The sequence below is a fragment of the Cryptomeria japonica genome, chromosome 7 (assembly GCF_030272615.1).
Source record: "Cryptomeria japonica chromosome 7, Sugi_1.0, whole genome shotgun sequence".
NCBI classification, from domain to species: domain Eukaryota; kingdom Viridiplantae; phylum Streptophyta; class Pinopsida; order Cupressales; family Cupressaceae; genus Cryptomeria; species Cryptomeria japonica.
In genome coordinates this window covers 840,029,152-840,101,240 of record NC_081411.1, presented here as the reverse complement: position 1 = coordinate 840,101,240, position 72,089 = coordinate 840,029,152, and positions in this window count along the sequence as shown.

Here is a 72,089-nt window from a genome sequence, read left to right as displayed (position 1 = left end):
CAGTTCATAGATGCAGCCACATACTCTTCTTCTACTATAGATTGAGAAATGCAACTTTGTTTCTTACTAGTCGAGGATACCAGTCTTCCTCCTAGAAAAATTGCACCACCGGTTGTGCTCTTTCGGTCATCTACATTACCTTCCCAATTAGTATCAGTGTACACCTTCAAATAGAATTTTCCTTTGTATGGATATCATAATCCATAATTAATAGTTCCTCTAAGATACCTAAAAACTCTCTTCACTGCCACCATATGAGTCACTTTAGGACTTTTCTAAAATCTAGCCACTATACCAACTACATGAGCAATGTCCAATCTTCTATGAACAACATAGTGTAGTTTACCAATCATTGATCTATACTCAAATTCATCGACTAGATCTAAATCATCTTCCTTGGATAATCTACAACCAGTAACTGTAGGGGTTCCAATTGGTTTAGAGTTCCATTCCAAAGGTTTTCAATACCTCCTTCACATATTTGGATTGAATGATAAAGATTCCTCCTTTCATCTGTTTGACCTGCAAACCAATGAAAAATTTGATTTCACCTATCAAAGACATTTCAAATTCCTTTTCCATTTCTTCTACAAAAGTTACTCATGTCATCATCTCCTCCAAATATGATATCATCTACAAACACTTCTGCAATCAATAACTTGTCTCCTTCTATCTTCAAGTAAATATTGTTGTCCTCACTATTTCTTTGAAATCTAATGTTTGTCAAGTTTGAATGGAGTCTCTCATACCATTTCCTTAGAGCTTGCTTTAACCCATATAAAGCTTTATGAATTTTTCACACCATGTCCTTATCTTCAGTCAATGCAAACCCATTCAACTATTAAATGTAAACCTCTTCTTCTAGAATTCCATTAAAAAATGTAGAGTTGACATCCATTTGGTATATCTTAAATCCTTTGAATGCTACAAATACAAGTAGAATTATTACTCCTTCAAGTCTAGAAATTGGTGCGAAGGTTTCTCCATAATCCTCACCTTCTTCTTGTGCATGTCCTTTGCAAACTAGTCTATCCTTGTTCCTAACCACTTCACCATCTTCATTCAATTTGATCTTGAGCACCCACTTAGTACTAATCACATTTTTATTAGTTGGTATAGCGACAAGTGGCCAAGTGTTGTTCTTCTCTATTTGATCAAGATCCTCCTTCATAGTCTTTATCCAATCATCATCCTTGAGAGCTTCCCTCACTGTCTTAGGTTCAATTGTGGAAATTATAAAAGAACTTTCTCTGATCTTTCTTCTTGTTTTTACTCCAACATCCATGTCTTCAATTATCTAATCTAAAAAGTGATTCAACCTTACATATCTAGGTATAATTAGTTTCGATGTAGAAGCCTCTTCTTCTTCTTCTTCTTCCACCAGTTGAGCAGCATCCTCCACACTATTCTGCTCAACATGATTTTAAAATTTCGGTTCGATGATCACTAGCTTTTGTTCATCTACTGCATCAAGCCTATTAGTATCATTAGATTTGTTATAATACTCATCAACTTTCACATTAACACTTTCCACAATCTTCTTGGTTCTTTTGTTAAAGCACTTGAATTCTTTTCTCTTAGTTGAGTAACCAAGGAAAGTTCCCTTATGACTTTTAGGATCAAACTTTTTGGTATACTCATCTCTCTTTATATGACACCTGCTGCCAAATACTTTGAAATGACTAAAATTAGGAGTATGACCATACCATAATTCATAGGGAGTTTTCTCACTACCTTTCTTGACCAATATCCAGTTCATTGTGTATATTGCAGTGCTCACTGCTTCTCTCCAAAATATTTTAGGTACATCCCCTTGTATCAACATTGTTATTTCTACTTCAACTATGGTTTGGTTCCTCCTTTCTCCAATCCCATTCTATTGTGGTGTCCTCAAAAGCAGATAGTTGTCTCTTGATTCCATTCTCATCATAGTATTTCACAAATTCAGCTGATGTGAAGTCTCTACCCCAGTCAGATCTCAGGAACTTTAGGTTCTTACCAGTTTCTTTCTCCACTAAGGCTTTGAATGCCTTAAACTTGCTAAAAGCATCAGACTTCTTCAAAAATGTAACCCACATCATTCTTGAATAATCATCAATAAATATCATGAAATATTTATCACCTTGAAAACTCCTAGTCCTCATAGGACCACATAAATCAGTGTGCACCAAATCTAAAATATTTTCTGAATAAATGATTTTCTTTTGAAAGAGGAAGTAGTCATCTTACCGAACTGACACTCCTTACAAATCATATTGTCTGGTTTGACTAGTTGTGGCATATCTCTAACCATACTTGACTTGTTGACCTTGACCAAATTATCAAAATTTAAATGACAAAATCTTCTATGCCATAGCCAACTGTCCTCAACTTTTAAAACCAAACAACTTTTAACATTAGTGTCTAGGTGGAATAAGTTACCTTTTGTTTGTTTACCAATAGCAATTAGTTCTCCTTTGCTTCCTAAAATCTTGCACACTCCATTATTGAACTCAAGATGATAACCTTTATCATTCAATAGACCAACACTCAACAAGTTATGCTTCAATCCTCTACACATCATCAACATTACTTTTTATATTAAAGGAAATTGAACTATTACCTTTTACCATGCATGGTGTATTGTTGCCAAATCTCACTACTCCACCCTCAAATTCTTCAAGTGAGATGAACTTATTCTTGTCACCGGTCATGTGGTGTGACAAAACCACTATCAATGAACCACTCATCACTATTGTCAATATGGGACACTAAAGCTTTCTTTTCAGAGAGATCTTCCTTAACTGCTACATAAACAATTTCCTCATTATCTTCATGCTCTGATTCCTCATCGGTAACACCTTCATCTACTACAACATAACATTGTTTCTTACCTTTTCCCTTAAACTTTCTAAACTTTTCCTTTTGATCACTGTTAGGAAAATTAGCAGCAATATGTCCTATTTTTTTACATGAGAAGCATTTAAGAGGAAGCTTTCCTTCGTACTTATCGGTGCCTCTAGGAAGTTTCTTTGCCAATAAAGCCTCAATTTCCATCAAGTTATGTTCATCAGCCACTTCTTTATTACCATCACCATGATGACTTGACCTATATTCATGGTTATGATAGACATCCTTTCCTTTTATTACCGGTGCATTAGATAATGATGATTTGAAAGAATGTTCTACTTTAGGTACACTATTGTCAAAGCTATTCAATTCAAAAGCAGTAAGCTTTCCTATCAATGAATTAGCTGTAACTTTATTTTTTCTGACTGACCTCAATTCTTGGATAGCAAATCTCTAATAGCATAAGCAAGCAATAAAGTTCTAAGCATTTTACTTACCACTATGTCTTCTACTATGGTTCCACCAACACTTTTGATTCCTCCAACTACTTATTTTATTCTTTGTCCATACTGGGTGATGCTCTCACCTTCCATAATCCTTGTGTCATCAAACTTGCCTCTTAGGCTTTCTTCTTTAGTTTTTTCCACATGCTCACCTGCATCATAAATCAACTTCAACTTTTCCCAAACTTCATAAGTGGTTTCTATACATGAACATCAATATACTCATAATCAAAAAGAGTACTTACAATGGCTTCCAATGCTTGAATATTCTCGTGCTGCTCCTTGAGCTGATGTGCAATAAGAGTTCTAGTAGGAGGTGTGTATTGATTGTTGGCTTGATGATGATTGTAATAAATAACTTTATCATATGTTGTCATTGATGAAACACATACACATACATATGTTTATATTGTCTACTGGTGTGACTTCAAAGTTGTTTATATTGCAACCAGTACATGGTGACAATCGATATATACATGGAGATAACCAATGGATATACATAACTCAACATCAACCTGAAGATCCAACCAATATTATCAAAGGACAAACGGTTTATATCTTTAACTCCAACTAGTATTGTTGTACCAACTGGTATTCATTGATTATGTGATGAGTTATCACTGGTCATGATGAGTTATCCTTATCGATAATTTTTGGCAGTATTTTGTGATGAGTTATGAATGACTGACCAGATACACTACACCTAGGAAATTGTGTTATGATTTCTAGAGGCTAACATGAAATATAAATGTCTATATAATGACATCGCAATGAATTATTATGTATGAGTGAAGGAGATATGTTATATGCGAAGGTAGAAGTGTTAAGTTGCAGAGTATGTTAGTAATGAAGTGTTGAGTGCATAGAAGAGGATCTATTCAAGAAAGTTGTGTTACTACTAGATCACACCACATATTGTTTTCTAATCATTGCAATAGTCAAATCCCCTAACTAGGTAAGCTCTAACAAGCTTCATTGTACAAATCCTCTAACCAGGTGATCCATTAGTTTGGATTCAGAAATCCTCCATCAAGGTTACTCCTTACAAGGTATATCTTTTAAATAAGTTTTGGGATCTTTAACAAGATTCGCTCCTAGCATAGAAACTTTTTGTAGACCTTAACTAGTTAGTTATCTATTACTATAGATAGTTAACTTGTGATTCCCATCTCACCATGGTTTTTCCCATTTGGGTTTTCCATGTATAAAAACTTGTGTTATGGTGGATGTTTTACTTATTGTGGATGCTATTATATCATTTTGGATTGCATGCATATTTTTTAACAAACTTGTTAAGTATATCTACTAGTCAGTGTTTAAAGTAGTGTTGCTTTTGGTGTCACTGATTCACCCCTCTTCTTAGTGCTTTACAAGTCCATCAATTGGTATCAGAGTCTAACTTATTTAAAGCCTAATCACTTGGAAGGAAACCCTAAAGCCACCATGGTGGATATGAGCTACTTTGAGATGGCTAGAGAGCTTGAGACCCTAAGGGCCAAACTAAAATCTTCTCAAGTCAAAAGGAGAGAGGTTACTAAACAACTGTTAGAAATATCTAACAATAGTTCTTCAAATGAGGCCAATAGTGATTCTTTAGCTAAGGAAGTTGAAAATCTAAATAGCGAAAAGCTAAATCTAAGGAGAGAACTAGAAGGCCTTACTATCTACATGAGTCAGAAACTAGAAGCAAGGAGAGCTGCTGAAGATCTCATCAAAGAAAGAGATCATGAGATTGCAAAGATCAAGCAAGAAAATGCTACTTTGCATGAGCATTGGAATGTTGAGAAAGAAGAAAAAGAGAACTTACAACTAGATCTTGAGTTGGCATCATCTTTGAGAGAGTCTCTGTCAAGACATAATGAAGATCTTACCAGACAATTTACTGAAGTGAATGGGAAATTGGAAAAGTTTAACAAAAGTTCTACCTTGATAGAAGAGAAAATTCAATCACAAAGGATGAATGTTCATACCTTTGGACTTGGTTTTCACACATCTAAAAAAGGATAATCCTTCAGTACCCAAAGCAACACTCATAAGAACAAATCTGCTCTTAAGGCTAAAAAACCTACCGGTAAGAAGGTCTTTAAACCTGTTTGTTTTGATTGCCATAAACTTGGTCACATTGTAAATGTTTGTAGAAACAAACCTAATGGAAATGCAAGATACAATACAAATGGTAGGTATATGTCCAATAAATTTGAAGGTCATTTCTTCACATGGAAAATGTATGGACATAGATCAGTTGAATGCAGATATGGAGCAAATAATCCAGTACCACATATGAATCCAAGACCAAATTGACAACTAGATGAGAAACTATGATAACCAGGGTAACATGAACTAGAAAAGACCCTTTGTCAACTAGTTTAGTCCATTTGAGATAGAAAAGGTAAAAAATGTCATTTGCACCATCTATAACAATTTTGGTCATGTGGATATGAATTGCAGAAGGAGAACTGGAAGAGGCAATGCAAGACCTTGGAGATCATCTAGAATGGCCTTCTATCATTGTCATAAACTGGGACACATGGCAAAGTTTTGCAGATCCAAAAAGAACCAACCAGTTAATCATTCTAAAGATCAGAAAGGCAAGCAAAAGGTCAATATTGAAGAAACCAGAGAAGAAATGAATCGAATATGGAAGAAGAAGAGTGATGATTTACCTTGAGAAGAAACCAATCCTTCACCCAGTGTGGAGAATCCTGCACTAGTGATCTAAGCCCTTTAAATATGGCTAAGGGGAGCATAATGTTAAATATATCTCCGGACCCCTTGAGAAGAATGAGTGGTAAGAGAATTTGAATGCATGAAATTTTGATAACTTTTTGTCAATCGGTTGTCAATCTATTTTAAATTTGTATTATATACATCATTAAGTGGTGTAATTAGGGTTTGTAACCCTAACAAGAGAGAATTTAATGTAGTAGGTAAAAAGGATAAAAGTGAGTTTTACTTTGTTATTTTTACCCTAATGCATTCGAGAAAGAATTTTTGAGCACTTTCAGAGCTAAGAAAGGATAGATAGCTAATTTTAGTTCTACTTGTATCATTATTTGAGTGATCAAGCTGATTTGAAGGTTAGTGGAGACTTAACTAGTGTGCACTTAAGTATTCAACCGGTAAATGAGGTAGCATGCATAAGATAAGATATTTCTTTGAAAAATCCTACATCGAATCTAGTCTATTTGAAATGGAAACATCTTCTAAACGAGTAGAGAAATTGATGATCACATCTGAACGTATGGAAGTTATAAAGTCAGAATGAATTGTGTCTTATAATACCTTATCACAAGTTCCTAATGGTGTCATGTCATAGTGAAAGGAGATTAGTCTAGCTACATTGATTGCAAGATTGAGGATTTAGGATCATTGTCGATTTATTCCCAACTGAAATCCCTTTACGATGAAAACAGAAAGATTCAACCCAAGTATGTTAGAGTTTATGAGAAAGGTTTTCATAATGCAGCTTATTTTATTGAAGATTTTGGAGAGGAACATATGTGAATTTTTCTAAGTCATGTTCATGGGGAAAATATGTATTTAGAAAGGACTCATACTATAACCAAGGAGGCTATTCAAGTTGTAACTAGTTTTTCCTCAATCGGTGAAAAGCCTAAGCTGAGGTGGATTTCAAAAGAGACAGTAAACACTCTAACTGGATCAACCTCTGATGGGTGTTCCTTTTCTATCAATAACATCAAGGACCAAGCGGTTAAGTTGGCAGCTATAGTTATAGGCTACCAGATATTCTATTCCAGCAAAATGAATAGTGTACCATCTGCAGCAGTGCATACTGTTTATAAAATGATAGCTGAAAATGCTAATTATGACATATGTGAGGCCATAAGGAGCCAATTAATGTTGAATCTTTAGTCTATCAAGAATCATAGTAGTCAAAAGTTTAAATTTGGACAGTTGTTGATCGGTCTATTCTTTTATTTCCAAAATTTCCTACTAGGAATTGGTGATCTTGAATGGACTAAGGATCTACCAGTAACTGCCCAGATTAAGAACAATATTAAGGCTGTGAGGAACACCTTTTGTTGGTATTATGGATATGTTGCATTGGTTTTGTCATTGATGTCAACACTTATCAACACTTACCCTTATGGTTATGTTCGCCGGCAAGATCAGTGACTTATACACAATCACCAGTATTTGGTTCACTAACAGGTTATATTATTCATCAACACTGAGGATGATTTGTTATCATTTGGAGACCACTTGGTTATGTCGAAGACATGGTTTGGACACTTGGTTTTGGTGATTTGGTTATTTGTCTAATTGGGTTGACATATTTGTTGTTACCGATGAATTGGTCTACGTTATGGATAGGCATGCATTATCTATTCCAGATCAGCACGACACATTATGGAGATGATTTAATCAATTGATATTATTGTTGAGCTGACATGATGCATCACATCTTGACTTACTTGTAATTGATTTTATTGTAATATTCTTAATTAGCTGACCTACACATTTGGTCTTAGTTTTGGTTTATATGTAAGATCTCATTTGTGAGTTAAGAGAAGAGAGGGAAAAGAAGGTAGACAGAAGAAAAGGTATATGGTTATGGTATTGTAACATGGTATGTGTGAATATTGAAGATCATATGAGAAAACCATAGAGAAGGAGATAATTAGAGCTTAACTAGTACTGAATCCAACATTAGAGATGCTACTTTGAGTAGTACATTATCATTGGATTTAATCATCCAACAGTAGTCAATGTGACTCCTATTTTGTGATTGAGTAGTGAGCTCTAGGCAGCTAGCCTTTTTGCATGTGCAAACCCCATTTGTACACATACTATCTGTCATAGTATCATCTGATTGTGGGTAAGGTTTCCCAGCATGGTTTTTCCCATTACAAGGTTTCCATATACAAATCTTTATGTCATGTGTTGTGGATGTTGTTTCTCTTTTTGTTTCATGCATTAAGTTTCACTAGTATTGATATTAATCGTAAATTTGTTAATCGACATTAAGTTTGGTTTACCAGTATTATGTATCAAGTTTGATTAAGTTATATTTGGGTTCAAATTAATAGACAAATGATTCACGCCCCCCCCTCTCAGTTTCCTCTGAGTCCTAACAATTGGTATTAGAGCCAAGTCCTCTTTTTGTAGAAGTTTAACTTGAGGAGATTCTATGGCAACTAACATTTTTAGGAAGGACAGTTTGAAACTTGATGGAACTAACTATGGTATATGGAAGATCAGACTGGAGTCACATCTGAATTGCATTAGAAAAGACATATGGGATGTTACACATAATGGCTATGTTGGTCCTACATTGGGTCAACCTAATCCACCTACATTGGGTAAGGATCAAGAGAATGATTGCAAAGAAAGAGAAGCACTTTTGAGCACCTTGTTAGATCAGCAAATCATGGGATTATCAAACCGATCTACTGCTAAAGCTATTTGGGATAAATTGGAGACATTGAATGAAGGAGATACCACTATCAAAATTACAAAACTAGAATTCTTCCGGGTTAGGTATGACAATCTGAAAAATGGAAGAAGATGAAAGAATTTTTGCTTTTATGGAAAGGGTTGATGAAATTGTTTTAGGAATGAAATGTTGTGGAGGTTCCTTAAGTGAAGATGAAATTGTTTCAAATTTTTTGACAGCATTGCCACTAGCATACAAAATGAAAGTAACTGGTATTAATGAGTTGAGAACTATGCCTAATACATTAGTATCTAGAGATACCTTGGTTGGAAAACTCTCATCATTTGAGCTTGAGGAATTTGGTCCTATTGCTACAATTAAGACAAATTTAGCCTTCAAATCATCATCATCTGCAACATCTTCATCATCAGCTGATAAATATGATTGGAAAGCACTTTATGCAAGAGAACTTGAAGACATCAGGAGGGAAAATGAAGATCTGGAAGAACTTGAAGCACTATTTGTAAGGAAAATGTTGAAAGGTCCTATTGGAAGTAAGTATGAAGGTAAAGAACCATTTAAATGTTTTAACTATAATAAAGTTGGTCATATGGTATCTAGATGTCCTGACAGACATGCAAGATTGAGAGAAGTCAAAAGAACATATAAGCTTAACCCTGAATATCAAAGATACAGATTTAAGAAGAATAGAGACAAATCATGTTATTATGTTGATGAAGGATTTATTGATGATTCTAATGAAGAACTGAATGACAATGGATGGGCTTTTGTTGCAATAATAGAAGATCAACTGAAACCTATTGTTCCACTAGTGGAGCAGGCCCTGGTAGCTAAAATTGAAGAAAAGGATGAATGGATTATAGATTATGGATGTTCACATCATATGACTAGTGATAAAAGTAAATTCTTATCTTTTCAAGAATACAATGGAGGTATAGTAAGATTTGGAGATGATAAAGCTTGTTTGATCAGAGGAAAAGGCACTATATATTTTGATGGTAAGCACAATACTAAAAATGTTTATTATGTTGAAGGTTTGAAGCATAATCTTTTGAGTGTTGGTCAATTAGTTGAAAAGGGATTTCAGTTACAATTCAAAAATGGTAAATGCAAAATCATGAACAGAACTGGTTTGGAAATTGCAACCGGTAATCAGACTAGAGGTAATATCTTTCATTTGAATAACAATGAAAATACATGCTTGATTGCAAATATTGATGAAAGTTGGTTATGGCATAAAAGACTCTATCATGTGAATTTTGAATGTATTATGAAGATTAGTTCATCTAAGGCAGTAAGGGATTTACCTAAGATTATAAAACCTCATAATCCGGTATGTAAGGAATGTCAAATGGGAAAGCAAGTTAGAACAACTTTCAAGATTATTTATGAGAAAACCAATGACGTTCTTGATTTAATTCATACTGACTTGTGTGGTCTGACAAGAACAAGAAGTCTACAAGGAGATAGATATTTTATGCTAATTACTGATGATTATTCTAGAATGTGTTGGGGTACCTTTCTCAGGGAAAAATCAGAAGCTTTTGGGAAATTCAAATTATTCAAGGCACTTGTAGAGAATGAAACCAGTAAGAAAATCAAATGTTTAAGATCACAGCAAGGAGGTGAATTTACATCTAAGGAGTTCAATACATTTTGTGAAGTGAATGGAATTAGAAGACAACTATCAGCACCCCAGACACCTTAGCAAAATGGAGTTGTGAAAAGAAAGAATAGAACTATTCTAGATGTAGCTAGAAGCATGATATTAGAAGAAAATCTACCTCATGTGTATTGGAGAGAAGCAGTGAATACAATGGTTTACACTTTCAACAGAGCTCACATCAAAGGTGAAACTAGTAAGACACCCTATGAATTATGGTTTGGTAATAGTCCTACTCTTAAGTACTTCAGAATATTTGGAAGCAAATGTTACATTAGGAGAGATGAGTATATTGGTAAATTTGATCCTAGAAGTGATGAAGGAATATTTCTTGGTAATTCATCTAAGAGAAAATCTTATAGATGTCTTAATAAAAGATTGCAGAAAATCATTGAGATTGTAAATGTGAAGATAGATGAACACTTTAGAAGAAATTTAAGGTCTATGGATTCTGAACCGGTAGTTGAGATGATCATAAATGAACCTATGTAGAATGCACTGGCACAGAATGTTGATCTAGTCACACCGATATCATCAAAGAATTCCACAGTGACTAAAGAACAATAGCAAGTGAACATACCCAGGTATGTAAGATTGAATCACTTTGAATGTCAGATAATTGGGAATAAGTATCAAGGAGTTATGACAAGAGAAAGACTGGAAAATGAATAAGTATGTTTAATCTCTTAAATTGAACCAACATCTTTTATTAAGGCATGTGAAGATAAACATTAGATTAAAGCTATGGAAGATGAATTAAAACAAATTGAAAAGAACAATACATGGACATTGGTTCCTTGACCTAAAGATAAAAATGTAATTGGAAATAAATGGGTATATAGAAATAAACTTAATGAAGATGGTAAGGTAATCAAAAACAAAGCAAGATTAGTGTGTAAAGGTTATTCATAGAAAGAGGGAATTTACTACAATGAAACCTTTGCGTCGGTAGCTAGAATTGAGGTAGTTAGATTATTTCTTGCCTTTGCAGCACACAAGAACTATAAAGTATATCAAATGGATGTTAAATGTGCATTTCTGAATGGTGATCTTGAAGAAGAAGTTTACATTGAATAGCTTGATGGATTTTCATTGACAAATGATAAAGACATGGTTTGTAGATTAAGGAAAGCTTTATATGGATTGAAGCAAGCTCCTAGAGCTTGGTATGCTAGCCTAGATAAATATCTTTTGAAGCATGGTTAAACTAAAGGTAATGCTGATAACAACTTATATTTCAAAGTGACTAATGAAGACATCTTGGTTATTGAAGTTTTTGTTGATCACGTCATTTTTGGAGGAGAAGATGGATTGTGTAAAGACTTTTCTAATAAGATGCAGGAAGAATTTGAAATGTCTATGATTGGGGAGATAAAATTCTTTTTAGGATTGCAGATTTCATAGACTGATAAAGGTATATTCATATGTCAAACAAAGTACTTGAAGGAATTACTAAAGAAATTTGGTATGGAAAACTCTAAACGGGTAAGTACACCTATGACTACAACTGATAAACTATCTTTGAAAGATAATTCAACTCCTGTTAATCTGACAAGATACAAATCTATGATTGGAGGTTTACTATATTTAACACAAATAAGACCTGATATAATAAATATAGTGTGTATTGTTTCAAGATTTTAGAGTAATCCTAGAGAAAATCATGAATCAATAGTGAAAAGGATTTTCCGATATTTACAAGGCACAACAAATCTTGGTTTATGGTATCCTAAAGATGAAAATTTTGATTTATGTGCATACACCGATGCAAATTGGGTAGGAGATGTAGATGACAGAAAGAGCACCATTAGCAGGGCATTCTTTCTTGGTAGCAGATTGATTTCATGGTTGAGCAAGAAATAGAGTTTTACATCATTATCAACAACAGAATCAGAATATGTTGCAGCAACAACTAATTGTACTCATGTATTATGGATTAAGAAAATGTTGAAGGACATAAAAGTAAAATGTAAAGAACCTATAATCATCTATTGTGATAATTCAACAACAATTGATATATCTAAGTGTAGCATCCTAAAATTGCGACACTTGCAATTTCGACTGCATTTGGGTCTTCACGATGGCGATGCAACACTGAACCTGAATGGAGACCCCGAAACTTGTTCATGACACCAAAAACTGCATTTTTTAGCACCCTGGCCTGATCCTCCTTGCACCTTGTTGTCCCAGGAGGTGGGACCATGGCGCCCAGTGCCCTAGTCCCTGGCCCTATTTTGGGCCCGGTCTCTTTTGGGGCTTCAAGTCTTTAAGTTTGCAAATTGGAAAATAATATTTCCTGGTCGGCCTAAGGTCAAGAAAATCAGTCTTTCAACCCTAATTGACAAGTATAAAAACTGCATTTCCTCTCTCATTTGGAAAAAGAGGGAAAAAAGGCGGAAGCGATATTCAAACATTCAAGCATTCAAGCATTCAAGCATTTCCTTCAAGCAATTGAGCATTCTAAATCTCCATTCAAGGCTAAGTGTTGCATTCAAGACAAGGATTCAACCATTGAAGAGGAGATCACATACAACATACAACATACTACATACATTACACCTTCGCATGTAAGAATACAAACATTCTTACAACAAGGTATCAGTACTTGTTTACATTACAAACATTTACATTTACAGCATTCTCATTTCTTGGTTAATTCCAAAACTGGGGTTTGACCTAAAGGCAAACCCCTCATCCCTAACCCCCCAATCATCCTCTCTTTTCTATGTGTAGGTTGTAGGTACACGGCTGTAATTGAAGATCTGGAATCCTTGTGCAGAGACGAATAGATCCACCTTCATTTCGCAGAGTTTTTGGAGGACCGTGTGCACGTTGGGCGCCATCGTCCCATCAAATTTCACTCAAATTTGCAGAACAGCACCGTCTCAACATTTTACTACTAATTCCAGGTCTGCAGCTTCATCTCATATCCCTATCTCTATTTATAAGCGAATCTTTCCTACTTTACATGCATTCCTAGTTCAATCTTTCTATCTACATTCTTTACAAAAGAGGGTATCCTTGATGTCTTAACCCTTGAAACTCATATAGAATCCAATCTTGCATTGCATGGGATTGGATCTTGTGGGTTTCAACCCTTCTTTTGAATGTAAAGTCTCCCCTAAGTGAAAACCATCAACCCTAGTGACTCTCCCTTCTCTCTCCTTGGAGTTGGGGAGGGGAGAATGACTAGGGTTCGATTTTTTCCGCTTTACATTTTGGTGAACCCGACATGAACATCCTCATTCTGATTATTCATGGTTAGATCTGAAAATTTTGTTTCCTTAATTACATTTCCATGTTTGATCTTTTGCAAATTTTAGAGGCTAATTGCATAAAAACCCTAAAATTTTCTTTTAAGTAATTAAACTTGTGAAATGTTTAATTGTTAATGCTTGTTTCAGATCTACCCTTCTATTGCAAATTGTCAATTCATATTTGTGCTTTAACTCTGAAAATTAAGTGGTTAAATGTCAAAACCCTAATTTTTAAGACCTTCTTGATTCAACCTTTGACTGATAATTTCACTAATCAAAACACCTCCAAATCAGCTGTAACTTTGGATTCCGCAATAAAATCACAATATCTTTCATCCCTAAAAATTTGGAAAAAAGTTGCGAGGACCGTGTGCACCCCGAGCGCCATCATCCTCGACATTTTTTCCGAAATTTCGGGAGCTAGATCTTATTGTATTTTTCTGCTAAAATCCAGAATTTTGGCTGATTTTATCAATTTTAACACCTTCAAAATTAAAGTCAAAGTTGGTCTAGCGATTGCTTGGATTGAGGCTTCTAATCATTCAAAAATTGTTGAAATTGAAATTTGTATCAAAATTGTGTTTCTTACTGTCCTAAATCTGAAAAGTGTGTTAGCATTCATTCGAAATTTCAGTGTTTTATTCAAATTTTTGCAATTTGTGACTTTTGAAATTAAGTGTTTAATTGCAGCAACTTTGATTTCCACTTTCAAATTCGAATTTTGCATGAAATCGAGTCAACTTTTAAATTTCAAAACTTGCATTGCTTTCAGCATTCCCTCTAAAATCATAAAATTCAAAATTTCAGTTTCCATCTCTTTTTCAAAATTCAAATTTTACATTTTTTCAAGAATCTTGGTAGGGTTCAATTTTGAGATTGCAACTTTAATTTGGCCTATCTACAGATCGTAAAATCACTCAATTTTTTTAGATTAGCTTTAAAATCATCATAACTTTCATCCCTGAAAATTTTGAAAAAAGTTGCAAGGACCGTGTGCACTCCGTTCGCCACGGTCCCAGACATTTTTTCCGAAATTTCGGGAGATTGTCCTGATTGCATTTAACAGCTTAAATCTAGGAGATTGGCTGATTTTATTGAAATTTGCTACCTCTAAAATTCAAAATCTTCTCTCTTTCTTTAGTGCATGAGTTTTACAACAATAAACCCTCCTTACACTATTCCCGTTAGACGAAGCCTTAGAATTAAGTCTTTCCAAGGTGTGATTACCGAGGAGATGGAACCTAGTTTGAATGGCCTTTTTAATGAGGACATGGGTAATTCCTCTAATCCTCTTAATGATGAAGAAGCTCTCCATGAGGTTTCTGTAGAACAACTTTCAAAATTGGATAACCAATTTGATGATTTTCGACAATGGATGTCTCAAGAATACCCTGATAGTGAAGCTCTTTCATTAATTGAGGGTCTAAAACGTATGGTTCAAAGTGATAAGAATGGAATTGATATTTTGTGTGGTATTGCACACATTGTGGATTCGAATGTGATGCCTATGAAAAGTTGTGCTGAAACCTTAGGTTATACACAACCTCCTACTCAAGTTAATCATTCTATTCCTTTGACAACTCCTATTGCTAGTATACCTACTTTTACATCAAACATAATGACTACTTCAATACAAGACATTCCTCCTATGATCACTAGTCATGGGGGCAATCCTTCTTCTTCAATCAACCCTCTTCCTTCATTCAATCCGACTTCTTCATTCATTCCTTCAATGAGTGTCCCTATTATATTACCACAAATGAACATGACGCAAGGGGGCAATTCGTTTAATCATTCCATTCCTCCTTGTAGTGTTCCTCCCTTCCAATCATCTCCTATGACTAACTATCATAGTGTCCCACCACCTTACTCTTTACCTTCTTTCAATAACATAACACCTCCATCACAATCTAACATGTCTAATATGAACTCTTCGACTGAAGCGACCATTAACAATCTTGCACAAACTCTCTCTTCCTTACAGCAACAAATTGCCTCTGTGAATCAATCTAAGTTTAGTGTGCCCCATTTGATGTTGTGAGCCCACTTTCTCTTGACATTGTTCGAGCTATCCCCCCTAAACATGTTGAAATTCTGCATTTGGAGCTTTATAATGGTTAGGGTGATCCTCTAACGCATGTTAAGACCTTTCAAACAATATGTACTGATTTTGCTTATGACCAAAGGTTGCTTGCAAAATTGTTTACTAGAACATTAAGAGATAAAGCCTTACAATGGTATTGCTCATTGCCTTCTTATTCTATTACTTCTTTTGAACAACTTGCAAATGCTTTTATTCAACAATTTGAAAACAATATAAGTCCTAAAGTTACTTTGATTGATTTAATGCATTGTAAACAAGGTGTTAAAGAAAAAGTGACTGATTTCATTGGTAGATATAAGCATTTGTATGCTCAAATTTCTTTTCCAGTGCCTGACAATGATGTTCAAAGAATCTTTATTTCTAATTTACAAAAAGATATTAGATAAAAACTCCTATTTTCTGAGTTTACTTCTTTCCAATAGTTGTGCGCAACTCTTCACAATTATCAACTGACTGTGAGCCAAATGGAACAAGCAAATCCTATGGCTCCAAGTGATAAGGGTGATAGTAGTCAACAACCATTTGGGAAGTTTAAACTAAACAGAGAGTCCATTAAATTCAATGAAAACATCATCAAAAACAATGTGAATGCGGCATCAGGTGTGCCTCCTATTTCTAAGTTTTTCAAGAAAGAAAGAAAGTTTACTCCTTTGAATGAATCATTGCATAGTATTATGAATAAGTTATTGGAACAAAATGTGCTTACTCTTCCTCCTATAAGGCAAATAGATCCTGCAAAGATTAATTCACCCTATTTTGATAAAAAATCTTTTTGTCAATTTCATTGTCATCTTGGGCATGATACTGAAAAATGTTTTGCTTTAAAGGGTAAAATTCAAGATTTGATTGATAATAATACTATCTCTATTTCTGGTGTGAATGATAAAGGCAACACATTTGTAGCTCCTCCTAACCAAAATCTTTAGATTTTTACTGATCCATTGCCTTCTCATACCTCTAATGCGATTGATACTATTGATTCCTCTGTCTCACCTGATGATCTTGTGTCTATGACTCCGAATGTGATTAACTTTGTAGAGTAGTAGAAAATCCCTAAAGAACTTTCCATCACATTTGATTCCAATGAGACTATCAGGGCACCTGATGGTCCTTTATATATAGTTACAAAAGTCAAGAATACACCTTGTCGTGGAGTGCTTATTGATCCTTCTTGTATGGTTAATATCATTACTGAAGAATTTCTTTTTACTTTGCAATTGAATCAAGTGATCTATGATGAAACAAATGTGCTTGTGAAATTATTTGATGCATTTTCTTCTCCTACAATTGGTTCTATTACATTACCTATTGAGGTCCATAACAAATCCCTTGATGTGGACTTTGCTATTATTCCATCATCCGAACAATTTCGTGTGAAGCTAGGCTATCCTTGGCTATCTTCCATGAAAGCTATTGCTTCTCCTATTCACAAGTGTTTGAAATTTCCCCATAATGGTGAAGTTGTTACTGTCAATCATAGTCTCTTTAAACCAGCTGAAAGAACTTCTAGCATTCCTGTTGATTACTTTTGGCCTAAACAATTCCAATCTCTTCCTCCGCGAAGTGATCATCTTTTCAAATCTTATCAAAAGTGGAAAAAAGATATGATCCTATCTCTAAGTGAGCCTAGAACACCCAAACTTGACATTCCTATCATTCTTGAGAAGGAAGTTCTTCCTTTGAAAGATAAAACTAATGTCTTTCCTCAAGAAGATTCCCAACCCATCCCTATGGATGTGACTATGCTTATGATTAATAAACTTCCTAAAAGTAGACCTATCCCTCCTCGTCATGATGGACTTGGTCTCCTTCCTAAACCAAATATTCCTCCCTTATATGGAGCAGTTCCTCCTCCTTCCTCTTATGGAGAGAAGAGACCTTCCTCTTCTCCTATTATTCAACCTAAGAGACCACAACCTAAACACCCAAGTGATAAGGATGAGAACATTCCTCCTCCTCAATCTTCTCAACTTCCTACTAAGACTAGACGAAATCATTCTGCACGTGAACGTCGATGAAAGCATCGTCTTAGAGCTCAGGCAGCTGCTTCTCAAACTTTGCAATCCCCAAAAACACCTTCAACTAATATTATTCCATTTTCTCCTCAGCCGATGATTGAGCCGAAATCTCCTAAACATAAGATGCATGATGGCCTTGATCCTGTGCGAGTTAAAGATCCTATTTTTATAAATCTTGATGATGATATAGATGAAAATGTTATTCATGATGAAAATGTTACTTCTTTACATTTTGATAGTGAATATGAACATGTTGATGTTGATAATTATCTATCTAATGAATTTTCTAAAGCACTTATCCTAGCTCCTAGACAAGAACACCGTGGCTTGGGATATGAACATAGCCCTTGTTTGGATCTTGTGATAGCTCCATCTGCTGTGTTGGATGTTCCTCCTCTAGTGTGTTTCCTACCTTCCTGAAATATTGATCAGCAAGATCGGGGGGTAGATGACGTGCTAGACTAGTTCATTAGCATAGCAGATTCTCTCCTCCTGTCTTGATTTTTTGTTACTTCTTCTATGTGTTACTCCCATTCTTCTATTTGTTGTCCTTAATGTTGTATACTTGAGGACGATGCAAAGCATTGAGATCTCTTTTGGTCTCTCTCATGTTGACTCAAAAGACACATGTGTTCCCTTCTTCTAGGTGACCTTCCTTGATTGGGGAATGAAGAACAATTATGTATACATACATATGATATACATGAATTATCATACAGCATACTGACCCCGAGGAAAGTGAAGTCACCTTGTGCTTTGTGTTTTGTGTCTATTATCCTTGGGCTTATCTCACACTTGGGGGCTAAATCCTTGTGATAACGTGCTCCTTTCTCATTTCTTATATGTATCACTACCTTAAAGCAATCACCCCTGGTGAGGCATGTGCGATCGCTTTAACGTAGGGGGGCATACATCCCGTTCATATCTTTTCAAGATACTTGAAAATTTCTTGACAAATTTAGCTTTGCCTTGAAAATTTTTGATATCTTTCTTGCATGACTCATAGTGAGGGAACCTTACTACTGACAGTCATGGTTCTCCCTCATGATCTTCCCTTTTACTTTGTCAATTGAAGTTGTAAGATCCTTAGTCCACTAGGGGCTTGGTGTATCTTGCCTCCTTGATGTGGTGAAAGTTTTTCAATGTTGTTTCCTTGTACTTTACCGGAAGTATGAGCATACGCTTATACTCCCACTTAAGTGGGGGCTAAATGTAGCATCCTAAAATTGTGACACTTGCAATTTTGACTGCATTTGGGTCTTCATGATGGCGATGCAACACTGAACCTGAATGGAGACCCCGAAACTTGTTCATGACACCAAAAACTGCATTTTTCAGCACCCTGGCCTGATCCTCCTTGCACCCTGCTATCCCAGGAGGTGGGACCATGGGACCCAGTGCCCTGGTCCTTCAAGACTAGGGCGCCCAACACCCTGGTCCCCTAGGACCATGGCGCACAGTGCCCTGGTCCCTGGCCCTATTTTGGGCCCGATCTCTTTTGGGGCTTCGGGTCTTTAAGTTTGCAAATTGGAAAATAATATTTCCTGGTCAGCCTAAGGTCAAGAAAATTAGTCTTTCAACCCTAATTGACAAGTATAAAAATTACATTTCCTCTCTCATTTGGAAAAAGAGGGAAAAAAGGCGGAAGCGATATTCAAACATTCAAGCATTCAAGCATTCAAGCATTTCCTTCAAGAAATTGAGCATTCTAAATCTCCATTCAAGGCTAAGTGTTGCATTCAAGACAAGGATTCAACCATTGAAGAGGAGATCACATACAACATACAACATACTACATACATTACACCTTCGCATGTAAGAATACAAACATTCTTACAACAAGGTATCAGTACTTGTTTACATTACAAACATTTACATTTACAGCATTCTCATTTCTTGGTTAATTCCAAAACTGGGGTTTGACCTAAAGGCAAACCCCTCATACCTAACCCCCCAATCGTCCTCTCTTTTCTATGTGTAGGTTGTAGGTACGTGACTGTAATTGAAGATCTGGAATCCTTGTGCAGAGACTAACAGATCCACCTTCGTTTCGTGGATTTTTCGGAGGACCGTGTGCACGCCGGGCGCCATCGTCCCATCAACTTTCGCTCAAATTTGCAGAATAGCACCATCTCAACATTTTACTACTAATTCCAGGTCCGCAGCTTCATCTCATATCCCTATCTCTGTTTATAAGCAAATCTTTCCTACTTTACATGCATTCCTAGTTCATCTTTCTATCTACATTCTTTACAAAAGAGGGTATCCTTGATGTCTTAACCCTTGAAACTCATATAGAATCCAATCTTGCATTGCGTGGGATTGGATCTTGTGGGTTTCAACCCCTCTTTTGAATGTAAAGTCTCCCCTAAGTGAAAACCATCAACCCTAGTGACTCTCCCTTCTCTCTCCTTGGAGTTCGGGAGGGGAGAACTACTAGGGTTCGATTTTTTCCACTTTACACTAAGAATCTGGTATTTCACTCTAAAACTAAACATGTTTCTATCAAATACAATTTTTTGAAAGAAAATGTTGAAGCAAAAGAAGTGATAATGGTTTATGTGAATACTAAAGAGCATATTGTAGATATCTTTACTAAGCCTTTGCCTAATGAAACTTTTGAATATCTCAGAGAGCAGCTTGGGGTTATACCCTCACTGGTAGAGACTTAGACAGTTGATGTTTGACATCAAACTGATAGAATTTATAGAGAAACCTTTTTCCGGCTTTGATGGAGGAGAGCTACTTCTCAGGGGGAGTAGTTGGTTATAATAGTTGGTATTTGTAATTGGTTATATGAACTTGTTGTATCTAGTATTTGTATTACTTTGGCATTTGATGTCAAAGGGGGAGATATATATATGGAAAAACATTATCCTTTGGGGAGAGATTATTCATTGGGGGAGAGTTTTTTTTTACTCTCTGCATTTGTATTTTGATTTCTGGTATTGATCTATTCGGGAGATTGTTGGTTTTTGGTTTTTGGCATTTGTTCTTTGGCACTTAGATGGTTTTTCCATCATGTCTTGCCACCAATGCCAAAGGGGGAGATTGTTCGTATTATGGATATGTTGCATTGGTTTTATCACTAATGTCAACACTTATCAACACTTATCCTTCTGGTTATGTTCACCAGCAAGTTCAGTGACTTATGCACAGTCACTGGTATTTGGTTCACCGGAAGGTTATATTGTTCATTGACACTGAGGATGACTTGGTAATGTCAAAGACATGGTTTGGACACTTGGTTTTGGTGATTTGGTTATTGTTCTAACCGGGTTGACATATTTGTTGTTACTGGGAAATTAGTCTTTGTTATGGACCGGCATGTGTTATCTATTCTAGATTAGCATGACACATTATGGAGATGATTTAATCAATTGGCATTGTTGTTGAGCCAACATGATGTATCACATCTTGACCTACTTGTAATTGTTTTTATTGTAATATTCTTAATTATCTGACCTACACATTTGGTCTTAGGTTTCAGTATATATGTAAGATCTCATTTGTGAGTTAAGGGAAGAGAGAAAAAAGAAGGTAGAAGGAAGAAAAGGTATATGGTTATGGTATTGTAACATGGTATTTGCAAATATTGAAGATCATATGAGAAAACCATAGAGAAGGAGATAATCAGAGCTTAACCGGTACTAAATCCAACATTGGAGATGCTACTTTGAGCAGTACATTATCATTGGATTTAATCATCCAACTGTAGTCAGTGTGACTCCTATTTTGTGATTGACCAGTGAGCTCTAGGCAACCAAACTTTTTACATGCGCAGACCCCATTTGTACACACATACTATCTACAGTAGTATCATCTGATTGTGGGTAAGGTTTCCCACCGTGGTTTTTCCCCTTATAGGGTATTGATATTAACTGTTAATTTGTTAACCAATATTAAGTTTTGTTTACCAGTATTATGTATCAAGTTTGATTAAGTTATATTTGGGTTTAAATTAATAGACAACTAATTCACCCCCCCTCTCAGTTGCCTCCAAGTCCTAAAACCTTCTCTGCTGCAATGAATAAATATTTCATTTAATTTTAGAAGAAAATGTGTATGAGAATAAGATTACTTGAGGATGTGGTAAAACACTTCTCTAAGGACATTGTTTTCACAATTACCACTGATTTCTACTTGATGGAGGCTACTGAACCTAGAGAAGAAGAAATGGAAAACATGAGCTATGAAGTCAATTATGACTTATTGATCGGTTATGCCAATAACCTGTTGGCATCTCCAATGGATAAAAAGAAGACAAACTCAGATATTGTTGAAGTTCAAACTGCAAAAGCTGAAACTAATAGTGTTCCAACCACAAGTGGTAAAGGTAAGAGGAAGAAGGTTGATCAAGCAACTTTGGTGATAAAAAGTACAAGAGTGACACAAAGTGTCCAAATGAAGAAGGAACTGAAACCTAAAGTATATGTAAAGAAGCCGACTGCATAAAAAAAAAGAGGTCAGAAATAGATTCTCCAAGAAGAATCTGAAAGTACTGATACTAAGGAGGAACCCAAGAAAATGAAAGCAACTAGTAAAGCAGCCAAACCAGTGAAAGAAGTGCCAAAGGCAACTGTTCCTATTAATGTCTTAACTTTCAAGCCTAAGACTAATTTTGAGAGAATGATGAAGACATTAGGAAGAAACAGATTTGATAATGTCAAAGATCATTTTGATTCATTCAGTGAAGATGGAAAGGAACAAATTGTTCAATATGTAATCAATTATTTGTGCCATTACAATAGATTACCTCATGATCTTGAAAAGGATATCTAATTCCTTATATACTATTATTTTGAATAAATGGGAGGAAGCTGTAAAGAAATAAAAAGAAATAATAGATGATGTATTTGTACAATATTTCTCTAATTTGTCAAAGGATGAGTTAAATAAATTGGTTGATAAGTACAAAGTCCAATTTTCTTTTAAGACAAGAAGATTGAAGCTACTTAGTGGAAAGGTGAAACCTATTGAAGCTGAGACTGACCAGATTGCTTGTAATATCCAATGGATGTGAGAGCTTATACATTCTTCTAAGGATGAGCAAGATACTGTTAATGTACCTGAAATGGATGAGGAATAAATTGTACAGGCTGATGTTGTTTATCCTATCAAGAAGAAGGATGACACTATTTCCCAACGAGTCATACTTGTTGATGATATTCAAGAAACAATTGATCTATCTGGAAACATTATTGTTCCAGATATGCAACCACCTGAAATCACTAACTCATAGGTTACCATAGTTGAGATACTGACAACTCAACTACAAGTGGACATTCCACCAGCCAAGGAACAACTAGTGAAACCCCAACTCCCACTGGTTTCACAAGACACTTAGAAGAAATCTGATGAAAAAGTTGATACACAGATTTCTAAATAGGAAATAGAGAAAGAATAGGAGAAAGAGAAGATTAATAAGTTAACATCTACTGAACTAGTAAAATCATTAGTCATACAACAAATTGATGATGATGATGATGACTCATTAGGTATCTCAGAGCCTATAATTGTTGATAACATGAGCTCATCTAAAATGATGAAGATTGCAACTGTCATGCAATCTAGGGCACACAAGAAGAGACTTAAAGAACAAAGAATGGAAGCAGAAACTATCTTGAATGTTGTGGATATTCTGACAAGTCTGCTACCGAAAACTACTACAGGGCATTTGACAACTCCTATTTACAAACATGGTCAATTGGTTGCTAATGTATCTAACCAACTTAAGTCCCTAGAGGAAGCAATGCAAACTTATGCTAAGAAGAGTTGTAAGAAGAAGCGTGGACAGAAGATTATGAAAGAGATTGATACAGGAAAAATTGCTCTATCTCTTAATAAAGATTTCTGAAGAAAAGCTATTTAATCAGGAGGAAAAATTCTTGCCTTTACTTCTAATGTTTCATTCCTTTATTCTAATATAAATAAGAGGTGAATTGAAATAGAACAAGAGCTAGAGAAGATATGCAATGCATATGTACCACTACAAGATTCTATTTTTTCTTCTATCAAATCTATGGATGATTTGCAAAATAGGTTAGATACCTATGATTTTGAAAAGGCAAAAAGACTCTTGTCCCTGAATGAATTGAAGAATCTACTCAAACCCCAAGTAGACATACTACAAAGAGCCTACCAGAATGCAGAAGCACTTTTGGCTACTCCAGAGACATGTACACTTGATTCAATGAAAGATTTTTGTACTTAGATTATGACCACAATTGAGACCACTAAGAACTTGTTGGAGACATGGGAAAATGCTTTTTCTCAATTGCAAAGTAACTTTAGTGAAATTTTTTGAAGGATAGAATTGCATACATCTTGATTCAGATTTTCAAGTTTTTGTATATGTAAAACATTTTGCTACAAATTTTTCTATATATATATGTATTTTTCTTTTCAATTTGGCATTGTTGTCAAAGGGGGAGTGAAAATATTTGTGTGTTGTGAAAATTTTGTGTGTATGTTGTATGTAGTAAGGGGGAGTATATATGTATGTGTACAAATTTTTTTTTGTAAGCACACTTACTGATATTGCTATAAAATTTTCTAAGTGTTGCCAACAATGCCAAAGGGGCAGATTGTTGGCTTGATGATGATTGTAATGAATAACTTCATATGTTGTCATTGATGAAACACATACACACACATATGTTCATATTGTCTACCAGTGTGACTTCAAAGTTGCTTATATTACAACTGGTATACTAGAGGTTTATATCAAACTGATACATGGTGACAACCTATATATATATGGAGATAACTAGTGGATATACATAACGTGACATCAACCTGAAGATTCAATGAAGATTATCAAAGGAGCATCGAAGGAAAAATAATTTATATGTTTAACTCCAATCAGTATTGTTGTACCAACCAGTATTCATTGGTTATGTGATGATTTATCACCAGTCGTGATGAGTTATCCTTACCAACGATTTTGGGCAGTATTTTTGTGATGAGTTATGAATGAATGACTAGATACACCACACCTAGGAAATTGTGTTATGATTTCTAGAGGCTGAAATGAAATTTAAATGTCTATATATTGACATCACAATGAATCATTTTGTATGAGCGAAGGAGAAATGTTATATGCAAAGGCAAAAGTGTTAAGTTGCAGAGTATGTTGGTAATGAAGTGTTGAGTGCACAAAAGAGGATCTATTCAAGCAAGTTGTGCTACTACTAGATCACACAAATTGTTGTTTCCTAATCATTGCAATAGTCAAATCCCATAACCGAGTAAGCTCTAACAAGCTTCATTGCACAAATCCTCTAACCAAGTGATACATTAGTTTGGATTCAGAAATGCTCCACCGAGGTTACTCCTTACAAGGTACTACCTTTTATAGGATAGCTTTTAACTAAACTTTGGGATATTTAATAGGATTCGCTCCTAGCAAAGTAGTTTTTTGTATACTTTAACCGGTCAGTTATCTATTACTGCAGATAGTTAACTTGTGAGTCCCATCTCACCATGGTTTTTCCCATTTGGGTTTTCCACGTATAAACACTTGTGCTATGGTGGATGTTTTACTTATTGTGGATGTTGTTATATCATTTTGGATTGCATGCATATTGTTTAACAAACTTGTTAAGTATATCTACCAGTCAGTGTTTAAAGTACTATTGATTTTGGTATCACTGATTTAGCCCCCTCTCAGTGCTTTACAAGTCCATCACTAATTAACCACATGCTACCATAATTGTGGCCCCATAAATTTGATGTAGATCTTCATTATGTCACTCCAGATTTTGTAGTTATCCTTTGTGAACTTAGGACCCTCCTTCATCATCTTGGATCTTTACCTCAAGCGATTAAGCTTCTACACAAAGAGGACCTAGTGCTCTGATACTAATTGTTATTATGAGGATCTAGTTATTACTGAGAGGGAGGTGAATCATTAATAAAAAAAATATGCAATGATTTTCAAAACTATACCGGTAAGAACTCAAACAATATTCTAAGCTAATTTAACAAACCATTCACTCAAGTGTTCATCAATATGCAAACAAAGTAAAGATATCAAATGCACAAATCAACAATGCATCCACCATATGAACACAAAGATTTTTGACGTGGAAACCCAAATGGGAAAACCTCGATGGGAATTAGCACCCACAATATGTATTTGTACTCTTTTGGAATGCACCTAGTTAAAGGCCTATCCCGGTTAAGAGCTTACAATATGCCTAGTTAAGAGAAGACCATGTTAGGAGTCACCTGGTCAAGGGATTTTGCCTCAGTCCTATTAGGAGCTCTACCCTATTAAGAGTAACCTTGTTAAAGGATTTTAAACTCAAGTTAATGAGCCACTCAGTGAAGGGATTTACAATATCATCCCTATTAGGATCTACCCGATTAAGGGATTTCAAACTGTTGTAACTATTAGGGAGCAACAGGGAAAATGATCTGATTACAACACTTTCTTTCTTACTAGTACAAATCCATTTTAGCACAACTCTGCTACACACATGCAGACACTTCCACCTAGTTCGACAATACCTTCTTCTCAAATCACTGACACAAAATATCTTCTCCAACTAGCCCTAAATACACTTTTCAGTTGGGGCGGCTACAAACCCTAATTACATCAACAAGATACAATGACTTTACATTTAGCGTAACAATTTTTTTTTCCAAAATACATTATAGATCATTACAACAAATTTCTAGATTATTTTCACTATTGAATGATCACCATACATCGATTTGATAAGAAATCAAACCCTTGTTTCATTCTTTTAAGCACTTTTTTGTTTCCCAACAAATCTGATCCTTGTACATGCTCAAATACAATCTTATCATTACACATGGATTATGACATGTCAACACTAAGTTATGATCATGATAAGATCCACCACCAAACCTTAAATTATTACTGGTATCGGTATTCATTCTTCTTCATAGAGTTCATAAAAGTCAATTATAAATGTGATTTCTGGATCACCAAACTTGGTACGATTTCAATCACATACTCATGCCAATGTTATGAACATATATCTTGAACTGCAACAATCAATTCTAACTGCAATGCATGATTCATCTTCTCCTTCTCTCCTCTGCTAGTTTTGCATCCAGTAACTAGTTGACATCAATGACAACATATACATGATCATATCAACTTTACCAGTCATCTTCTCATTTCATGATCATCTCCATCAGTTATGCTAGCATAGATTACAACTCCCTTGAAGTTCATAAGTTGTCTCATAACTTTGCTATACTCAATTTGCATACAATACACAACTACAACCTTTCCACATTTAGTACAAAAAATATTTGTGTTTAACAACCATGCCTCTAACACATAATACTCTTAGCAATATATATCTACACCAAACTGATTAACAAGTTGGCTCGACTAGAAGGGGTGAGACGAGACTTATCTACACACCAAAATCACCAAAGCGTCTTCATGTAGTGTCAGCTTCCATCAAGAGTGTTAAACAACAAGTAGACTAGTAGGCCATACTTTCAAATAGATCTGGATAGGACCAGATCTAAAGCATCTTAAGACATGTGTCATGGTATCTAGATAAGACTAGACCCAAAAGCAACTTCCAGTAAAGAAAAATACCAGACCTCAAAACTGTGTACACATGATAAAGAAATATTGAATATTTGAAGCAAACTTCATAGATCAAATCACATAAATACATGTCGGATAACATATGATATTCATGAAATGAATGACAACAATGACAAATAGGACAACAAGGTATGCAAGAAAAGGCATGAAAGGAGAGTCATATTTCATCCTATGATGGTGCTTTCTTAGAGATTAATGATCTCATTACTAGGGCTGAGGCACTTATCTCACATGTTGATGATTTAACTAAGGATGTTCCATCATTTGTATTCTTAGATAAGGTAGGTGAACCAAAGGGGAAAATAATTAAAAGAACAAAAGTAAGGAGTGAATCTCCCATCCAACACATTTCCCCTCAGCCTATCCTAGAAATTAGTTTCTCCACAAATACTCCACAAGAAGAGGATGTAACAAATAGTGATTAGTATGAACAAATTCCAAGCCTAGATAGTGGAGAGTATTATACTCCACTAGATATGATGGTGGAAATAGATGAATCATTAGATGGATTTGATTGATGATGTGAGGCAACTAGCATGTGACGAATTTGTTTTTGATAAGGATTTTGTGAAGACATCAGAATTCAAAGTTTTTTTGTATAAGTATAAAGGGAAGCAAGTAAGAAAAGGGGTTGATATAATACTTGCCAATGAGTCTCAATTATTAAAAGAATTGTAAAAGAATATTCATTTGGAAATGACTAAAATGACTCCAGATAGTGGAAGAGAACTTTTTCAAGATGTAGGTTTTATGAACTTCCCAGGGTGGGATATAAGTTATGCTCTTGTTTTTATAGCTTTTTAAGTAGTGAACACACAAAGATGAAATTAAACTCATAGTTTGTGGACAAGATATACATTAGATTGTGATAACTCAATGATGAATAGATAGTACCAAACCGGTACTGAAAAGGGGGGGTGAATCAGTATAGACAAAAGAAAACATTCCTAAAACTGGTTTGTCAGTAGACATTATGCTTTGGTAGACAAACAGTAACACCAGTCTTAAATAGAGTACAACCAGAAAAACCTAGAATAACTGAGACAAGCATAAACTAGTTGACACTTATCTTTTCATACAATCTGATACATCGTTTCCATTTCACCCTAATGCATGAATAGGTAATCTATCCTCAAAAATATAAACAGCTAGATCAACATGATTTACCTTCAGACACACATCACTTAAACCATCACATGAATAACACCACACATGACACACAAATTTTTCATGTGGAAACCCAACTAGGAAAAACCACGGTGGGGATGAATACCCACAAGCTATTTTTGAACTCTTTAGAAGTCCGCTCTATTAAGAGCCTTATCCAGTTAAAGATTGATACAATAGGTTCTGTTAGGAAGCGATCATGTTAGGGATCACCCAGTTAAGCAATGGCTAGAATACCCTGTTAAAGGTTACCTTGTTAGATGATTTCAAGAACTCAATGGTTTTGAGTCACCCTGTCAAAGGATTTATAGTAAGTCGGTTAAAACTACCCTATTAAGGGACTTCCCAATTGTTGAAGTGGTTAGAGATCAACAGATATTACAATTATCTGGTAACAACACTCAATGCCAATGTAGATCTACTTTAGCTCCTCTTCATCTTCTGCACTCACACTCTGTAGATATCACTTCTCTCCTCTAGTCTGGCAAGAATCACATATCTCTTCACTTGGATACACACACACAACTTTTTCCTACAACTTCAGAAAGAAACACAATATTGACCTTATAGGAAACAGATACGTTGGTAGCATAAACCATAAACTCGAAACCTGTTAGGTTAATAATTTCAAATGGTTCAATCCTGACCGTTGAGCACATTGCATTAAATGCAATAGTCTTGAACCTATCTCAAGACATTCTCCATCGCCTATTTTCCACCGCTTTCATGGCGGCTGATAACCCATCACGCGTTTTCACCATTTACAGACTTTGCATATTCCTGAGGTAGATAAGAACAATCTCCTTCATGCAATATCCTTCATGCGCAAAAGGCTAACATAGCAACATGATCTGTTCTTCATTACAATGCTAACTCATCACACAAAGTCACCGATTGAGTCACACAAGCTTGAAGCACTTCAACTGAAAACCCTAAAGTTAAGAATACCAACTGGTAGTCATACAAAGCTTCCATGTACTAGTTTCCATATCAACATGTCGGTTTACCTTGAACAAACACACCGCTTCATTTTGGCACATATACTGGTTCACAATGTTATACTGGTTCTCACATATACCGGTTCTTGGTAACATTCTGGTTCTCTCTTCTTTAGCATATTGACATCAATGACAACATGCAATATCATCATGTCCTCATACCGGTTCACATAATGCCAACAATTTCCCCCTTTGGCATTGATGGCAATATACAAAGATATCTCCCCGCTTCACATATTCTCCCCCAATTTCTGTAGATATCTTCTCCACTTCACTTCTTCTCCCCCTTTGACAACAATGCCAAAGTGGAGGCACATGCTTCCCTGTTCCATTATGTTGCTCCCCTTGAAGAGTAGCATCATTCAACACATCAATCCTGAAAAAAAATTTGACTATGCAATACCTTATTGATGTGGAGTATATACCATTAGTTCACCTCCTAAAGGGGCAGCACCCCTAATTCACCTCTTAAGTACATAAATATAGCCTTTGGGAGAGGCTTGGTGAATATGTCTGCTAACTGCTCCTTACAGGAAACATGTTCTAGTGCAATCTCTTTGTTCTGAACCTTTTCCCTCAAGAAATGATACTTAAGCTCAAAGTGCTTGGTTCTAGAATGTAAAACTAGATTCTTGGAGATGTTAATTGCACTATTATTGTCACAAAATATACTTACCAGTTCAGATACAAGAACTTTGAAGCCATTTAATACATGCTTCATCCAAATTGTCTAAGTGCAGTTCATGAAAGCTACAGCATACTCTGCTTCTGCTATAGACTAAGAGATACAACTCTGCTTCTTACTCATCCATGAGACCAGTCTACCACTGAGAAAGAATGCACCACCGATTGTGCTCTTCCAGTCATCCACATTACATGCCCAGTCAGCATCTGTGAATACTTTCAAGTTGAAACCCTTGCTATATGGATACCACAATCCATAATCAATAGTTCCCTTTAGATACCTAAGAATCCATTTGACTACAACCAAGTGGGATTCTCTTGGACTTTTCTAGAACCTTGCAATAATGCCAACTACATGTGCAATATTTGGTTTGCTATGCACTACATAATGCAACTTATGAATCATTGATCAGTATTCCTTCTCATTACCCAATGCAGAGTCATCTTCTTTGGATAGTTTACAACCAGTCACCATCGGTGTACCAACTGGTTTTCTATCTTCTATGCCAAAGGTCTTCAACACCTCTTTGACATACTTGGACTGAGTGATAAAGATTCCTTCTTTCATCTACTAAATCTACAGTTCAATGAAGAACTTAATCTCCCCTATGAGTGACTTCTCAAACTCTTTCTTCAATTCATCTGCAAACTCATTACTCATCTTGTCATCTCCACCAAAGATAATGATAACTCAATGATGAACCATGAGTACTAAACTGGTACTGAGAGGGGGGAGTGAATCAGTACAAACACAAATACAGTCCAAAACTAGTTTGACAACAAATACCCCAAATGACTGACAAGCAGGGATATCGGTAAAATAGAGTACAATCGGTAACATCCAGTACAACTCACTCAGTCATGAACTGGTCATTCAATAAGTTACCCTCTTAGCTCAATACTACTGTATCATTATATTCTCATGCTTAAATAGGTAAACTTAACCATCAGATCTTCACAATAGTGAGTTCAATATGTTTTATAGATAGGCATAAAACATAGAACCTTCATATGCTTAATAGGTAAAACAAAGCATCACAAGACAAAAAAATTTCATATCACACACATATTTTTCACGTGGAAACCCAACTGGGAAAAACAATGGTGGGGATGAATACCCACAAGCTGCTTTTTGAACTATTTAGAAGTCCACTTTGTTAGGAGCCTTGTCTAGTTAAGGACATTACAATAGGTTCTGGTAGGAACCAATCCTGTTAGGGATCACCCAGTTAAGGGTTAAACCTGGTAGGGTCACCTTGTTAGAGGATTTCAAGAACTTAATAGCTGAAAGGATCTCCTAAGCTCTCTAGCTTCTCATAACTCATTAGCCTCGAGTTACCAGGTTAAGGGATTTTAATCAGGCTGATTAAGACCACCTGATTTAAAGGATTTTGAATCAAGCCAGTTAAGGCTACCCTGTTAGGGGATTTTACAACTATTGAAGTGGTTAGAGATCAACAAGAATTACAATGATCTGTTAATAGCACTAAATGCTAATGCAGATCCATTTAGGCTCCTCTTCACCTTCTGTACATTCACTTTGCAGATATATCTTCTCTCCTTTGGTTTGGCAAGAATCACATATCACTTCTCTTGGATACACACTCACAACTTTTGCCAACAACTTCAGAAAGAAACACAACATTGACCTTATAGGAAACATACAGGTTGGTAGCAAAAACCCTAAACCCTAAACTTGTTAGGTTAAGCAATTCAAATGGTTCGATCCTGATCGTTGAATCATACTACATTAAATGCAACAATCTTGAATCGATCTCAAGACATTCTCCATCATCCATTATCCACCGATTTCATGGTGGCTAATAACCCTTTACGCGTTATCACCATTTGATAGACTTCGGTCATTCCCAAGGTAGATAGGAATAGTCTTCTTCATGCAAGATCCTTCACATGCACAAAGCTTATGTGGCAACATGATCTTTCCTCCATCATACTACTAACTCATCACACAAAGCCATAACTACATGTCGGTTCACCTTGAACAAATATGCCGCTTCACTCTGGCATATAAACCGGTTCATACATATGTCGGTTCCTCTCTCTTCACCTATCACATGTGCCAATTCACACCATGGCTCATATTGACATCAATGACAACATACAATATCATTATGTCTTCATATCGATTCACATAATGCCATGCTGGTTCACATAATGCCAACAATCTCCCCCTTTGGCATTGATGGAAATATACAAAAGATATCTTTTCACTTCACTCCTTCTCCCCCTTTGACAATAATGCCAAAGTGGAGGTACAGTCATCACTATTTCATCATGCTGCTCCCCTTGAGGAGTAGCATCCATCAACACACCAATCAACCAAAAATTTGTCTTTCCAGTACCTGACTGATGTGGAACAATCACTTTTAGTTCACCTCCTGAAGGGGCAACACCCCTAATTCACCTCTCAAATGCACAAATGTTGTCTTTGGGAGAGGCTTGGTGAATATGTCTACTAGCTGCTCCTTATTGGACACATGCTCCAATGCAATCTCTTTATTCTGAACCTTTTCCCTCAAGAAATGATACTTAAGCGCAAAATGCTTGGCTCTAGAATGTAAAACTAGATTCTTTGATATATTGATAGCACTTGTGTTATCACAGAATATACTTACCAGTTCAGATACAGTGATCTTGAAGCCTTCCAGTACATGCTTCATCCAGATTGTCTGAGTGTAGTTCATGAAAGCTACAACATACTGCGCTTCCACTATAGACTGAGAGATACAACTCTGTTTTTTACTCATCCATGAGAAAAGTCTACCACCGAGAAAGAATGCACCACCGGTTGTTCTTTTCCAATCATCCACATTGCCTGCCCAATCAGCATCTGTGAACACTTTCATATTGAAATTATTGTTGTATGGGTACCACAATCCATAGTCAACTATTCCCTTCAGATACCTAAGAATCTTCTTCATTGAAATCAAGTGAGATTCTCTTGGACTCTTTTGGAATCTTGCAGTAATGCCAACTACATGTGCAATATCCGGTCTGCTATGCACTACATAATGCAACTTACCAATCATTGATCGGTAGTCCTTCTCATCAACCAGTGTGGAATCATCCTCTTTTGTCAATTTGCAACTGGTCACCATCAGTGTACCAACCGGTTTGCTATCTTCCATGCCAACAATATTCAACACCTCTTTGACATATTTGGACTAAGAGATGAAGATTCCATCTTTCATCTGCTGGATCTACAGTCCAATGATGAACTTAATCTCCCCTATGAGTGACATCTCAAACTCTTTCTTCATCTCATCAACAAACTCATGACTCATCTTGTCATCTCCACCAAAGATGATGTCATCAACAAAAACTTCACAGATTAGGATCTGATCTCCTTCAGACTTCAAGTAGATATTGTTATGTTCACTTGTTCTCTCAAATCCAATCTTCACAAGATGGGAATGTAGGTGCTCATACCATTCCCTAGGTGCTTGCTTTAGACCATATAATGCTTTATGTAGCCTACATACCATGTCACTATCTTCAAATAGGGAAAACCCATCTAGTTGCCCAATATACACCTCCTCTTCGAGTACACCATTTAGGAATGCAGATTTTACATCCATTTGACATACCTTGAACCTCTTAAAAGCTGCATATGCAAGAAGCATACAAACTCCTTCCAATCTGGCCATAGGAGCAAAGGTTTCTCCATAGTCTTCTCCTTCTTCTTGAGCATATCCTTTGCATACCAATCTAGCTTTATTCCTAATCATTGTGCCATCCTTATTCAACTTATTTCTGAACACCCATTTGGTGCCAATGTCATTTTTATGCTCAGGTCTAGGTACCAAGGACCATGTACCATTTTTCTCTATCTGATCAAGTTCCTCTTCCATTGCCTTGATCCAGTCTTCATCTTTATGAGCCTCTTTGAATGACTTAGGCTCAAATTCAGAGATCATACATGAGTTTTCTCTTATCTTTCTTCTAGTAAGGATTCCTACATCCTTATCACCTATGATCTGCTTGGGATCATGATTCAACTTGACATACCGAGGAATGGTCTTAACTGGTTCTTCTTGCTTTTCTTCTTCATCCTCATCTTCATTAGTATCAGCATTCACCAGTTTAGGGACATTGTTACAAGTACTTGGTTGGCTAACAACCGGTTCCCAAAAGGTTGCAACTGGTTCATTTACAACTTGCTCACTACTAGTTTCCTCAGTCTTCTTAGAGGATTCATCAACTCTTACATTGATGCTTTCCATAATTCTCAGAGTCCTATTGTTGTAGCACTTGAAAGCTTTACTCTTGGTGGAATATCCTAGAAATATTCCTTCATCACATTTAGCTTCAAATTTGCCCTAATGTTCACTCCTCTTGATGTAACATTTGCTACCAAATACCTTAAAGTAGTTAATTGCAGGTGTCTTACCAGTCCAATACTCATAAGGAGTTTTGTCCTTACCCCTTTTGATGAGTATCCGGTTCATAATGTAGACTACAGTGCTCATCGCTTCTCTCCAAAAGGTGTGAGCTACCTTTCCTTGGATCAACATGGTTCTAGCTACTTCAACCATGGTCTGGTTATTCCTCTCTACTAGGCCATTCTGCTGTGGAGTCCGAGGGGCCGACAACTATCTCTTGATGCCAAATTATTCACAATACTTGTTGAATTCACTGGAAGTGATTTCCCCTCGATCAATTCTGAGACATTTGATCCTTTCACCGCTTTCCTTCTCCACTAATGCTCTGAAAGATTTGAATTTCCCAAAAGCTTTAGACTTGTCTTTCAGGAATGTGACCCACATCATTCTTGAGTAGTCATCAGTGAGAATCATGAAGTACCTATCACCCTGCACACTTCTAGTCTTCATAGGACCACATAAATCAATATGCACAAGATCAAGCAAGTTGTCAGTAGTGAAAGATTTACCTTTAAAGGTTGAGGAAGATATTTTCCCCAATTGATATTCTCTACACAAGGTATTATCCAGTTTTCTCAACACCGACAACCCTCTAACTGCCTTGATCTTACTAGCCTTCACAATGTTGTCAAAGTTCACATGGTAGAATCTCCTATGCCATATCTAGCTATCATTAGGCTTAGCCATAAGACATGTACTTATATTTGCATTTAGATGAAATAGGTTACCTTTAGTCTGCATGCCGGTGGCTACCAATTTGCCATCTTTTCCTTTGATTCTGTAAACTCCATTCTTGAATTATAGAGTGAGGTCATTGTCATTTAGCTGGCCAACACTTAGAAGGTTGTGTCTAAGACCATCAACCTAGTACACATTGTCAGCACTACTCTTTCCATTCAAAGAGATGGACCCTCTACCTTTGACCATGCATGGTGCATCATTGCCAAAGTGAACCACACCACCATTATACTCCTCTAAGGATATAAACTTGCTCTGGTCACTAGTCATATGGTGAGAATAGCCACTGTCAATGATCCGCTCATTGGAATCATCAAACCGAGAGACAAGAGCCTTCTTGTCTGCTACATCTTCCTTTATAGCAACAAACACAATGTCTTCATTCTCTTCATCTTCTGATTCCACATCTATGACACCTTCATCAACTGCCACAAAATAGTTTCTTCAGTTTCCTCCTTTGAATTTCTTGAACCTTTTCGGTTTATCCTTGTTGTCACTATTAGGACAATTCATAGCAATATGTCCTATCTGGTTACAAGAGAAACATTTCAAAGGTAGCTTACCTTTGTATTTACCAGTTCCTTTTGAGAATTTCCTAGCAAGAAGTGCTTCAAATTCCATCAGAAACTCTTCATCATTCATTTCTCTACTCTGATTAGGTTCCCCACTAGTGCTAGCCTCTTTTCTTTTTCTGGAAGGTATAGGAGAGGCTCTAAAAGTTGATTCTATCTTTTGAACACTGCCATCAAAACTATTTAGCTCATAGGCTGTCAACTTGGCTATGATGGAGTCCAAGGATGCCTTATACTTGTCTATTGATCTCAACTCCTGAATAGCAGCAACCCTTATTGCATAGACCGGCAACAGGGATCTCAGGACTTTGCTTGCCATAGTGGAATCTTCTATTTTGCCACCTGCACTCTTTATTTCTCCAACAACTATTTTGAATCTTATTCCATACTGCTGAATGGTCTCTCCTTCAACCATCCTCATGTCTTCAAACTTTCCTCACAAGCTCTCTTCCTTGGCCTATTTTACATGCTCATCACCACCATTGATATTTTCAAGAGCATCCCATACCTCTTTGGGATTTTCCTTGTCCTAAACATCAATAAACTCAATGTTAGATAGACTACTGATGAGGGCTTCCATGACTTGCCCATTTTCTTGTATCTCTCTCTTTTGGTCATCGGTGAGAGTACTGGTAGGAACAACATATACATTTTCAACATAACTCTAGTGTTGAACACCCATGCTTTTGATGAATATCTTCATCTTGTCTTTCCATATACCAAAATTTTCCCTGTTAAACTTTGGACCTTCCCCCTTCATCATTTGACTAGAATCTTTTCCTCAAGCGGTTAAGCTTACAACATAGAGGACTAGAGGGCTCTGATACAAATTGATAACTCAATGATGAACCATGAGTACCAAACCAGTACTAAGAGGGGGGGGTGAATAAGTACAAACACAAATACAGTCCAAAAATAGTTTGACAACAAATACCCCAAATGACTGACAAGTAGGGATACCGATAAAATAGAGTGCAACCGGTAACATCCAGTACAGCTCACTCAGTCATGAACCGATCATTCAGTAAGCTACCCTCTTAGCTCAATACTACTATATCATTATATTCTCATGCTTAAATAGGTAAACTTGACCATCAGATCTTCACAATAGTGAGTTCAATATGTTTTATAGATAGGCATAAAACATAGAACCTTCATATGCTTAATAGGTAAAACAAAGCATCACAAGACAAAAACATTTCACATGACACACATATTTTTCACGTGGAAACCCAACTAGGAAAAACAACGGTGGGGATGAATACCCACAAGCTACTTTTTGAACTCTTTAGAAGTCCGCTCTGTTAGGAGCCTTGTTCAATTAAGGACATTACAATAGGTTCTGGTAGGAACCAATCCTGTTAGGGATCACTTGGTTAAGGGATACTTGGTTAAGGGTTAAACCTAGTAGGGTCACCTTGTTAGAGGATTTCGAGAACTGAATAGCTGAAAGGATCTCCTAAGCTCTTTAGCTTCTCAGAACTCATTAGCCTCGAGTTACCCGGTTAAGGGATTTTAATCAAGCCAGTTAAGACCACCCGATTTAAGGGATTTTGAATCAAGCCAGTTAAGGCTACCCTATTAGGGGATTTTACAACTATTTAAGTGGTTAGAGATCAACAAGAACTACAATGATCTGTTAACAGCACTAAATGCTAAAGCAGATCCGTTTAGGCTCCTCTTCACCTTCTGCACATTCACTTTGCAGATATCTCTTCTCTCCTTTGGTCTAGCAAGAATCATGTATCACTTCTCTTGGATACACACTCACAACTTTTTCTAACAACTTCAAAAAGAAACCCAACATTGACCTTATAGGAAACATATAGGTCGGTAGCAAAAACCCTAAACCCTAAACTTGTTAGGTTAAGCAATTCAAATGGTTCAATCTTGACCGTTGAATCATAGTGCATTAAATGCAACAATCTTGAATCGATATCAAGACATTCTCCATTGTCCATTATCCACCAATTTCATGGCAGCTAATAACCCTTTATGCGTTATCACCATTTCATAGACTTTGCTCATTCCCAAGGTAGATAGGAATATTCTTCTTCATGTAAGATCCTTCATGTGCACAAAGCTTATGTGGCAACATGATCTGTCCTCCATCATACTACTAACTCATCACACAAAGATCATCCATTGAGTCACACAGACTTGAGGTACTCCAACCGGAAACCCTGAAGTGGAAGCTACCTACCAATTGATAGTCATACAATGCTTCCATGTGCTAGTTCCCATAACTACACACCGGTTCACCTTGAACAAATATGTCGCTTCGCTTTGGCATATAAAATGGTTCATACATATGTCAGTTCCTCTCTCTTCACCTATCACATGTGCCGGTTCACGCCATGTCTCATATTGACATCAATGACAACATACAATATCATTATGTCTTCATGTCAGTTCACATAATGCCATGTCGGTTCACATAATGCCAACAGATGATGCCATCAACAAATACCTCATAGATCAGGATCTGATCTCCTTCATATTTCAAGTAGATATTGCTATCTTCGCTTGTTCTCTCAAATCCAATCTTCACAAGATGGGAGTGTAGGCATTCATACCATGCTCTAGGTGCCTGCTTTAGACCATATAAGGCTTTATGTAGCCTACACACCATGTCACTGTCTTCAAATTGGGCAAACCCAACTGGTTGTTCTATATACACGTCCTCTTCAAGTACATGATTTAGGAATGCAGATTTTACATCCATTTGATATACTTTGAATCCTTTAAAAGCTGCATATGCAAAAAGCATACGAACTCCTTCCAATTTGGCTATAAGAGCAAAGGTTTCTCCATAGTCTTCTCCTTCTTCTTGGGCATGTCCTTTACACACCAGCCTAGCTTTGTTTCTAATCACCGTGCCATCCTCATTCAGCTTATTTCTAAAAGCCCATTTGGTACCTATGACATTTTGATGCTCTAGTTTGGGTACCATAGACTATGTACCATTTCTCTCTATTTGGTCAAGTTCCTTTTCCATTGCCTTGATCCAGTCTTCATCTTTATGTGCCTCTTTGAATGATTTCGGCTCAAATTTAGAGATCATACATGAGTTTTCTCTGACCTTTCTTCTTGTAAGGATTCCTGCATCCTTATCTCCTATGATCTGCTTAGGATCATGATTTAGCTTGACATACCGAGGAATGGTCTTAATAGATTCCTCTTGCTTTTCTTCTTCATCCTCATCTCTAGCAGTATCAACATCTACATCTACCGGTGTAGGAACACTATTATTGGATCTTGGTTGACTGGCAACTGGTTCCTTGAAGGTTACAATCAGTTCATTTACCACTTGCTTACTATTGGTTTCCTCAGTTTTCTCAGAGGTTTCATCAATTCTCACATTAATGCTTTACATAATTCTCAGAGTCCTATTATTGAAACACTTAAGAGCTTTTCTCTTAGTGGAATACCCTAGGAATATTCCCTCATCACATTTCGCATCAAATTTGCTCTGGTGTTCGCTCCTCTTGATGTAACATTTGCCACCAAACACTCTAAAATAGCTAGCCATAGATGTCTTATTGGTCCAATACTCATAAGGAGTTTTATCCTTACCTTTCTTGATGAGTACTTGGTTCATTGTGTAGACTACAGTGCTCACCGAAAGGTGTCAGCAACCTTTCCTGGAATCAACATTGTTCTTGCTACTTCAACCACAGTCTGATTATTCCTCTCTGCTAGTCCATTCTGTTGTGGAGTCTAGGGGGCAGATAGTTGCCTCTTGATGCCATGTTCTTCATAGTACTTGTTGAATTCACTAGAAGTGAATTCCCCTCCTTGATCAATTCTAAGACACTTGATCCTTTTACCGCTTTCCTTCTCCACTAATGCTTTGAAAGCTTTTAACTTTCCAAAAGCTTTAGACTTATCCTTCAAGAATGTGACCCACATCATTCTTGAGCAATCATCAGTGAGAATCATGAAGTACCTATCACCCTGCACACTCCTAGTTTTCATAGGACCACACAAATAAAATTTATTCATTTTATGAATGCAATTTACACTAAGATTATTTAAAAGAGTAATACAAAAATAAATACAATTGACACATCAGTATGAACAAGATCAAGTAAATTGTCAGCAGTGAAAGGTTTACCTTTAAAGATTGAGGAAGACATTTTCTTTACTTGACACTCTCTGCACAAGGTATTTTCTAGTTTTCTCAGCACCAACAACCCTCTAACTGCCTTGATCTTACTGGCCTTCGCAATGCTATCAAATTTTACATGGCAGAGTCTCCTATGCCATATCCAGTTGTCATCAAACTTGGCCATAAGACATGTACTTATATTTGCATTCAGCTAAAACAGGTTACCATTGGTCTGCATGCCAATTGCCACCAATTCACCATTCTTTCCTTTGATTCTACACACTCCATTCTTGAATTCTAGAGTGAGACCACTATCATTCAGCTGGGCAACACTCAAAAGGTTGTGTCTGAGACCATCAACCCAATACACATTGTCAGTACTACTCTTTCCATTCAGAGAGATGGACCCTTTGCCTTTAACCATACATGGTGCATCACTACCAAAGCAAACCACACGACCATCATATTCTTCCAAGGATAGAAACTTGCTTTGGTCACCAATCATGTGGTGAGAACAACCACTGTCAATAATCCACTCATTATAATTATCAAAGCGAGAGACAAGAGCCTTCTTGTCTGACACATCTTCCTTTAGAGCAAAAAACACAATATCTTCATTTTCTTCATCTTCTGATTCCTCATCTATGACACCTTCATCAACTGCCACAAAACAATTTCTCTGGTTTCCTCCTTTGAATTTCTTGAACCTTTCAAGTTTGTCCTTGTTGTCACCACTAGGACAGTTTATAGTAATATGTCCTATCTGATTATAAGAAAAGAATTTCAAAGGGAGCTTACCTCTATATTTACTGGTTCCTTTAGGAAGTTTTCTTGCAAGAAGAGCTTCAAATTCCATCAAAATCTCCTCATCATCCATTTCTCTGCTCTATCTTGGTTCACCACTGGTGCTTGCTTCTTTTCCTTTTTTGGATGTTACAGCAGAAGCTTTGAAAGTTGATTCAGTCTTTTGAACACTGCCATCAAAACTATTTAGCTCATAGGCTATCAACTTTGCAATGATGGAGTCTAAGGATACCTTAGTCTTGTCTATTGATCTCAACTCCTGAATAGCAGCAACCCTTATTGCATAGATTGGTAATAAGGATCTCAGAACTTTGCTTACCATAGTGGAATCTTCCATTTTACCACCTGCACTCTTGATATCTCCGACAACAGTTTTGATTCTTATTCCATACTGGTGAATGGTCTCACCTTCAACCATCCACATGTCTTAAAACTTCCCTCTAAGGCTTTCTTCCTTAGCTTGTTTTACATGCTCATCACTGCCATAGATATTTTCAAGAGTATCCCATACTTCTTTGGGATTTACTTTATCTTGGACATCAATAAACTCAATGTCAAATAGACTACTAATTAGGGCTTCCATGACTTGCCCATTCTCCTGCATCTCTCTATTTTGGTCATCGGTGAGAGTACCAGTAGGGGCAATATAAGCATTATCAACATAGCTCCAGTTTTGAGCACCCATGCTTTTGATGTATATGTTCATTTTGTCTTTCCATATACTGAAATTATCTCTCTTGAACTTTGGACCTTCCCTCTTCATCATTAGACTGGGATCTTTTCCTCAAGTGGTTAAGCTTCTAACACAAAGGACCTGGAGGATGCTCTGATACCAATTGATAACTCAATGATGAATGGATAGTACCAAATCGATACTGAGAGGGGGGGTGAATCACTACGAACAAAAGAACACATTCTTAAAACCAGTTTGTCAGCAGACGCTATGCTTTGGTAGACAAACAGTAACACCGGTCTTAAACAGAGTACAACTGGAAAAACCCAGAATAACTAAGACAAGCATAAACCGGTTGACACTTATCTTTTCATACAATCTGATACATCATTTCCATTTCACCCTAGTGCATGAATAGGTAATCTATCATCAAAAATATAAACAACTAGATCAACATGATTTACCTTCAGACACACATCACTTAAACCATCACATGAATAACACCACACATGACACAGATTTTTCATGTGGAAATCCAACTGGGAAAAACCACGGTGGGAATGAATACCCACAAGCTATTTTTGAACTCTTTAGAAGTCTGCTCTATTAGGAGCCTTGTCTGGTTAAAGACTGATACAATAGGTTTTGTTAGGAACTGATCCTGTTAGGGATCACCTGGTTAAGGGATGGCTAAAATACCCTTTTAAGGGTTAAACCCTGTTAAAGGTTACCTTGTTAGATGATTTTAAGAACTCAATTGTTTTGAGTCACCTTGTCAAAGGATTTACAGTAAGCCGGTTAAAGCTGCCCTGCTAAGGGATTTCCCAACTATTGAAGTGGTTAGAGATCAACAGGTATTACAATGATCTGGTAACAACACTCAATGCCAATGCAAATCCTCTTTAGCTCCTCTTCACCTTTTGCACTCACACTTTGCAGATATCACTTCTCTCCTCCGGTTTGGCAAGAATCACTTATCTCTTCACTTGGAAACACACACACAACTTTTTCCAACAACTTCAAAAAGAAACACAACATCGACCTTATAGGAAATAGATAGGTCGGTAGCATAAACCCTAAACCCGAAACCTGTTAGGTTAAGCAATTCAAATGTTTCAATCCTGATCGTTGAGAACATTGCATTAAATGCAATAGTATTGAACCTATCTCAAGACATTCTCCATCACTTGTTTTCCACCACTTTCATGGCGACTGATAACCCATCATGCGTTTTCACCATTTATAGACTTTGCACATTCCCAAGGTAGATAGGAACAATCTCTTTCATGCAAGATCCTTCATGCGCACAAGGCTGATGTGGGAACATGGTTTGTTCTTCATTACAATGCTAACTCATCACACAAAGTCACCAATTAAGTCACACAGGCTTGAAGCACTTCAACCGGAAACCCTGAAGTTAAGACTACCAACCGGTAGTCATACAAAGCTTCCATGTACCGGTTTCCATATCAACATACCGGTTTACCTTGAACAAACACACCACTTCACTTTGGCACATATATCAGTTCACAATGTTATACCGGTTCTCACATATACCGGTTCTCTCTTCTTCATCATATTGACATCAATGACAACATACAATATCATCATGTCCTCATACTGGTTCACATAATGTCAATAGATTGGGTTTCAACCTAGATGAAAAGGGTTTTCTTACATGGGCACTATATCCTGAGATAAGAGGCCAAAATCATTGATACTTGTGTGTGTGAAAAGTGGTAATCTGCAAGTTGTAACACACAAACACTTCAATAAATCATTTCAATCATGGTTAGAAAGATATAATCATGAATATAAAAAACCATAACAAATCAACCTATTACCTTCTAAAAAATGCGAGTATAGACTTGCTCTTTGATTTATCTAAGCAATACCAGTGACTAGACTACACCAAGATGAAGGATTTAATCTATATGAGCGTAAAATTGAGCTAAATGGATGCTAGATTAAGCTAGATATGCAAGATTAGGCTAGATGAATGAATATTAAGATGACATTTTTAAACTAATATGCAATAAACTAAAATATCATATTTTCAAAACACAAAATCCTAATGACCCTAGAGCAAAAATAAGATAATAACAATAAATCTCTAGTTTTTTTATTAAGAGATGAGAGCCTAAATTTATAGAAAATCTAGAGAGAGACCAATGGTCAAGATCGATTAATGATGAGCAACCGAGATTCTCCAAGATGAAGCATAATCCAGGAGAACTGATGTGATTGGCTGGTTTTCTCAGCTTTAAAGGAAATTGAGCTAAATTTAAGATAAAATTAGAAAAACTGATTTATTCCATATTAATGTTAAATTTTGATATTTAATTGATTTAATTGCTTTTATAAGATTTTTCAATTTATTAGATTTTCAAGATATCTCAATATGATTCCTGTGAGAATTTGCCAAGATCTAGAGGCAATGGAAAGCACAAAATAGAGAGATAGAATATATGATAGGAATAAACTGTATTCTATCAAGATGCAAAATATGATCAATTGGATCATTACAAGATGTTCAATGAATGCTCGTACAATGTAGATAAGCCTACTTATATAGGTAAGGTTATATGGATATATGAGCACACAAACATGACATGTGGCTCAATAAGAAACAAGGGTAGGTAGGAAATATGTGTGGTAGCTAGGAGACATAATATAATATTCCACATGAGGTGGATCACCCACCGAAGGTGAAATTATCCCTCCACAATAAGTGGATATGATAGAGTAGTAACAAGATCAACACCATAAAAGGTGGAAATTCTCCTACGCACGCTATCCCAATGTGGCACAAACACCTAAGTGTCTCATACCCAAACTACTATGAAATGCATTTCCTAAGTAAACTTAAGTATAATGTAATAATATCCATGATGAATAATTATTTACACCAAAACCCTCCTTAAGTGAAACTTAGGGGAATGCACTTAAGTCTACAATACAACTAAGAAATATAAGATGGGACTTGGCTACAAGGCCATGTTAGGTACCCATGTAAAAATACAAACAATCTCCCATAAAGAGGGGAAAGAGAGAAAAACCACATGGGAAAAAACTCCCCCCCAAAAAGAGATGATGAAAGCACACAATGCTCTCAAATATGTATGAGAAGAACAAAACATCATGTGAGGAAAAAGTTCCCCCATAAGAGAGAAGAGAGACCATGAATCCCCCCTCAATGTCGAATCTCCTGCAAAGATGGTCTAATGATGTTGACCAAAATACCTTCCCATAAGGAAGAAAGAGAGGCAATGTTGCACTACTAATGTCAAAGTATGACAAAACCAGGTACCAATGTCAATGACAATGAATCACTTGCTACAAAAAAATGAAGATCAGGCATAGAGACAACCTACTTTGAGCATCATGTGGATACTCGTAAATGGAAGAAATACTGGTACAATCTAAGTCTCATGGGAGCCATGCACAAATGTGTACAATTTAAGTCTCAACTAGAGCCATGCACCAAGTCTCACAAGATATTCTTAATCTACATGTACAAGAGGATTACATCAAATATATCAATAATGACAAGATACAAAGAGGTGTGGCACTTTATGATAGTGCGAGTACAACATTGCTCATGCAAGAGCATACAACATGATAGTGAAAATATGGAAACATGAAAATGATGCCACCAAGAAGCCCTATAGAATACTACAGAAAAAGATGTCTTCGATTGGGATGTGGCCAAGAGATATAAAGGAGAAAATGACCCCCCCCCCCCCTTGACTACCAGTTGGAAGCACTGCAAGACATATATGAAGTGATAAGAAAAAATTTTGTTCCCAATTTGAGTTATTCCATGATACTTTTGTTTTTAAAATATTTTAAAAACCTAAAAAAACAATTATTATGCCCATAAAATGTTAGAAACCAGGAATGACAACTAAGAGCTGGGCAGGTGAATCAGTTGTCAACCAATTGTTAATAAATTATAACTCAAAACCAATTAATCCAACTTGAAACTTAGTGCGAGTAAAAAAAAGTTAATGTCGGTAAAATAGATTAACTGTTATAGAAGTACCAATATAACTTAATGCATGAAATAGAAAGAGAAACAATATCCACAACACATGACACAAAGATTTTGATGTGGAAACCCTATAAGGGGGAAAATCACTGTGCGAAACCTTACCCACAATCAGATGATAGTACTATAGATAGTAAGTGTATACAAATGTGGTCTGCACAAGTATAAAGGCCAACCACCTAGAGCTCACTGCTCAATCACAAAATAGGAGTCACACTAACTACAATTGGATGTTTAGATCCAATAACAATGTACTACTTTAGAATAGCATCTATAATGCTAGATTCAATACCAGTTTAAGCTCTGACCATGAGTGCCAAACACCTTCATAACCTTCCTCCAAACTTTAGCTAATGTCTACGTGATTCGCACAAGGATCTACTTATTTTCGCTCTTCAATATTCACACACACTCATAATGATGATCTTCAATAAGATCTTACAATCATTTATACAAAACCTAAGACCTTATGTTAAGGTCAACTCACTAAAGATATTACAATTAAATCAATTACAAAATAAGTCTTGATGCGATATAATATGTCAGCTCAATATATTTACATAATATCCAATCAATAAACCATTTCCAAAATGTGTCATGTTGATTTGGAATAGATATCATGTACCAGTCCATAACCTAGACTTTATCTGTCAGTAAAGGCAAATTTGTCAACCTGATTAGACCAATAAGAAAAACACTGAATCCAAACATCTAATCCATATCTTCGACATAACCAAATGATCTTGAGATGATAACAAGTTATCATCATTGTCGGTGATCAATATAACCTGTCGGTGAAGTATAAACTGGTGACTGTGCATAAGCCACTAACCATGCAATGTGTCAGTTCAACAATAAATCAATATAACCATAGTGGCAAATCAACAATGTAGACCTCCAAGAAGATAAGTGTTTACATCAATGACAAAACCAACGCAACACATGATGAATCATCCATAATACCAACAATCTCCCCCTTTGGCATTGATGGCAACACTAGATGGAAAAAATCTAAGTTCCCAAAATAGAATGCCAAAAACCAATAAACCAACTATCTCCCAAAATAGATCAATACAAAGTTTTGTGCCAAAACAGAAACCATATAACAAAAAATACATCTCTCCCCAAAGTACAAAGTTTTTCCATAGATATCTCTCCCCCTTTGACATCAAATGCCAAAGTAGTTAAGAATAAAATTATAACATATAGCTGACTACTCCCCCTGAGTAGTAGCTCTCCTTCATCAAAGTCGGAAAAAATATTTTTCTATTAGTCCTTGTCAGTTTGATGCCAATCTCCATCATTCAAGTCTTTGTCAGTGGGGAAATTACCCCAAGATTCTCTCTAAGATATTCAAATGTTTCCTTAGGCAAAGGCTTTGTAAATATATCTATAATTTGCTCTTTAGTATTCACATACACCAATCTCACTTCATTTGCTTCAACATTCTCTTTAAGAAAATTGTACTTATAGAAACATGCTTTGTTTAAGAGTGAAATACCGGATTCTTTGATATATCAATTTCTTCTGAATTATCACAATAAATAATTATCAGTTCTTTGCATTTTACCTTTATATCCTGCAACATTTGCTTGATCCATAATACCTGAGTGCAATTAGTTGCTACTGCAACATATTCTGATCTTGTTGTAGATAATGATGTACACGTCTGCTTCTTGCTGATCTATGAAATCAATATTCTGCCAAGAAAGAATGCATCACCAGTGGTACTCTTTCTATTATCTACATCTCCTACCCAATTTGCATCTGTGTATGCACATAAATCAAAAAATTTATCCTTAGGATACCATAAACCAAGATTTGTTGTGCCTTGTAGGTACCAGAAAATCCTTTTAACTGCCGATTCATGATTTTCTTTAGCATTGCTTTGAAATCTAGAAACAATACACACTGCATTCATTATATCAAGTCTGGTTTGTGTCAAATACAATAATCCTCCAACCATAGATTTTTACCTTGTCAGATTTATAGGATACGAATCATCCTTTAATATCAACTTATCAGTTGTAGTCATAGGAGTGCTTACCGGTTTAGAGTTTTCCATACCAAATTTCTTCAAAAGTTCCTTCAAGTACTTTGTTTGACATATGAATATACCTTTATCTATTTGTGAAATCTACAAACCTAGAATTTTTTTTATCTTTCCAATCATAGACATTTTAAATTCTTCCTGCATCTTGTTAGCAAAGTCTTTACATAACTCTTCTTCACCTCCAAAAATGATATCATCCACAAATACTTCAATAACTAAAATATCACCATTGGTAAATTTGTAATACAGATTGTTGTTAGCATTACCTTATGTGTATCCAAGCTTTAAAAGTTATTTATCAAGTCTAGCATACCAAGCTCTAGGAGCTTGCTTTAATCCATATAAAGCTTTCCTTAGCCTACAAACCATATCCTTATCATCTGTCAAAGAAAATCCATTAGGTTGTTCACTGTAAACTTCCTCCTCAAGATCTCCATTAAAAAATACATAGTTTACATCCATTTGATAAACTTTATAGTTGTTATGAGCTGCAAATGCAAGAAATAGTCTAACTACCTCAATTCTAGCTACCGGTGCAAAGGTTTCATTATAATCAATTCCTTCTTTATGTGAATAACTTTTACAAACTAATCTTTCTTTTTTTCTGATTACTTCACCATCCTCATTAAGTTTATTTCTATATACCCATTTAGTACTAATTACATTTTTTTCTTTAGGCCAGGCAACTAATGTCCAAGTATTATTCTTTTCAATCAATTCTAATTCATCTTCCATTTCTTTTATCCAATGTTCATCTGGACATGCTTCAATAACAGATGCTGGTTCAACTTGAGAAATTAAACATACCTCTTCATTTACCAATCTTCCTCTAGTCATAACACCTTGATTCTTGTTTCCAATTATATATTTCTCTAAATGATTCAATTTACATACCTGGGTTTATTTTTATTTTCAATTACATGTTGTTGTTCTTTAGTCACAGTTGAGTTCTCTGATGATGTCGGTGTGACTGGTTCTTCACTCTGTACTGGTGTAATCTGTTTTGGTACATTTATAATCATTTCGACTACCAGTTCTACAGATCTTGAATCTCCTCTAAAATATTCATATATCTTCACATTAGTACTTTCAATTATTTTCTGCAATCTTTTATTATAACATCTATATGCCTTGCTTCTAGTTGAATAACCAAGAAATATTCCTTCATCACTTCTGTCGTGCCCAAACTTTAGGGCACAAAAACGGAACAACAAATTTTTTTTTGACGCCATGAACTCGCTATAAATCCTAATATTAAAGTTTTGTCTTATCTATGATGTAACTATATTTACTTCCAAGGTTGGAGAGATTAACCAACTCGAGCGAGCGACTTGTTGGGAGGGGATTAATTAGCCTCAAGGATTTAGTCAGCTAGCTCAATTACCTAAGACAAGCTGTCGCTAATTAAATCAAGGGATATTTGATTATCTTAAGGTATTATATCGTTCCCATTCCATATAAGGATAATGCTATTAATTAATTGATGCACTTGCGAAATCATTATATACATCCAACTGATGAGGGTTCGAATTTCTACAATGTCATTTGCCCACTAAAATTCCGACAATAAACTAGGGCCAATTCTAATCTTCCCTAAATCCCCTGATTTTGTCGATTAATTTTCAATCCGACCAAAAGTCGGTCTCAAGGGCTTAAGGTTCATAAATTTACAAATTCCTCCTTTTTAAATTTTTCCTTACGTCCAATTACATGGGGGGGGTAAGTCCATTGATTAATTAAATATATTGCTGGATTAAACGTGTAGTTTTTCCAACTATAATAGTCCTTTATTATTAACCCCCTTGAATTAATTGAAATTTAAATTTCTAAGGAATTGGGAACTTATAATCGTTCAATTATTAAATTAACCCCATATTTATATATATTAAAATCAGAAGTCTAAAATCCCATAATAATTCAATTATTAAAATCAGGGTTTAAATTTCCATGATATTTCCATTATAAACTTAACCCCAAATTATATACTAAAATCTAACTTTAAAATCTCAATTTATATTCCTTATATATAAATAAAATCACAGTATAAATTCTTAATTTACTAACCCTCATTATAAATTAAGAATCAAATTATAATACACCAATCTAAATCTCCCAAAAATATATATATATATATATATATATATATATATATATATATATATATATATATTATTATTATTATTATTATTATTATTATTATTAAAATGCTAACCCTAACCCGAAATTGGGTTAGGGTTGCATTTTTTTTTATATATTACTCTTATTTTATATTATTCATCATTTCATACCCTAACCCGAAATGGGTTAGGGTTTATTAAACCCCTTTATTTTATTGTTTGTCCCCCTTTGTTGTTTTTGGTTTGGAGATCGCAGGTACGGCGGAGCTAGGGCACGGCGGCGGGTTTCGTAGAGGGGAAATGAGGGGAGGAGGAGGTGCGGGCATCTCCCGGTCGCCACTGTGTTTATACACAGTGACGGCAGTGCCGTCCACTGTGTATAAGCACAGTGGCGGCCGCAGACCGTCCACTGTGCTTACACACAGTGGCGGCACCCTCTGTGCCGTCCACTGTGGGTAAGCACAGTGGCGCGGCCCGAGCGCCGCCCACTGTGTTTACACACAGTGGCTCGGCCTTGCCGTGCCGCCCACTGTGGGTAAACACAGTGGCGCGGCCCGAGAGCCGTCCACTGTGTTTACACACAGTGGTTCGGCCGACATTGTTATTACAAGATTTTTTTGTTATTCATTTGAATATATTCGTGGGTTGATAAAAACATGTTATAAGATGTGGTTTTCTTGAATATATCAAATATATATATTGTATATTATATATATATATATATAATATGCACAGTTTCATTTATGAATGCGGAAATATTTTCTTCTACAGGCATTCGTAGGATATATTTTTTTTTTGATGCAGAATATATATATATATATATATATATATATATATATAAAGAAGTATATTCTGCCATTCTTCCATATGTTTGTAACAGAGATGCACAAGTCCAAAATGCATCCTTTATTTTGTTGTTACAGGGGTATGCACATACAGGGAGCTTATACATATATATATTCTATATCTATATAGGTATATATTTTCAATATATATACCTATATACATATAGAGATATATATGACTAAATGTTGAAGTAATAGGGTTAAAAACCCTTATATTGATCTGAGGTTTTTTTAACCATCTACATTCCGTTTTTAGTCTTCTAACAGCATTTAGAATAGATCTATTTATTTATTTCTTTTATTTAAACTTTCTACAGCAATAAAGCAATACTGGTTCTCCTTTCTTTCTAATAGACATAAAATAACAGAATATAAAACTAAGCAAGTAAATAATAACCCTACTGCATTTCTTCTTTTTTCTTTCTTTAACATTTGCAGTAAATAAAACTAGTAAATATTGAATAAGAACTCCTAATGCATCCTTTTTTTTTTGTTTTCTTTTCTTTAATATTGCAGTAAATAACATGTTACAAACCAGATTTAAATGTAGACTACAACAAACACAATAGTCATCAAATATAATAAAAGTCACATTTACATTGTTTTTTCCAGAATGATAGTTACAATAACCCAAATATGAAAATGGGTAAATAGTCTAGCAGTCCCCTTTTCTCTAATCTTTTACACAGAAAATATTAACTACATTTATTTAAACAGAAACAGAATCATTTTAAGTCCTATATTTACATCTGCACTTTCTCTTCTTTTTTTTTTTGCTACAAATCATAAAGTTACATTTCTTTCTTCTTTTCTGCATTCAAATAAAAATCAGAAATCTGAAATAGAAGTCTGCAACACAAAATCTGCAACTCCTAGTCTTTTTCCCAAGCCACCTGCAAGTAAATTTTAGGACTGTGACCATGGGATGCTCACCTCCCAGCCTAGGCTTACCAGAAGCCACCCCCGAGCTAGGAGAATCAAGACCTAGATGGGTTACAACCAAGCAATACAACATAACAATAGGGAAAACACACAACACATACACTTTCCCATCCCAAGCTACACTATCACCACATTTGTGGAGATCAATCTATGGGTGGAAGTGGACCAAGTACCATTGGGGAGACTGCAGCCAAAAATATAACACAAGCCACCTCATGGCAACACAAAATACCCAACAGAATTCATCTCACACACCTTATGCCCCCCAAAGGCTCAAAGCCATTTCTCTCCCCTTATGACCCCCAAATGCATACACAAGGCTATGCAGCAAGGGTCACAAAGGACACCCTTGAGATCACTCTCCTTAAGGAGAGCCTCTCACCCAAGGCTGTCATGCTTCTTCCACCCCAAGATCATCTTACTCTCCCAAGAGTAGAAGATCTTGGACACTCCCAAAGCAAGAACACAAAACAGAAAAAGAAACATAGGAAAGAACTACACATTATTTTCTTCAACAACATTATACATACACACTTTCTTTACAAGCATTTCTTTCCTTCAACAAAACAACATAACTAAGATAAACAACATGAACAAGAGGAGATAACAACCAACCTTATTCTGCCAATAGGTATGCTAAACTTAGTTCGAGATGAGCTGCCCAATCCACACAACTTTCTGCAATCCTTGGCCCCCAAATTCCTCTAATTCCTAAAACTGGTTTTTTCTTCTTTTTTTTTTTCCCCAGTTTTTCCAAAAATCTCCAAGAATGGAGAGTGGGTGATTAGCTCACTAAGCTTCCATTCTTAGCCTAAGAAGGCCTCTCTCACTCCTTCCAACCTCTTGGATAGAGTGAGTGATCTCCCATTGGGTTGGTCTTCCCTAGGTCTTACACACTCCCTAACCTAGGTGCCTAGAGAAGGGAAATGAAATGGGGAAGAGGGATTACTATCTCCAAGAAGGTTCTCCTTCCAAGGATGGCACTCCTATAGATGGAATTCGTCCATCTTGGGAAAACCACTTTTTTGGGTGGTTAAACAAGTCCTAAGGGAAAGACACATGGCCAATTTTGGCCTTCACCCATAGGTACCCCATGAGGCCTAATAGAAAAGCTCTAAAATTGACTCTAGGAGTTGATTTGACCTTCAGAAAGTCCACTTGAAGTTAACCTACGGGTCAACTCTGAGTTGACCTTCCTTGTGGCTCTCTAACCTAGATTTCTTGGTTCCTTCAAGGATAATTAGGGGATATAACCATTAACAAAAATAAAACTTTCAAAAAGGTGACATGACAATTGCCAACACAACATACTACATAGGTGTCAAGTGACACTACAAAATAATTCCAGATCACAATAACCACATGGCAATTGTCCCTTAAACAATTTAATCAATCCAATAAATACAAATTACACTCATGCAACATTTTACATTTACGAATAAAATACAGTACATACGGGGTGTTGTCTCTCCAAATAGACAACCCCTGGTTTTACTAACGCACATTGGCCTAGGCTTGATTCTCCCTAATATTTCCATGGTCACATGGATATTTTCCTGCACATCTCAATTTAAACATTAGTACTTCCCAAATAGCCTCATATAATATATAAAATCACATAATCAGAATACAATACATTCATTCTACAAAGACTTGACATTATGAAATATAATTTGTCGCAATTCAAAGCAATTTCCTCATAATCCTCAAAATTTGATCCATCTACAATATATGCAAACATTTTCCAAACATTATATCAAATCCTGAAATTTAGATAATAACCTGCATCATCACAACATTACCCTAATCTAGAATCATATAATATTCTATAATCCACAAGGCATAGAAATGAAGCATCCACATATATCAATGTTACCAAAATCGCGGAATCATGAAAAGTTCTATATCCATAGTGTGTCCAAACTAGTATCCAAAATAGTTCCAAAATGAAAATAACCGAAGAGATAGGATGGGTTGGGGTAGGGCCTCACAACTTCTAGGATAAAATTTGCCAATATACTCATCTCTTCTAATATAACATTTGCTTCCAAATATTCTGAAGTATTTAAGAGTAGGAGTATGACCAAACTATTAGGATTCCCGAAGATACTGAGAAGGGGGGTGAATCGGTATCTAACCGGTTAATGGATTTTCTTTTATTAAATGAAATGCATTCCAAAACCGTGTATCGGTAAACCAAAACTAATGCAGTAAATAAGAGCAATAAACACAACATAGAAAGCACACCATAACACAATATTTTTAATGAGGAAACCTAGTGTGGGAAAAACCTTGGTGGGATTTGTGAACCAAAATATTCATTTACTGGCCAATAAGTGAATATTACTTACAAAATGGGGGCCTGCACATGCAGGAAGGCCAAGTGCCTAGAGCTCACTGCTCAATTACAAAAGAAGTCACACTGACTTACAAAAATGGATTATACAAATCCAAGATGATGTACTGCTATAAAAGGACATCTACTATGTCAGATCTAGTACCGGTTTAAGCTCTGCAATAATCATAAACCTTACTTTACAATCTGCCTAAATATTCACACATAATATCCATCACATATCCTATTATAAATGCTCTACAAGATCTCATACTTATATATGAGCCTTATTACAATATGCCTTGTCAGATTTCAAAAATATTTTACAATTAATTACATTTTGCAATAAATAAAATCCTGTCGGCCTGGGTGTCGATGATCAATCTTTTCAGTGTCAGTGAATGTATACCGATGTAGAGTCTATTGGTGCCAGTGTCTGTCAGTATCCTATGATTGTAAGGTTGCCATCAATGACAATACCTTTAATCACTTAAAATTTCTCATTGGAGTGTGCATTTGCCAGCAATCTCCCCCTTTGGCATTGATGGCAACACTCATGAGAAAAAGCCAAAAAGTATCTCCAAAGTGTTGTCCAAAATTTGTCTTACGAAAACTGAGTGCTCCCCTTGAGAAGATGATCTCTTATGTTATCCTTTTTCTCATCCTCAACTACTCCCCCTTTGGAATCAATGACAAAGGTTGTCATTCAATGTCAATTAAGTGGAGTTCCTACCTAGTTCCCTATAACCGATGAGTTTAGACTTTTGTTGAACCTCTCACTGTCCTTTATTGTTGCTTTTGTTCTCTGAATTGTACTGGTGAGTGTGTGCATTTACTCTTCTAGTTTCTTAAGTCTTGGAACTAGAGAATCATAAATCTCTTTTCTCAAGGAGATGAGGTTGTTGATTTTAGGACCTAGTTTTCACTTCAAATCCTTTGCCTTAGATTTTATTCTTTCTTTATCTTTTTCCAGTTTTTCAATTTTCTCCTCAAAAACTGCAATTTCTTTTTTAGCTATGGATAATGAATCTAATGATCCTATTAAATTGTTAGCAATATTGTTGCTTTTTTTTTGTGCTTTTCTGATCTCTGAATCTATGTCCTCTGTCAAAAGGTTAGTCTTACATGTATCTATGTATAGTTTCTTGAAATCCAAAATTGTTCTGCCAAGTACTGGTAATAAGGTTTCCATGTGTTCCTTATTCTTCTTGACTGTATCCTCAAAGAATTTTTCTTTTTCCTTATTCATTTTCTCTCTAAAGGTGTCTTCATTTATCTGATCCAGTGTTATTAGGTTGTCAGTTATACACTTAGACAATGTGTCTAATTGGCTCAAAGAATTTTTATTTTCTATGTTACACTTTGGAGCTATCATCTTCAAAATTGGTAAAGTGTCATCTATAGCCTTATAAGCTTGTGCATTGCACTATGTTATTTTCTTTATTGAATCTAATAGTACCTCTATTATATTTGTTGACCTAAATTCAGTCATGGATATTCTGGATGACTATCCAACAGTTTTTACAATATGTAATCCATCAGTGGTGGTAATAACTTTGCTTTCCTCTTTCTCTGGAGGGTCAGTTTGTGTCTCCAATTCCACTACCAAAGGCTTGGGTTTGTTAGATGTGGCCAGTGGCACTGTTTGTGAAGGAGCCTATTTCTCTGCCTATTTCTCAATGTCTTCTCCTAATGGTGTCTCTATTTGTGCCTCTGAATATTTTACTGTGGTGTCCACTGTCAATTTTTCTTTGTTTACTTATGTACTATCTACTACTGATGACCGAGTAGGTTTTCCAGTTTCATTAGTTGTCGGTGGCTTAGTAGATGCATCAGTATGCACACTTGTGGTCTCTGCCTTTCTTGTGTCTAGGGGTTCATTTGATTTTTTAGTTTGTTGTTTTTCCCCAATCCCAATAGCTTCAACTCCAATATTTCTTGTTGGTGGCTCAGTTGCCACATCTCTTTTGTCAGTTGTTTCATTATCCACCATAATATTGACTTCCTATGTGTCAATGTTTATTGTGTATAACACCTCAAAATCAAGATTTGTATCCTCATATGGTGTTTCTGTACTCTTTATTTCTGGTTGTGTGTCAATAGTTTGTATTGGTGGAGTATCAGAAGGAGGTGGGGGCAAGTTATCAGTTATATTTAGGCTTGGAGGTCCACCTACTTTACCTTTCCCCTTATCCTTATCTTTTTGGTAGACTCTGATAGTCTTTGGTCTTTTAAGCTCTTCTTGTTTTACTTTCTCAACAAAAAAATATATCCCACTGATCTACAGTTTCTTCTGATATTTCATTTACTTTGCCTACCATTAGTGCAACATGTCGGTGACCAGTTGAAAATAATGTCCGGTTGGCTTCACAAATTAATTCATCAATCTCTTGAGTGGAGTTCACTGGGTGAACTGCAAGTAGTTTCTCTATTTTTATCTTTTTATCTAATTTCACAATAGCTACCCTTCTAGCTTCTAATCTTTTGTACAAGTCATTGGGTATGTTATCTACAATCTCCATCAAAAATTTCTTATAGATGTCTAAGTGTAAGATTACACTATTTTCTATGCTCTCTTTTTCATCATTTGAAAGAGTGTTATACAACTTGCTGATATTTTTCAATTTCCCATCCTTAGTTATCTCATTTGGAAGTTTGTCCAAAGGTGGAATAACCTACTTTTCTTTCCTTTTCTTTGGTGTTAACTTCTTAGTTGGAGGCCTAACTACCTGTTGCTTTTGTCTTGTCCTTCTGGGTGTAGGTGAGGGTACCGGTGAGGGTTTTCTTTTTCTTTCTACCCTTTTGAACTTAGCCAGTATATCACTGTCAGAAGAAGTTACAACCGGTGAAAGATGTGCTTCCAATTTTAGTCCTTCCAACTCACTCTCCTTAATACCAGAGTTTTTTAATACATCTTCTTTTATTTCTTTTGCCTGTCTTGTTCCCTTCCTCACTATCTGTTCAATTTTCTCGATTCTTTTCTCAAATTGGATTTGTTTTCTATGATCTCTGCATTGCCAAATACTTTTTCTTTTGGCTCCTTAGGGGCTTCTAAGAGGGCTTTTGCATAGGTTTTAACTATGTTCTCATCTTCCTAGTGTCCCATCTCTATGACCCAAATAGTCCTAGGGACAATTGCCTCCATCCAAATTTCATCTTTCTTGATCATAAAGCGTATCTCTTTTTGATACTTATCAACAATTGCTTGAGATAGCCTTATTCTTGTCTTCATCTTTGCTTTCAAAGTTTTAAAATATTCATTTATTTTTTTCTCCCTATCATCTCCCATGTTTCTTAGTATGTCTAGAAGTTGTTTTCCTATCGGTATATCAAAACCAAAGTCTTTCCTACCAATACCGAGTACTTCCTTGGTAATGTACAACATTAAGCACACAAGCAGGTTGCCAAATCTGAAAGTTCCTTTCTTATTACCTTTGATTTTCTTAAAATTGTCTATCAGTTCATCTTTTAGCCACTCACATACATCAATTCTTGTATTGTTATTCACCATGTCATATGCACTTTTGATACATAAGCTTGAAACATAGTTTAGTCTGTTTGCATGTGTAGCCTTATAACCAAGAATCATACTGACAAATCTAACATTGATGTCCTTCACATCGTTGACTCTTAGGGATCTTTTATCAAATGTTGTGTCGGTTAGGGTCATCATAGTGTTGTTTGGAACCTTTTTTAGTTTTGTCAGGCCTTCTACCGGTGGAAGGTAAGCCTATCAGTAGCCTAACTGCCTCTTTGGTAATCTTATGGATGGAATCCAACCAAAAGAACTCTCCATGAACTCTACTCAAGACAATACTTATCACATCCTGAGGAAAATCAGGGATATTAAGAATGTCCACAAAGCCTAGGGTTTCTACTATCTTGTGTTTTAGTTTAGCATTTCCATTTTCATCACAAATTACAGTCATGTATATGTTCTTAATTTCATCATCTCCTAGTTCCTCAATATGACAATGTATATGCATTCTAGGATCTTCTGCATAAACTACTCACTTAGGTATTTTCAAAAATGCTCCTAGGGTATCATCTTTCTTCACAATTTCAAGAATAAGTTTGAACACAGGTCTAGGGCACTTAATAACTTTAGTCACAGTAGGGTTTGCAATAAATTCAGGTGCAGAGGAAGAAGCCATTGTTATAAATACCTTAATCTATTTGCTTAGATGATTTGCTTCACTTTTCACTGTGGATGCCTTCGCTCAATATTTTTGCACTTCTCTAGAAGTTTGAATGCTCAGTGAATGAAGAAAGAGCCAAAACACTTGTTTTATAATGTTATTTCCTTCAACTACCACATTTAATGCCTGTCAGTTAAGTCAAAACTTAACTCATTTTTTGGTAAAGAAGTAATCCAACTTCTCACCATCAACTAAGGGTAAATTAGCATGTTTTATAGTTTATTTCCATACCCCTAAAAGTTTTTTCTTTAGTTAGATGAAGAATCTCCTATCGGTGGAGTGATACTCTATTCTACCGGTGAAGGAATAGCTTCACTAACATTCATGTATGACTTTATATCCATTTTTTTGAAAATTCTTGCTTTACCTCTTCAACCTTTTCTTTACCTTTCAAACTGGGTCCTTTGTTATTTGTCGGTGATGCCTTACTTCTACAAAATTTTGCAATATGTCCAATCTTGTTACAAGCATAACAAGTCACAGTGTTTTTCTGAATTGCTTTTCCATATCCTATGCTGGTATGTGTTCTGCATTGATTAGATAAGTGTCCAAATCTTCCACAAATATAACATCTTACATTCATTTTGCAATTTTCTAAATTGTGTCCAATTTTATTGCATTTGGAACATTGACCGGTGGGTGCATTATTATTCTGACAGTTTCTAGATCTACACTGATTTTCTCTATGACCATACTTGTTACAGTTAAAGCATTTCGCATTGAATTTGTAAGCATTAGGTTGTCTTACTGGTTTACTATGATCATGATTGTTTGTAGTACCAGAGCTCTCACCAACTTCAAAGCCAAGACCATTTGTATCTCCATTAGGTTTCTGATTCTTCAACATGTCATCAAGTTCCTCTGAGCTTTTTCTTAAATTTCTCTTTGTGTTGATTTGCAGTAGCCAGTTCATTCTCCAAGATTCCTTTCTGTCTCATGAGTTCATCTGTGTCATTTTGTGTATGCATCAAATCTGTCTTCAACATATCATTTTCATGACTGAGTCTTGTGTTTTCATTTCTAGCATCATTTAGTCTTCTAACCAAGTCATCGTCATTCTTCTTTCTATCTTCAATGTCTTTATAAAATCTCATAGTCATATCTTGCATCTCATTCTTCATTGTATTGTTTTCTTGTCTCAGTTTGTTCACAAGGTCATTAAGAGTTTCTTTTTCATCATCATCACTCTGCATTTTTTCAGAAAGTTCTCTTCTTTTGTTCCTTGCAATAGTGAGATTTTTTTGAAGTCCTTGAATGATTTCTTGTATATCCTTCAGATCATCTTCAAGTTTCATATTCTTCAACTTTTCTGCATCATAGTCTAAAAGAGTTGTTTCCAATTGCTTCCTCAAGTTTTCCATCTCTACTAGTGTTAGAATCTTCCTCAAGTTGTTAGGCTTTTGAAAATAGAGGACCAGGCTCTGATACCAATTGTTAGGATTCTCAAAGATACTGAGAGGGGGGGGGGTGAATTAGTATCTAACTGGTTAATGGATTTTCTTAACTTATTAAATGAAAAGCATTCCAAAACTGTGTACCGGTAAACCAAAACTAATGCAATAAATAAGAGTAATAAACACAACATAGAAAGCACACCATAATACAATATTTTTAATGAGGAAACCCAGTGTGGGAAAAACCTCAGTGGGATTTGTGACCCACAATATTCACTTACTGGTCAATAAGTGAATATTACTTACAAAATGGGGGCCTGCACATGCAAGAAGGCCAAGTGCCTAGAGCTCACTGCTCAATTACAAAAGAAGTCACACTGACTTACAAAAATGGATTATACAAATCCAAGATGATGTACTGCTACAAAAGGGCATCTGCTATGCCAGATCCAGTACCAGTATAATCATAAACCTTACTTTACAATCTGCCTGAATATTCACACATAATATCCATCACATATCCTATTATAAATGTTCTACAAGATCTCATGCTTATATATGAGCCTTATTACAATATGCCTTGTCGGCTTTCAAAAAGATATTACAATTAATTACATTTTGCAATAAATAAAATCATGTCGGCCAGGGTGTCGGTGATCAATTGTTCCGGTGCCGGTGAACGTATGCCTGTGTAGAGTCTGTTGGTATCGGTTCCTGTCGGTATCCTATGATTGTAAGGTTGCCATCAATGACAATGCCTTGAATCACTTACAATTTCTCATTGGAGTGTGCATTTGCCAACACAAACCATAGTTCATAAGGGGTCTTACCGGTTTCACTTTTGATGTGAACTCTATTGAGAGTATAAACAATTGTATTTGCTACTTCTCTCTAGTACACATGAGGTAGATTTGTTTCCACCATCATGGTTCTTGCTGCATCCATAATAGTTTTGCTCTTCCTTTCCACAACTCCATTCTACAAGGGTGTCCAGGGTGCTAATAGTCATCTTTTGATTCCATTTTTTTCACAAAATGAAATAAATTCCCTAGATATAAATTCTCCTCCTTGATATGATCTTAAACATTTGATTTTCTTGTTGATTTCATTCTCTACCATTGCCTTGTATATCTTAAATCTTCCAAAATCTTCTGATTTCTCCTTGAGAAAAGTAACCCAACACATTCTAGAATAATCATCAATTATTAGCATAAAGTATCTATCACCCTGAAGACTTCTTGTTCTTGTTGGACCACATAAATCAGTATGAATTAAATCAAGAATATTATTAGATTTCTCAAAAATTCTCTTAAATGTTGTTCTAACTTGCTTTCCCATTTTACATTCCTTACATACCAAATTATGAGGTTTCACAATCTTAGGTAAATCTGTTACTGCCTTAGTTGAATTGATCTTTACAATGCAATCAAAATTCACATGACATAGTCTTTTATGCCATAACCAAATTTCATCAATGTGTGCAATCAAACATGTCTTATCACTGGTATTCAAGTGAAAGATATTACCTTTAGTTTGATTACTGGTTGCAATCTCCAATCTAGTTCTGTTCATGATTTTGCATTTTCCATTCTTGAATTGTAATTGAAATCCTTTTTCTACCAACTAACCAACACTCAAAAGATTATGCTTTAAACCTTCTACATAATAAACATTATCAATATTGTGCTTACCATCCAAAGATATAGTGCCTCTTCCTTTGATTAAACAAGCTTTGTCATCTCCAAATCTTACTAGACCTCCATGAATTTCTTGTAAAGATAAGATTTTTTTTTATCACCAGTCATATGATGCAAGCATCCACTATCTAGATAATCCATTCATCTTTTTCTTCAATTTTTGCTACCAGTGCCTATTCTACTGGTTTGACAATTGGTGTTGGTTGATCTTCTTTTATTGAAACAAAAGCCCATCCATTATTTGCTGGATCTTCATCCAAGTCATTTGTAACACCTTCATCTATATAGTAACATGACTTATCTCTATTTTTATTGAATTTGTATCTTTGATATTCAGGGTTAGGCTTATATGTTCTTTTTGCTTCCTCCCTTAGTCTTGCATGTCTATCATGACACCTAGAAGCCATATGACCAAATTTATTGCAATTAAAATATTTGAAAGATGCTTTACCTTCATACTTACTTTCTATTGGACCTTTAGGCATCTTCCTTGCAAATAGTGCTTCAAGTTCTTCATTTTCTCTTCTCATATCTTCAAGTCCTTTTATAAAGTGCTTTACAATCAGTTTTGTCAGATGATGATGATGATGATGGTGCTTTGAAAGCAATATCAGTTTTGAATTTAGCAACAAGACCAAACTCTTCAAGTTCAAATGCAGAAAGTTTTCCAACCAAAGTATCTCTAGAAACCGATATATTAGGCATTGTTCTTAATTCATTAATAGAAGACACTTTCATTTTGTAAGCCAATGGAAAAGCTCTTAAAACTTTAGAAACAATTTCATATTCACTTAAGGATCCTCCACAACATTGTATTCCTAAAACAATTTCATTAACTCTTTCCATAAATGCAAAAATTCTTTCTTCTTCCAGTTTTAAATTTTCATACCTGACCCGGTAACATTCTAGTTTTGCAATCTTGACAGTGGTATCTCCTTCATTCAATGTTGATAATCCCATGATTTGTTGATCTGATAATGCACTCAAAAGTGCTTCTCTTGCTTTGCAATCATTCTCCAAGTCTTTAGCCAATGTCGGTGGATTAGGTTGATTCGGAGTAGGACCAATATAAACATTCTTAGTAAGATCCCATATATCTCTTCCAATGCAGTTCAGATTTGTTTCCATTCTGATCTTCCATATACCATAGTTAGTTCCATGAAGTTTCAGACTGTTCTTCCTAATAATATTTGTTGCCATAGGATCTCCTCAAGCTGTTAGGCTTTGGAAAAAAGAGGACTTAGCTCTGATACCAATTGTTAAAAATCAGGAAGGACAACTAAGAGGGGGAGTGAATCATTTGTCAACCAATTGTTAATAAATTACAACTCAAAACCAATTAATCCAACTTGAAACTTAGTGCCGATAAAACAAACTTAATGCTGGTAAAATAGATTAACTTTTATAGCAGTACCAATATAACTTAATGCATGAAACAAAAAGAGAAACAACATCCACAACACTTGACACAAAGATTGTGATGTGGAAACCCTGTAAGGGGAAAAACCATGGTGGGAAAGCTTACCCACAACCAGATGATACTACTGCAGATAGTAAGTGTATACAAATGGAAGGCCAATCACCTAGAGCTCACTACTCAATCACAAAATAGGAGTCATGCTGACTACAATTGGATGGTTAAATCCAATAACAATGTACTGCTTCAGAATAGCATCTGCAATGCTAGATTCAGTACCGGTTTAAGCTCTGACAATGAGTGTCAAACACCTTCATAACCTTCCTTCAACCTTCAGCTAATGTCTATGTGATTTGGACAAGGATCTTCTTATTTTCGCTCTTCAATATTCACACACACTCATAATGATGATCTTCAATAAGATCTTACAATCATTTATACAAAATCTAAGACCTTATGTTAAGGTCGGCTCACTAAAGATATTACAATTAAATCAATTACAAAATAAGTCTTAGTGTGATACAATATGTCAGCTAAATATATTTACACATTATCCAATCAATAAACCATTTCCAAAATGTGTCGTGCTAATTTGGAATAGATATCTTTTACCGGTACATAACCTAGACTTTCTTTACCAGTAAAGGCAAATCTGTCAACCCGATTAGACTAATAAGCAAAACACCAAATCCAAACATCCAATCCATGTCTTCGACATAACCAAATGATCTCCAAATGATAACAAGTTATCATTACTGTCATTGATCAATATAACTTGTCGGTGAAGCATATACCAGTGACTGTGCATAAGACACTAACCATGCAATGTGTCGATTCAACAATAAACCAATATAACTGTGGAGTAGAAATTAGGAATCATCAAAACAAGTAGAATCAATCAAAACACAAGACATGATAGCTCAATCAAAAGAACACTCATTGAAATGAACCTAATTCCAAAGCACATTCAATAGAGGCATGAAAATGAAGCATTCAAAAGAAAACATTATGCAAACCAGATGTAAGATTGAATACTCCTTCCATGCGGCTCCATTGTTGTTCTTTCCTCTTCAATGGTTTTGTGGATCTCACCTACAAGTGCTCTCACAATTGAAAGCAAAAAGCTCAAGAGTACTAGAAACGAAAATTTGGTAGTTTGATAGCAATTCGGGGTTCATGAAGCAATTCAAGGGGTCAAGGATTCGAAGGAAATTATCCAATTTATAGAGAAATTGGATAAATGACAAAATTAGCATGATGCAATTCAAAGGGAAATTGCAAATCAATATGACAAATTATGACAAATTATGCATTTCCCATGCACAATTTGATTGATTGATAATTGATGACAAATTATGACACATTTCATGTCAACATTGATTGATTATCAATTATGACAATTTCATGACAAATTGAAATGTCACTCCCATAGAATTAGGAGATGAATTGGGAGGGAAAAGGAATTAGAAATTTGAAAAATTAGGAAATTGAAATTGATGACAAATTAGGAATTAGAAATTGATAGAAATTAGAATTTAGGAATTAGTGAATTAATTAATAATTTTTCATTTATTAATCAATTCACAAAGAGGAATAATTAGCCAATTAAATAAAGATTTAATTGTAATGAGAAGACCTAGGATAAATAAGTAATTTATTTAATCCTAAAGGAAGAAATGACAAATTAGGTTAAATGAATAAATCATAAAACCCTAGAAGACGAATTAGAAATGCGAAAATGACAATTAGGTCTTGATTGAAGATAATTAATGTCATGATTTTGAATTGATAAATGACCAATGCGACAAAATGATTTGATTTGAGAAAATGCGCCAATTGACAAGGAACAATGACAAATTGATCCAAATTGACATAATTGAGATAGACAACGATTGATGACAAATCGATCGCCAAAATGACAAGATTGATAACGACCACGATCAATGACAAATTGATCGCAAGATGACAAGATCGAACAGAGGACAAAACCCTAATTAGGATTGACGATGTCCAAAATGATAAGATTGATGATAAAATTGATAAGATTGACAAGAGGACAAAACCCTAATTAGGATTGACGATGTCCAAAATGATGACAAATAAGCATGCACATTGATGCGACAGGGTAAAATCGATCAAAATCATGACTGGATAATGTTGTCGACAAGACCAAATTTGAAGACGAGATGATTGAAGAGTGTAGAAGAATGACTCGATGTTCGCAAATGATAAAGACCAAGTGCGTGACATAGGAGAAATGTTAATGCGACGCAAAAACCTAAAATGAGACAATGCGCAAATGTTAAAGTATGACCTTGCAAGCGTTGACCATTTTTGGGTGTCTACAATAACCATAGTGCCAAATCAACAATGTAGACTTCCAAGAAGATAAGTGTTGACATCAATGACAAAACCAATGCAACACATGATGAAGTCATCCATAATACCAACATAAAAAACTATTAAAAAAATAAAGAAAAAATTTAAAAAGGCAATTATTTTTTTTTGAAATGAAAAAAAACTTTAATAAAAAATTATTAAAGATAAAAAAAGCTTTAAAACTTTATTTTTTTATTTATTAAAAATATGAATTTTTTTATTTTTTTTAATATTAAGTATCATAGAATCACAAATCTCATTTGAGCATCCATACTACAAACTTATTACAAATAATAGCTCCTTTCGAGCACCAAACTAGCAACAACAATTGGAAGACCAAGGGTCACAACTTAGAAATCCACTTAAACAACAATGGAAGTCCAAGAGTCGCAACTTAGAATTCTACACAAAGGTGTCCCTCATGGGATTTGAATTTGGGTCTCCACTTTGAGAACTCAATGCTTCAACCAACTAAGCTCAACCCCTTGGACAAAAAATTATTTTTAAAATTTAAAAAAACTTTTAAAAAAACAAAAAAAAGTGTGCCCCCCCACACGAGGAGGGGCCCGTAGAGTACTGCGGTCACCCGCAGGTACACAGTGAGGCCACAGTGCTTGCGGACACCCACAGGTACACTTTGGGGCCGCAGTGCGTGCAATTACCCGCAGTGGTAATAACCCCCCCCCCCCAAAAAAAAAAAATCGATTAAAAAAATTGAAAAAAAAAAAAACACCCCCCTCCCCCAATTAATAAAATTTATTTTTTTTTAATTTTCCAAAAAAAATAATAAACAAAAAAAAAAAAAATTCAGACCTATACCTGCAAGTCCGTACGGCGGGCTAGGCGGGAAAATTTTTCAACTTCGAGTAATGGAGGTGGATTTCGATGAATTGATAGTCGATCTTAGGGTTTTTGGGCCTTCTAAGCACAATGGCAATGACTGATTTGGCCAATAATGCTCCAAAATTGTAGATCGGTGACGGGACAAGTCACCACCCTCCACCTTGAAACGACTCTAGGTTTGGCCTCAGATGTCAGATTTGGAAGAAATAAAAGGTGATTCTTACTTTCTCAAACCTCTTCAATCCAATGATGACCCCAGATTTGACCCAACAAGATCCAATAATAACCTGCAATAGAAAGATTCAAAATGCAAAACCCCAAATTTCTCTCAATTAGCAAACCAATGGCACTCTAATGGATTTGATACAATGTGAGAATTTGCCAAGATCTAGAGGCAATAGAAAGCAAAAAATATAGAGACAAAATATATGATAGGAATAAACTATATTCTATCAAGATGCAAAATATGATCAACTGGATCATTACAAGATGTTCAATGAATGCCCATAGAATGTAGATAAGCTTGCTTATATAGGCAAGGCTATATGGATATGTGAGAATACAAACATGACATGTGACTCAATAAGAAACAAGGGTAGGTAGGAAACATGTGTGGTAGGTAGGAGAAACAATATAATATTCTACATGAGGTGGATCACCCACTGAAGGTGGAATTATCACTCCACAATAAGTGGATATGATAGAGTAGTAACAAGATCAACGCCATAAAAGGTGGAAATTATCCTACACACACTATCCCAATGTGGCACAAACACCCAAGTGTCTCATACCCAAACTACTATGAAATGCATTTCCTAAGTAAACTTAAGTATAGTGTAATAATATACATGATGAATAATTATTTACACCAACAATTCCTTTTTCCAATTTTAATTCCTTTTTTAAAAAATTAATTTCTTTTTGATGATTAATTCCTTGTTGTAAATTAATTCTTTTTCGATGATTTAATGGCAAGTTGATTTATTAATTAAATATGCTAGGATATTTAATTAAATAAATAGGATAATTGATCAAAATGATTTACTTGGAATGATTAATTAATTAATTAAACATTTAATTAATATAGAATGATTTATTTGCCATACATGACATTGATGATTGAGGAATTAATTAATTAGGTGCTCCCAGTTGATTTAATTGTCTTTGGTTAGGACCTTCGTGATGTAGCCGAGATTAGGGGCCCATGTTTAGGTGACCATTTTAGGGTATTACATTTTCCCTTCTTTGAATTGATGTGCGAGCAGTGCATTGATTCAAAGAATAGTTGATGTTGAAGAGATATTAGTTCTAAACTTCATGGATCACAAACCGATGAAGAGAGAGATGTTTAGCTTGATCTAAAGCAATGAAACCAAATAGATTGATTAAAGCGATACTGATCCTGAACTTGATTGAACTAGAATCGATGAAGAGAGAGATATCGATCTTGATCTTGATGGATCAAGAAACGAGCATCGATCTAGAACTTGATTGAACTAGAATCGGTTGAGCAAAGAGATAAAACCAATTTCGAACTTGATTGAACAAGAACTGATTAGCGAAACATAATGTCCAGCTTGATTTGATGCAGTGAAACTAAACACCAATTTGAAGTTTGATTCAGATGAGGACAAACTTGATATGCCCATAGAGATTGACTAAAGTTCAATTAATATTTGATTGAAAAGATTTTCTGCTTGACTTTAGATGAAGATTTGAAAAATTTCTCAACTTTTGATGATGTAATCACTAATAATGTTGACGTAATGAGTATGCCCCGTCGGGAGCGAAATCGAAAGATAGCGAGATCGTAGTGATTTTAGGAAATTTTATTTAATATAATGATATATCAATGATAATATGAGCATGACAATTGATTGGAGAATTAATGTGATATCAGAATTGATTCAAAAAAAATTGAGCGCAAAGTGATGTGAAGATGAAAGTACCAAGTGGTCATTGTTGTGAAAATTTGACCAGAGAATTGACATTAGATTTTGATTTCGATCCCAAAAATGGACTCAAGGTGATTGATTTAGCTAAGAGCACAAATTTTGTGTCAATCAGAGAAAGTTTAAAAATTAGGGTTTCACCTATATAAGGGGTTGAAGGGGTCATTTTCAACTCATTTTTTTCTCTCAAAGTTCAAAATTTCAAAAACCTTTTCTAGAGAAAAATGGCAATTCCCGTTCCAGATCACCAACTCGAGCGTGAAAGAAGACATAATTAACCTTGAAAATATCCCCCAGTAGTAAGTGATAGATCTTAAGCCTCTTCATTCCAAATTTCTTGAATTTTTTTGCTGAATTTTTTGTTCGAAACTTTGTTCAAGTTCATCCCTAGTTGTTTCATCATTTGGTTTACTAGGAGTTGTTGTACAAGTAACTAGTAATTTATATTTTCTCATATGGTCATATATGGTTTTTTATATGGTGTATACATTTGAATCGTATGAGGATGTTCTTTAGTAACCATTTAATCATTTGGCATGTTATAAATTATCGTATAGGATTGTTTTCTCGTACTATGCATAATATTTTATCATACGACTTTTTGCTTGACTGTACTTACTTGTATGAAAAATAGAGTATGTTTTTAATGATCAAAACATCAAATTTTGATTTTCATTCTTGTAAATTTGGATTTGTTAGCACTTTTGACACATTCTTAGCTCAAATTTGATTGCATAGTAATGATTTTGTGTTTGTGAGATTTTGCCAAGATTAAGAGCTCAATGAAATGTACAATATAGAGACACAATATAGGACAAGAATAAACTGTACTCTCATCAATAGAAAATGATCAATAATGTCAATTACATACAATGTAGATGAGCTTGCTTATATAGGAAAGGCTAGGGATATGTGAGCACACAAACATGACATGTGGCTCAATAAGAAACAAGGGTGGGTAGGAAATAGGTGTGGGTAGGTAGGAGAAATAATATAATAGTCCACATGAGGTGGATCACCCACTGAATGTGGAGTGTAAAAACAAGATCAACACCATAAAAGGTGGAATTTCTCCTACACACACTATCCCAATGTGGCACAAACACCCAAGTGTCTCATACCCAAACTACTATGAAATGCATTTCCTAAGTAAACTTAAGTAAGTGTAATAATATCCAAGATGAATAATTATTTACACCAACACCCCCCCTTAAGTGCAACTTAGGGGAATGCACTTAAGTCAACAATGCAACTAAGCAATCCAAGATGGGTCCCAGCTATGAGGCCATGTTAGGTACCCATGTACAAATGCAAATGCCTGAAAACCAATGCAATGAAAACTCTCACAAAGTGGGGAAAGAGAGAAAACCCAATGGGAAAAAACCCGCCCCCAAAAGAGAGATGAAAAACATACAAGAGAACTCTCATAGAAGAATGTGAACGACAAAACCCCATGTGAGGAAAAAGTCCCCCCATATGAGAGAAGAAGAGAAGCTAGGAAGCCCCCCCTCAATGTGGAATCTGCACCAATGATAGAAACTCGATGTATGAAGAAACTGCTCCATGAACGTCGAACAACATTCCTCCCCTTAGGAAGAAACAAAACCAAAGGTGTATCCATGAAGTCTCCCCAATCATGAAGGGAAGATGTATGAAGAAAACTCATGATGAAAGGAATCTCTGAAAACTGCTCAAGTGTCCCCATGTTGATGCTGAAAGATACCCCCTCCAAAGGTGGTAAATTGTGCCACACTACTGAAAAAGGCACTCCAAGATCTAGTGGAGATGGATGTAGAACATGTCCCAAAGACTCACATGTCTCCTCAAAACATAAAGAGACCTCCTCCAACTGCTATACATAAGTATCCACAATCATGTCAACCTCGAAAGAATGATCATGTAGAGAATGAACAAGAGGGTCAGAGTGTGCCCTCGCAACAATCGAAGAAGGATCATCTTCATCAAAGAGAAGATGAATGTCATCAATGATGTCTCCCAAATCTGCAATGTAGGATTCCATAAACAAACCTGCAATATCTGTCAAGTAATCATCCCATGAATCTGAAGCTGGAAGACAATGAATATCCTGCTACACTGAATCACATGAAGGCAAAACTGTCGCACTATCCGTATCATCAGGTGCAATAGGTGATGTGCTATCAATATGAGGAGATGAAATACAAGGCTCAAGAATGGGGTCACATGTGAGAATACCCATGTTAAAGTGCCCAAAGTTCTCCTCAAAATCTGAACCATCACAAGAAGTGTGATCATCATGTATAGAATCATCAAATGTGAAATCATCATCATCAACAAAATCTGAAAAGGAGTATAACCGAGATGCATGATCAACCACCCTAGTCACAATGATAGCTCTAGTCTCCAAGTCTCTAATGAAAACTGAGTCAAGTGTGAACTCCACAACTCTCTTAGTTGCACCATGTGTGATTTGATAGATAGAAAGGAGATTGTTTGTCAAGTGGGGTACACACAACACATCATTGAAGGAGTTATCCCCAATGCCAATAGATCCTTTCCCAATCACATCCATGTATGTATGATTTCCCATCAAAATATGTGGCATGGTGCAAGGCTCAAATGTAGAGAACATAGACTGCGAAGATGCCATATGATGAGAAGCCCCTGAATCTAGAAGCCATCTCTTTGAATCATGACAAATAGTAGCACATAGAGCTTTTCCTTTTCTTGTTACAAAAGAGTGAGTCTTCCCACTTGTAGAAGCCAGGAATGCTTGCCCTTTTCCTTTTGAATGTGAGGAAGTGGAAGTTGATGAATCATCCTTCTTGTAGACTTTAGGCAAATCAATGTTATGCTTTTTGATGATATGTGTAATCTCATCAATCTTCTTAGAATGGCAACGATGCTCCTCATGACCAATCTTTTTACAGTAAGCACAAGTAGGTCTCTCCCTCTTTGGTGAATTATCTCTCTTGGAAGAGGATGAATCTCCTTGTTGTGGAGAAGATGGTGCTTTTTCTTTAGGCTTTGATTGCCATTTCTTCTTGTTTGAGTTGTCCTTTCCTTGATTTCCTTTGTTCCCTTGATTTGCCACTAATGCTTGAGACTTAGAAGCCTTAAGAATGCCCATGCTTATCAACTTAGTTTGTTCCATCATCAACATTTCATTGAAAGCATCAAATGTAGGCATTTTGTAGCTTGAACCCATTATCATCCTATAGGTTTGGAAACTAGAAACAAATGCTGCATATTCTTGTGGAAGCTTGCCTATCAAGTTGAATATCAATTGAGTATCCTTCTTATCAATGCCACAATCTTTGAGTTGTGCCCTCAACTCATTTGCCTTAGTGACATAATCTTGTATAGTATCAAAGTTCTTGGGATCTAACATGGTGAGATCACTATCAATTTGATATCCCCTAATCTCATCAACTTGACCATACAAGTCTTGAAACTTTTGCCAAGCATCCTTGATTAGAGTACACTTCTCAATATGAAAAATGAGATCCTTTGATACATACTTTCTTAAGGTACCAATTGTCATGACATTTTTAGTGAGCCAATCCAAGTGACCAACTAGATCAACCTTAGGATCAGTGGGAGCAACAATAGTTCCATCAATGTAATGAGTGAGTCCTTTTTCCATAAGTTTACTCCATGCATCAATTTTCCAAGTAGCATAATTATGAGGAGTTAAGAGAGGAAACTTATAAGAACCCATAGCAGTAGAAAGGAAGGAACACAAGCACAAAAGCACAAGAGACACCCCCCCAAATTCACTCAATCAAAGTACCCCCCCAAAAATGATGATTTTGGCACTTTATATGTAGTGCGTGTACAATAGGCCACTTGCAAAAAATGGCAAGGTGGACTTCTGATTTTGTTTTACAACTACCCCAATAGGCTGAGAACTACAAAGCAAAAGATTAGAAGATAGATCTATGCAATACAAATGCCAAATTGGCCAAATAAGACCATATGATGAAAGTACAATTTATACCCACAATTGCTACAAAATGATAGCATATTTTGAGAGTAGACAAAAAATAATGCACTTTAAAAAAAATGGTACCAGAAAAGGAATTTGTATGAGCCCGAACGGAGACCTGGAAGTTGTAGAAATGGGGATTGGACAGGTATAGTCACCAAAAACTGATAATTATAAAAAATATGTCCATAAAAATTAGAAAATAATTCCACCACATGAAAGTACATGAAATTCTAGCCCATTTCAAAAAAAATTGCACCCAAAAAGGAGCAAAAATGAGCAAGTTATGGCCATTTGAAGTTGAACTACAAAATCAAAATGCTCAATGAGAGGGGCTTGCAAAATTTTTTTTAA